Source organism: Oncorhynchus gorbuscha, linkage group LG04 (genome assembly GCF_021184085.1).
Source record: "Oncorhynchus gorbuscha isolate QuinsamMale2020 ecotype Even-year linkage group LG04, OgorEven_v1.0, whole genome shotgun sequence".
Lineage (NCBI taxonomy): Eukaryota > Metazoa > Chordata > Actinopteri > Salmoniformes > Salmonidae > Oncorhynchus > Oncorhynchus gorbuscha.
In genome coordinates this window covers 29,062,415-29,134,503 of record NC_060176.1, presented here as the reverse complement: position 1 = coordinate 29,134,503, position 72,089 = coordinate 29,062,415, and positions in this window count along the sequence as shown.

Below are 72,089 nucleotides of genomic sequence, written 5' to 3'. Positions count from 1 at the left end.
CTCGGTTTCGGGCTAAGAAGGAGAACTCCACCGCAAATGGTCACCACCTTCCGGAGACACCTGAAACCCCACCTCTTTAAGGAATACCTAGGATAGGATAAGTATCCCTCTCACCCCCCCTTTAAGATTTAGATGCACTATTGTAAAGTGACTGTTCCACTCGATGTCATAAGGTGAATGCACCAATTTGTAAGTCGCTCTGGATAAGAGCGTCTGCTAATGACTTAAATGTAAATGTAAATGGTTAAGTATCAGACACCTCAAGCTCCCGGGTACTATCCAATCATATCCACATTGGCATTATCCATGGTTGATCACAATTGGCTTAAAAATCCAAACGTAACACATCTGTAAATTAATTTCCAGCAATATTGCCCCTGTATGTCTGTGTGGTGTCTATAATTTACGTTGTGTAGAAAGGCTGTTTCATGTAGGCGTACACTGGCGAGACGTTTTGATAACCATGTACAGTTGAAGTCGGAAGTTTACATACACCTTAGCCAAATACATTTAAACTCCGTTTTTCACAATTCCTGACATTTAATCTTCGTAAAAATGCCCTGTCTTAGGTCAGTTAGGATCCCCACTTCATTTTAAGAATATGAAATGACAGAATAATAACAAAGGGAATGATTTATTTCAGCTTTTATTTATTTCATCACATTCCCAGCTGGTCAGAAGTTTACGTACACTCAATTCGTATTTGGTAGCATTGCCTTTAAATTGTTTAACTTCGTTCAAATGTTTCAGTTAGCCTTCCAGAAGCTTCCCAAAATATGTTGGGTGAATTTTGGCCCATTCCTCCTGACAGAGCTGGTGTAACTGAGTCAGGTTTGTAGGCCTCCTTGCTCGCACACGCTTTTTCAGTTCTGCCCAGAAATGTTCTATGGGATTGAGGACAGGGCTTTGTGATGGCCTCTCCAATACCTTGACTTTGTTGTCCTTAAGCCATTTTGACACAACTTTTGAAGTATGCTTGGGGTCATTGTCCTTTTGGAAGACCCATTTGCGACCAAGCTTTAACTTCCTGACTGATGTCTTCAGATGTTGCTTCAATATATCCACATCATTTTTAAAGTCTCAACCTTTAAGTCTTTATTGAAGACTCATGTCTTCAGTAGGACCTGTTGTTTTCAACTCTCTAGAGACAGCGGGAGTGGTAGAGATGCTCTGAATGATCGGCTATGAAAGGCCAACTGACATTTACTTCTGAGGTGCTGACTTGTTGCACCCTTGACAACCACTGTGATTATTATTATTTGACCCTGCTGGTCATCTATGAACATTTGAACATCTTCGCCATGTTCTGATATAATCTCTACCCAGCACAGCCAGAAGAGGACTGGACACTCCTCATAGCCTGGTTCCTCTCTAGGTTTCTTCCTAGGTTCTGGCCTTTCTAGGGAGTTTTTCTAGCCACCGTGCTTCTACATCTGCATTACTTGGTATTTGGGGTTTTAGGCTGGGTTTCTGTACAGCACTTTGTGACATCAGCTGATGTGAGAAGGGCTATATAAATACATGTGATTAATTAATTGATTGATTGATTGATTGATTGATTGATTGATTGATTGATCCAGAACGTCACTGGGCAGCTGGGCAGCTCGCATCTGGGTTTCTCTTTGTAGTCCGTAATAGTTTTCAAGCCCTGCCACAACCGACAAGTGTCAGAGCCGGTGTAGTAGGATTCAATCTTAATCCTGTATTGACACTTTGCTTGTTTGATGGTTCATTTGAGGGTATATTGGGATTTATTATAAGCATCCTGATTAGTGTCCCATTCCTTGAAAGCAGCAGCTCTAGCCTTTAGCTCAATGTGGATGTTGCCTGCAATCCATAGCTTCTGGTTGGGATATGTACAATCACTGTGGGGACGACGTCATCGATGCACTTATTGATGAAGCCGATGACTGAGGTGATGTATTCCTCAATGCCATTCGATGAATCCCGGAACAAATTCCAGTCTGTGCTAGCAAAACAGTTCTGTAGTGTAGCATCCGCGTCATCTGACCACTTCCGTAATGCTTTCGCCGAAAAGCATTTTAAAAATATGACTTGTTGGCTGGATTCACAACGAGTGTAGCTTTAATTAAGTACCCTGCATGTGTGTTTTAATGAACATTTGAGTTTTAACGAGTGCTATTAGCATTTAGCGTAGCGCATTTGCATTTCCAGATGTCTAGATGGGACGCATGCGTGTCGGGATCGACGTAAGGAAAACGTTTCTTCCAGTCCACGGTGAGTAATTGCTTTTCTGATGTCCAGAAGTTATTTTCGTCATAAGAGATGATAGCAGCAACATTATGTACACGGTAAGTAAAAAAATAAAAATAGCACAATTGGTTGGGAGAATGTAAAACATCAGCCACGTTATTCGGCGCTAGGTTTGGGTTAAGGTTAAAGTTAGGGTTAGCGTTTAGGGAAAATAGGATTTTGAATAGATTGTTGTTGGCCCCAAAAAAGTGTGTGTGTTTATTATTTGTTAGAAGACCCATGGGGCTGTAAATGTTTTTCAAAATCCTGCTCTCTCAAGAGATAAGAGACGTGCCATCGATAGTAAAACAAATATTCTTATAAGGCTAAAAAATAAATAAGATCAGAATATTCCTGTTTGAATGTACCCTGCTGAGCAAAATCGACTAAATATATACCACCTTTCTGAGCATACCTTTGAATATTTTTCAATGTTTGTTTTTCTCACCAACTTTCCCAAAGCTCTCATCGATACTCGCCTACGGCAAACTCAAGCCTGTCACAGTTCAGGAGCAAATGTGTGTTTAAGGGTGAGTGAACGTGTATGTGTGAGTGTGCGCACGTGTCTTTTGTGCATTCGTGCGCACGTGTCTTTTGTGTATGCGTGCGTGTGCTTGCGTCAGGGATGAGAGAAGTTTTCCATAATTCATGGTAAATTCTGCCTTTCTCTGCAGGAGCCTCTGTTACCCATTGCCACAACATCCCAACATCACAGCCACATGCCATCAAATAAACAAACAAACACGCACACACCACACACACACACACACATATACACGCACACCACACACACACACATATACACACACACAAACATAAAACATCAAACAGACTCCATCTTCCAGGACCCAACTGAGCAGGGACCATCACCATGCCAGGTTTGTGTGTGTTCCGTGTTTCAGATCACAGATCTTTGTTTAGTGGGGGAATATCTTACATATTTACAAGCCTGGTTGGCAGAAACAGGAAAAACAAAGGTTGACATAAATGGAGAGAGACTTTATCTATAGCTGTCTTCTTTAATCCTGGTCATAATTGAATTAGGTGTTTTATTACTGGGCTGGAACAAAAGCCTGCACACTATGAACACAAATCTATAGGCAGATTACTACACATCCTATCCATCAAAAAGGGTTCACCGTAGGATGCATGGACCAGAGTAGCATCCTAGAGCCATCTGATTTTCTACTTCAGTCTAACCTAAAACTTAATTAAATGATGAAACTCAATCAATTCCTTAATCGTGCTGAACCAATATTATCAGGTGGAGAACCCAAACTGAGTGTAAATTAATTTTTGATCCCAGAAAGTCATGTTCACAGTGATAAGCCTATCTCTTCTCCACTGTCCATTTCATCATCAAGCTCAGCCCATCTGTGTCAATCTGTAGTAAGTGTATTTCCACCATCGTGGGTGAAATAACAGGCATATTTACACCCAGGTTAGAGAATACTTATCGATTTCTGATAAGAGCTTGCTGCTCTCTCCAATCGTCTCTCATTCTCACTCTGTTTGCCTTGCCGACGGCGGTGGAGAGAGGGACCAAGGAAGAGAATATGAATATCTTGTGATTATATCGAGCAAGATTGAAAAGAGTGCGAGCTATGGAGGCAAGGGGAATTTGTTGCTGATGCATCGTCTCCGTGAGTGAGATTTGAGTCAATGAATTGAGTTGAGTCTTCTTCGAACTTTCATTTTTGATTAAATGTGATTACTTTCCCTGTTACTTTCTAATGGAGAATTATTTCCCTGTCGGCTGTCTATCCTGAAGTGACAGAAACTTTTCTGATATAATCTCCATGTTTTATTTGTATTTGAGGTAAAATAGATTAAAATAGAAGGAAGCAGACACGCACACAGCATAATCTACACCTACACCAAAGAAGGGGGAGAACCAAAAGAAAGGTGGAGGGAGGGAGGAGAATTTAAACAAAAATAAACTTACACTCAGTAGACAGATTATTAGGTACATCACCCCGTTCACAAAAACGGTTCGCTGCTACAGACAGTGAGTCACATGGCCGTGGCTTGCTATATAAAGCAGGAAGACAGGCATCCAGGTATTCAGTAACTGTTCGATTGAACGTTAGAATGGGAAAAATGAATGACCTAAGCGACTTGGAGTGTGCTTTGACCATCGGTGCCAGACGCGCCGGTTTCAGTATCTCAGAAATGGCTGGCCTCCTGGGTTTTCCACACACGACAGTTCCTAGGGTTTACCGAAAATGGTGCGTCAAACAAAAAAATCCAGTTAGCGGCAGACCTGTGGGCGAAAACAGCTCATTGATGAGAGATTGAAGGAGAATGGCAAGAATCGTGCAAGCTAACAGGTGAGGCACAACAGTGGTGTGGATAACTTCTAATCAGCTAAAAACAAGAAGAATCGTTCCAGTGGGCACGTGATCACCAACACTGGACAATTGAGGAGTGGAAAAACATCACCTGGTCCAACAAATCCCGGTTCCTGTTGCGTCATACTGAGATGGCAAAGTAAGGATTTAGAATCAGCGGCATGAATCCATTGCCCCATTCTGACGGGTGTCAAATATACTGTCTGGTGCAGGTGGTGTAATGGTATGTGGAATGTTTTCATGGCAAGTGTTAGGTCCCTTGATACCAATCGAGCAACGTTTCCATGCTCTGAAGAATTCAGGCTGTTCCGGTGGCAAAGTGGGGTCCGACCCAGTACTAGATGGGTGTACCTAATAAACTGGCCACTGAGTATACCAAACATTAGGAACACCTTCCTAATATTGAGTTGCAACCCCCCCCCAATTCACTGGGGTTAGTGTCGAAAGCATTGTACACTGTACAAGGTGTCGAAAGCATTCCACAGGGATCCAGGCCCAAGTCGACTCCAATAATTCCTACAGTAGTGTCAAGTTGGCTGGATGTCCTTTGGTTAGTCGACCATTCTTGAAACACACAGGAAACTGTTGAGCACACACAGTGTATATTTACAGTCACTTCCGCTGAAGGTTCGTTCTGGTTTGTAATGGCAGCTTTTTGTTTGTGAAGAGTCCAACAGTAGGCCTACTGAAAATGTAAGAGAGTACACCCCCTTCGAGCCGGATCTGACTCCTACTTCTAGCCTTACAGTACGTAGCCACTGAACACGATAGGGGGCAATGAAACTATGGAACCCATTCATTTTCAATGGAAGGAAGTGAAGTGGGTTGGAGGACCGTTGGGCGATACAAACATGGGCGAGGGAGTGTGAACAGGGCGGGACCTAAGTTGAGAAAAGCAAATGTTCAAATACTGCGCAATTGACCAATAAAAGCTCACTATAGCTTAATTCAGGATACCACGGTTTACTGCCCCTTCTGGAGGATTTGGGTACCCATATAAAACAGGATACATTTTTTTCAAAAGTTGCTAATATTTGCATATTAAAAATATTATCGAATAGAAAACACTCTAACAATTCTAAATCCATTTAAATTTTGTCTCTATGTAAAAACAGAAGTGTCAGGGCATGCATTCTCCCAAAATCTCTCTTGTAATGGAAAAAGTTCCCTCTGCTTTGACGTCATATTTAACGCACTTCCCAAAAGGCTACCGCTCTGGGAACAGTTTCTACGTGTTCAGTGTGAAGGCTGCCTTCTATGGGGCTTGTCAGTGTGTGAATCGCGCGCTCACGAGACGTTGAGCGTGCCGAAAGGTCTCGGTCACGCCAAAAAAACAGTGCCCTGAAAGCGCGCTCTGTAGATTTTCTCTCTTTCCCTCAGGATCGATTAAAAGACGTGTGTGTTTCGCTTAGTCCTCACAATTGCTGTAGACCTTTATAACATGTTAAAGCTTAATTATGAACATAGTTTGACAAGTTTACTCGACTTATTATATATACTTTCGAAGTTTTGGTGCGCAATCACTTCAATTTTGACTACATTTTTACCAAAATCAGGCTATTTTGAGAACCGAAAGACGCAGACTTGAAAACTGAACGCTAATTTGGTGAGTATAATCCCTTACAGGTCGTTTGATGGAAGAACAACAAAGGTAAGGGAATATTTAATGTATTAATTTTGGGTTCCTGTCGACTCCAAGATAGAGGAATCATTATGCTACTGTGGGAGCGCCGACTCCATATTATAGTCTAGTGAACGCAAAATGTAACGTTAAAATTAAATGTAACAATGCAATTGCATTTAGAAGAAGTGTATCTTGCTATACATATGTAAAACATGCATATTTAGTCAAAGTTTATGATGTATATTCCTTGTTAGCTGACGTTATCTGCCGGGGCTATCGTCATTTCTCAGGACATTTGGGTAGCATTTTTTGAACGATGCATCATTGTAAACAGAGATTTATGGATATATATAGCATATTATTGAAAAAAATGAATGTACTGTGTAACATGTTATATTACTGTCATCTGATGAAGATTTCAAAAGGTTAGTGAAATGATTTTTTTTTAAATTCTGCCTTTGTTGATTGCATATTTTTTCCTACTTGGCTATGCTAATGAGCTATGTCTGCGGTGGTGGTTTGGCATAAATATGTGCTATGTTTTCGCCGTAAAACATTTTAGAAATCTGACTTGCTGGCTAGATAAACAACTTGTTTATCTTTCATTTGAGCTATTTTACTTGTTAATGTGTGGAGGTCAAATATTTTTAGGAATATTTTTGCGCATTGTGCGTTATGGTAATGAGCTTGCGCTGTAGTCACGCTACCAGCAGAGGAATAAAACTCCCTAAAAGGTTAACAGCCCCTACTGGATTGGCTGTTGATACCTAGCACTACTTAGCATGCTTGCTAGCACCCACTTGAAGTAGACGTTAGCCTGGCCAGGGGCATCATGCACCTGTTATTTTAACAGAGGCACAAAGTACGTTTGGATTACAAAAATTACAGCATCATAATTAATACATAATTAAAGTCACGATATTATCATAAATTGCCAGATTACATTTAAACCAAGTATTTTTCTGCATATCTAAGCATGCCTCTTGAGCTGTCTGTATCCTCCTAAATGGCAGTTATTTTTTAAAGAAACTAAATATGCTTCTTGTCACGCCTTGGTCATTGTATCTTGTGTTTTTGTTATATGTTTGGGTAGGCCAGGGTGTGACATGGGTTTATGTTGTATTTCGTATTGGGGTTTGTATTAATTAGGAGTGTGTATTAGTAGGGGTGTGTCTAGTTAGGCTTGGCTGCCTGAGGCGATTCCTAATTGGAGTCAGCTGATTCTCGTTGTCTCGGATTGGGAACCGTATTTAGGCAGCCTGAGTGCGCGTTGTATTTCGTGGGCGATTGTACCTGTCTTAGTGTTAGTCACCAGATAGGCTGTATTAGTTTCATTCGTTTGTTGTTTTCTTCTTCGTTATTTCATGTACTGTATTAGCTTCATTAAAAGTCATGAGTACCTACACGCTGCATTTCGGTCTGACTTTCTACAAACAACAGACGAACTTCATTACACTTCTCTGCTAAAATCTGGGTAAAAGATTGAAAGGAATGTGAGTCTAAAGTCCTGCAACCTTACCAGCAGGCATGCCAGATAAAATAGTTAAACAAGCTACTCTATAACACTTTACTTGACATACAGCATCATAACACGTTATGACACGGCCATAACCATGTCATAGTATGTCATAACAACTGACATAACTTGTCATAAAACTGTCATGACACATATTTAAACATGTTGTGACACATTGCTTTAGTTTATGGCTGGTTATGACACCTACATGGGTGTCAAACTCACAAAACAAGGCAAAACATTCCAAAACAATATAGCCTACTTGTCAACCGTATGTTTATGTTAAGTAACATGTTCTGAAAATTGACCATATAAAAGTATCATTGTAATTGATCACACATTGATGTCAGACATGCACCTTCCCTAATGCTCTTTTTGACTGATGACTGACATAAGGGCATGTATGTGATAGGCCTATCTGGCTTATATGATTAACCAGAAGGGGACTAGGGTTCCAATTTTGGAACAAATGAATGAAATGTTGCCAAAAGTCAAGTGGATGCGCACCAAAACGTCGAACTTACATATTATATGTCGATTAAACTTGTCAAACTAACTTCATAATAAAGCTTTAACATGTTATAAAGGTGTACAGCAATCGTGAGGACGAACAGAAACGCATGCATTGTATAATCGATCTTGGAAAAAAGACAGGACCTGAGCAGAGCGCGCATAAAAGTGACCTGTTTTTTCGCGTGACTGAAAGGTTTCGGCCTGCCAAAACTCTCGTGAGCGCGCGATTCTCACAATGAGAAGCCCCATTGAAAGCTGAGATTGCGCTGAAGACAGAGAGACTGTTCCCAGACCTGTAACTGCTTGGGAAGGGTGGGGGCGATGACGTCAAAGTTGAGCCAACTTTTCTGATGACAAGAGAGAGTTTGGGAGAATGACTGCCCTGAGAGTTCTGCTTTACATACAGACATAATTTAAACGGTTTTAGAAGCTTTAGAGTGTTTTCTATTCAATAATATTTTTTATTTGCATATATTAGCAACTTTTGACAAAAATAATTATGTTTACTATGGGCACGCAATTACTCCAGCGGGGGCAGTAGACAGCCCTATCCCCAACAGGTTTTAAGATGGTCATAATGGTTCTTGACATTGTCATAAAGTGCATTTTATTAGGCCAAATAAAGTGACATAGGATGGTCATAATGATTTATGACAATGTCATAAAGTGTATTTTCTACTAGTTATTTCAAACATGTTGAAGAAAAAAAACATGATTCATTACGACAAAGGACTTAAGAAGCAAACTTTCAAATGAAAGTAATCTTTTTGGCAGGGAAAAAAGGTGAATAACTAAATGTAGTGACTTTACTTTCATTAATCTAATGACTGTTATTTATTTAATCCACTAATTTAGGATTTGGGGCACCACAGAAGAAGTTGTTTAGAGAGTTACCGTCTCCCGAATTTACCTCTGTAAGGTCTTTACCTATAACATCGATAAACGTTCATCTTAGTAGGCATTACCTCTTATCAAAGACTCATTCTGAATGATCATAATCTTCTTGGATCTGTTAACGCCAACCGTGTGCATTATTCAGTACTACACAAATTGGTTTAATAATGTATTTACTAGCTAACTGAATAATAACACAGAATACACACACACTTACATGAGACAAAAGTTCCAAGTGGACTGACAAGATATGGTGGCTTGTTACAACATAGATGGAGAGGGAGGGGGAAGAGAGAGAGAAAGGCACACTTATCGTCGAGACATTTCAGAATGATTCTCACAGTAACGTTAAGTATATAGTTTGCTCACGAACCACCGTTTGTTTTGAATAAGAAATCATGAATGTGTGTCGTGTCGGAACAGCCCTCCTCCAAATAGTGTTTGGCCTTTCAGCTGTATGGCTCTGATTGTCCGGAAGGGGTCTCCCCTTTCCCATCTTCTACTGTTGTTCACTCATGTTGATGGTTCCCATTGGTGATGAGCGTAGTAGGATAGTCTCACTTAGATTAGCTGTCTTAAGTCAGATATCGAAAAAAGCTAATCAGCTGTCCCAGTGATTGTCTGAGGTGAGCTTCTCGCCTCTTCCTCCTTATGTTGGTATTCAGGATTCGAACCACGATGGACATGAGCTGCAGCTCTTCGTCTCTCTGATCTAAAGGAAGGTGAGTTTAATTTCTTCACCTCATCTTGAGGTTCAGAGTTTCAACCATTTAAAACATGTAGCTCTCACCTCACATTTCCTGGTCTAATGTTAATTTCATTACCAAGGCTTTTTATACACTCATGCCAAAAGGGATGGCTCCGTTCGTCTAACATGCTCTTTTGACTTCACTTAGGGCATGCTATTTCGACCTCACTTGGGGCATGCCTACTTAATGTGCAAAGGATATGATTAGAAGATATATCTTATGACTTTTAAAATCATATTTATATCTTAGCAAAATTACTTCCATCATTTTTCATATCATATTCACAACGTATTGGATGGAAACGTTACAGATAAAGTGGGTATGCTTTCCAAGTCACAGTATTTGGTCCATCAGTTTTTAATAACATCACAAAATGAAAAACAATATGACATTAGTTTTCTACACCTCCCCACTAACCATTCCCCATATTCTTTTATGTTAGAATTATTGTTTCATTATACACTTTTTGGAAATTAGAGATTTATCGGTAACAAGTCTGTGAAGACAAAGGGACATTCCTTTAGCCAATACTGGAGGGAGAGAGAGTGAGGTCTCTCCTGCTTAATTTACGACCGAGTGGGAACGGTCGCCTCTGTGGGAGAGTGGGATATGTAAATAACGTAATATATGTCACAACAGCTGTACATATATGGGTCATGACAGGTTATGACAAGTTATTCCAGCTATTATGACATATCATGACATGGTTATGACAGTGTCATAACGTGTTATGACACTGGGTGTCAAGTAAAGTGTTACCAGCTACTCTAACCTCATTTATATCCTGAAATGGCTTGGTATCTATTATGAGGTTGGGAGATTGGGAATCCCAGCCAACTTCATGAAATGGCTAGGTGACTAGTATTACAGAAAAACAACAATACATTTTTGCATGATTTATTACATTTTTACATTACATTTAAGTCATTTAGCAGACGCTCTTATCCAGAGCGACTTACAAATTGGTGCATTCACCTTATGACATCCAGTGGAACAGCCACTTTACAATAGTGCATCTACATATTTTAAGGGGGGTGAGAAGGATTACTTTATCCTATCCTAGGTATTCCTTAAAGAGGTGGGGTTTCAGGTGTCTCCGGAAGGTGGTGATTGACTCCGCTGTCCTGGCGTCGTGAGGGAGTTTGTTCCACCATTGATTGGGGAGCCAGAGCAGCGAACAGTTTTGACTGGGCTGAGCGGGAACTGTACTTCCTCAATGGTAGGGAGGCGAGCAGGCCAGAGGTGGATGAACGCAGTGCCCTTATTTGGGTGTAGGGCCTGATCAGAGCCTGGAGGTACTGAGGTGCCGTTCCCCTCACAGCTCCGTAGGCAAGCACCATGGTCTTGTAGCGGATGCGAGCTTCAACTGGAAGCCAGTGGAGAGAGCGGAGGAGCGGGGTGACGTGAGAGAACTTGGGAAGGTTGAACACCAGACGGGCTGCGGCGTTCTGGATGAGTTGTAGGGGTTTAATGGCACTGGCAGGGAGCCCAGCCAACAGCGAGTTGCAGTAATCCAGACGGGAGATGACAAGTGCCTGGATTAGGACCTGTGCCGCTTCCTGTGTGAGGCAGGGTCGTACTCTGCGGATGTTGTAGAGCATGAACCTACAGGAACGGGCCACCGCCTTGATGTTAGTTGAGAACGACAGGGTGTTGTCCAGGATCACGCCAAGGTTCTTAGCGCTCTGGGAGGAGGACACAATGGAGTTGTCAACCGTGATGGCGAGATCATGGAATGGGCAGTCCTTCCCCGGGAGGAAGAGCAGCTCCGTCTTGCCGAAGTTCAGCTTGAGGTGGTGATCCGTCATCCACACTGATATGCCTGCCAGACATGCAGAGATGCGATTCGCCACCTGGTCATCAGAAGGGGGAAAGGAGAAGATTAATTGTGTGTCGTCTGCATAGCAATGATAGGAGAGACCATGTGAGGTTATGACAGAGCCAAGTGACTTGGTGTATAGCGAGAATAGGAGAGGGCCTAGAACAGAGCCCTGGGGGACACCAGTGGTGAGAGCGCATGGTGAGGAGACAGATTCTCGCCACGCCACCTGGTAGGAGCGACCTGTCAGGTAGGACGCAATCCAAGCGTGGGCCACGCCGGAGATGCCCAACTCGGAGAGGGTGGAGAGGAGTATCTGATGGTTCACAGTATCGAAGGCAGCCGATAGGTCTAGAAGGATGAGAGCAGAGGAGAGAGAGTTAGCTTTAGCGGTGCGGAGCGCCTCCGTGATACAGAGAAGAGCAGTCTCAGTTGAATGACTAGTCTTGAAACCTGACTGATTTGGATCAAGAAGGTCATTCTGAGAGAGATAGCGGGAGAGCTGACCAAGGACGGCACGTTCAAGAGTTTTGGAGAGAAAAGAAAGAAGGGATACTGGTCTGTAGTTGTTGACATCGGAGGGATCGAGTGTAGGTTTTTTCAGAAGGGGTGCAACTCTCGCTCTCTTGAAGACGGAAGGGACGTAGCCAGCGGTCAGGGATAAGTTGATGAGCGAGGTGAGGTAAGGGAGAAGGTCTCCGGAAATGGTCTGGAGAAGAGAGGAGGGGATAGGGTCAAGCGGGCAGGTTGTTGGGCGGCCGGCCGTCACAAGACGCGAGATTTCATCTGGAGAGAGAGGGGAGAAAGAGGTCAGAGCACAGGGTAGGGCACTGTGAGCAGAACCAGCGGTGTCGTTTGACTTAGCAAACGAGGATCGGATGTCGTCGACCTTCTTTTCAAAATGGTTGACGAAGTCATCTGCAGAGAGGGAGGAGGGGGGGGGGGAGGAGGATTCAGGAGGGAGGAGAAGGTGGCAAAGAGCTTCCTAGGGTTAGAGGCAAATGCTTGGAATTTAGAGTGGTAGAAAGTGGCTTTAGCAGCAGAGACAGAGGAGGAAAATGTAGAGAGGAGGGAGTGAAAGGATGCCAGGTCCGCAGGGAGGCGAGTTTTCCCTCATTTCCGCTCGGCTGCCCGGAGCCCTGTTCTGTGAGCTCGCAATGAGTCGTCAAGCCACGGAGCGGGAGGGGAGGACCGAGCCGGCCTGGAAGATAGGGGACATAGAGAGTCAAAGGATGCAGAAAGGGAAGAGAGGAGGGTTGAGGAGGCAGAATCAGGAGATAGGTTGGAGAAGGTTTGAGCAGAGGGAAGAGATGATAGAAAGGAAGAGGAGAGAGTAGCGGGGGAGAGAGAGCGAAGGTTGGGACGGCGCGATACCATCCGAGTAGGGGCAGTGTGGGAAGTGTTGGATGAGAGCGAGAGGGAAAAGGATACAAGGTAGTGGTCGGAGACTTGGAGGGGAGTTGCAATGAGGTTAGTGGAAAAACAGCATCTAGTAAAGATGAGGTCGAGCGTATTGCCTGCCTTGTGAGTAGGGGGGGAAGGTGAGAGGGTGAGGTCAAAAGAGGAGAGGAGTGGAAAGAAGGAGGCAGAGAGGAATGAGTCAAAGGTAGACGTGGGGAGGTTAAAGTCACCCAGAACTGTGAGAGGTGAGCCATCCTCAGGAAAGGAGCTTATCAAGGCATCAAGCTCATTGATGAACTCTCCGAGGGGACCTGGAGGGCGATAAATGATAAGGATGTTAAGCTTGAAAGGGCTGGTAACTGTGACAGCATGAAATTCAAAGGAGGCGATAGACAGATGGGTAAGGGGAGAAAGAGAGAATGACCACTTGGGAGAGATAAGGATCCCGATGCCACCACCCCGCTGACCAGAAGCTCTCGGGGTGTGCGAGAACACGTGGGCGGACGAAGAGAGAGCAGTAGGAGTAGCAGTGTTATCTGTGGTGATCCATGTTTCTGTCAGTGCCAAGAAGTCGAGGGACTGGAGGGAGGCATAGGCTGAGATGAACTCTGCCTTGTTGGCTGCAGATCGGCAGTTCCAGAGGCTACCGGAGACCTGGAACTCCACGTGGGTCGTGCGCGCTGGGATCACCAGATTAGGGTGGCAGCGGCCACGCGGTGTGGAGCGTTTGTATGGTCTGTGCATCAAGAATTTATTTATTCACTTATTTACTTATTCATCAAGAAGGAATCAATAGGCTGCATATCTTGATCAAATTCATTTACAAACATGCCTGGTGCGAGTCCTGCCTATCACGGGCATCTAAAATCAAATCAAACGCTTTGTGTCTTTGTTCCGTGGTGCGCCTTGGAAGGAACCACTAACTACGGTGAGGGAGGGGGGGGGGGTTTGAATGGCGCTTCACACAACAGCTCTTAGCTTTTATTAAGTCCATAGACAATATACAGTCACTACAGTACAATGCAGTCTGAATCTGTAGGTTTGTACACTGGCAAAGACAAATATCTCAAGCTGTTGGAACATGTGATGTTTTATCTCCTTTAATTTATTCTCTGTGTTTGCATTTACATCACTCCATTTTAGAAGTTTAGTAGTCATTCCATTTTCCTGCCTGAAGGTAAATTACATAAACTGCTCAAGCACGACCAGACCACCTGTACATTCAATATAATCTACATTCAAACATTACGCAGCATGAATACATCTGTATTTATCTAGCTTGCTGTCTCTCTTTCTCTTCCTCCCATCCTCTCTTTGTCTTTTTCTCTCCTACTCTCTCCGTTCTAGTCTCTCCCTTCTTCTCACTCCCACACTAGTTCTCTAGTCTACAAGAGAGTTTTGTTTCATGAATATCATTGTTTACACATATACACTTGAATACAATAACTCAAGTGTGAAATACTGTTGATGAATCATGCAGCAGTGAACCAGAGAAATGTCCGAGGTGTATGTACGTATCTCAGCCCTCAGTGTGGATCTCTGAGTCTGTGAACTCAGGATTATCTCCAAGGGGTCAAATTCAGCCATTATCATACTAACCCTATGTGTGATGGCCAATCTATGGGGGAATGCTGAGTTAAAGCTGCAATGGGTCACTTTTTGGGGTAACTGACCATGGACATGTTAGTTATAGATCTGTCATTCTCATTAAAAGCAACTCTGGGGCCTCCTGGGTGGCGCAGTGGTCTACGGCACTGCATCGCAGTGCTAGCTGTGCCACCAGAGACCCTGAGTTCGCGTCCAGGCTCTGTCGCAGCTGGCCGTGACCGGGAGGTTCAGGGGGCAACACACAATTGGCCTAGCATCGTCCGGGTTATGGAGGGTTTGGCCGGTAGGGATATCCTTGTCTCATCGCACACCAGAGACTCCTGTGGCGCGCCGGGCGCAGTGCGCGCCTAGCTAGGTGCACGGTGTTTCCTCCTACACATTGGCGCTTCTGGGTTGGAGGCGTGCCTGCTTCGATGGGTTGTGTTTCAGAGGACGCATGACCTTTGTCTCTCCCGAGCCCGTACGGGAGTTGTAGCGATGAGACAAGATAGTAATTACTAACAGCAATTGGATACCATGAAATTGGGGAGAAAAAGGGGGTAAAATGTTTTAAATAAAATAAAAACAAGTCTAAGAAGCAATAGATATGTTCTAAGTGCACTATTTCTATGTTTCCCATTCTTACGTTTCGTTTTTGCATCTTTTACTATGAGTTTTATACACCAGTTTCAAACAGCTGAAAATACAATAGTTTTGCTTATGGCAAATACATTTCACAGTGGTTTAGATGGTACATTCTCTACACTATACAGTACGTGCTTGTTCTGTCACAAAAACTTCAAATCAAATGTATTTTATAGCCCTTCTTACATCAGCTGATATATCAAAGTGCTGTACAGAAACCCAGCCTAAAACCCCGAACAGCAAGCAATGCAAGTGTAGAAGCACCTATTAGAATTTTATCAACCAGGAAATGGCGGAGAGATTTCTGCTTTAAGTAAATCTCAGAGTAAATCATGCATTGATGTCAGTGGGCGATTTTGCTCATTCTCTGTGGAATAGCCTATGAGTTTTGGCACGTACATCTCAAGTTTATCCCTATGGGAGAAAGAGAAGGAGTGTTGGACTATAGTGCTGTGACAACTTACTACTGATAAAATTCAGGGAAAGTGAAAGATCCATTCTCTTTTTCTCCCTGTATATCACTGACTCTCTTTTGCTCATTCTTTCTTGGCAATGCCCTCTGTATGTCCTTTCTCTCTTCCCCTTCCTATATCTCTATTGCATCTCTCCCTGCTTCCCATCTTCTCTATCCTTTGTTCCTCCATTTTAGTCTACCCCTCTCTCCTTCTTTCTCCATCTCCTTCTCCCTCTCCCATCTTCTCTATCATTTGCTCTTCTCATTTACTCTACCCCTCTCTCTCCTCCTGTCTTCCCTCTCCCTCTCTGCAACTCTCTCTGTGAGCTGTGCAGTGAGGCTTGTAAAGCAGATAGGCTGGAGCTCATCCTCAGTACATGTTTCCCTTGCGCCTTTCAGGGGAGATGATTTGAATATTTATCACACACACACCACATTCCTCTCCCCTCATCCCAGGTATATGAAGATGGAGAGCCAGGTTTAGAAGTCTTTAGTGCTTCATAAAACAAGATGAGAAATTAAGATTCTATTTACGCAGGCTTTTACTGAAGCCTTTCAAACCCCCGCATAAGAATGTCTGGCAGACAAAAGAACGGTGAAACTCTTCTCAGTCTCAAGGACATGACAGAATGACCTAAGGTTGCAAGGAAATAGGTTATTGTAGTGTCCTTATATACTGTATGACCCTATGCCAAGAGGTCTGGACCTGTATGGCACAGGACATTGTATGTTAAATTCATTACAGTTATGACTAGTGACTAATTTTAGAACTCTGACTTTGTGCTGGATACTCAATGAAAAAACATTTACATTACATTTACATTTACATTTAAGTCATTTAGCAGACGCTCTTATCCAGAGCGACTTACAAATTGGTGCATTCACCTTATGACATCCAGTGGAACAACCACTTTACAATAGTGCATCTAAATATTTTAAGGGGGGGAGGGGGGGTGAGAAGGCCAGAGGTGGATGAACGCAGTGCCCTTATTTGGGTGTAGGGCCTGATCAGAGCCTGGAGGTACTGAGGTGCCGTTCCCCTCACAGCTCCGTAGGCAAGCACCATGGTCTTGTAGCGGATGCGAGCTTCAACTGGAAGCCAGTGGAGAGAGCGGAGGAGCGGGGTGACGTGAGAGAACTTGGGAAGGTTGAACACTAGACGGGCTGCGGCGTTCTAAAAACGTACAGGTACTTCAGGATATTGATGATAATGACATAAATATCCAGGGTAACTATTGTACTGTGTTTCTTCAAGGACAATGCAATATCCATTTAGCATGTAGAAGTGTGTACACAGTACATGCTTAGAGGGATTTGAGTGACAGTTACCCTATACTCCTCCTCACTTTGTACGCGACCTCCGGAGACTGACAGGCTTAAGAAGTGTGTGTTGAAGGTACAGTTCGGGTACAGTCTGATTGATGGTTCTGCTGACGGAGAAGCGGAAGGGAACCGCTGCCTTCGCTGTTCTGAATAACAAACGTCCCATGACCTCCTAACTTCTCCAAACCTCTCATAAGTTAATAAAACTCAAATGGAAGATGTATGTTGTGACGTGACTTTCATTAATCTGATGACTGTCATTTATCAAATCAACTAACTATGTTTAATTGTTACCCAAATAAATTAATCATGTAACAATTAATTCATTAGGAATTTATCGTTTATCAATGTTGGCTGGTTACTGTTTGTAATAATTTGTCAACTAGTCTATGTTCTCAAATAATCGTAAGGTATGCTTTCCCCGTAAAAGCATTTTAAAAATCTGACACTGTGGTTGGATTCACAAGAAGTTCATCTTTAAAACTATGTAAAATATGTCTTGTTTTCTGAATTTTTATAAATGAGTATTTCTGTATTTGAATTTGGCGCTCTGCAATCTCACTGGATGTTGGCCAGATGGGAAGCTAGTGTCCCACATACCCTAGAGAGGTTAATGCAACCGCTGTGTCAGATTTAAAAAATGCTTTATGGCGAAAGCACACTTTTGCGATTATGTTCGGTCAGCACCTAGCCACAGAAACCCATACAGACATTTTTCAGCCAAGGAGAGGGCTCACAAAAGTCAGAAATAGCATTAAAAATAATCACTTACCTTTGATGATCTTCATCTGGTGGCACTCCTGGGTCTCCATGTTAGACAATAAATGTTTGTTTTGTTTGATAATGTCCCTCTTTAGGACCAAAAACCTCCTTTTTGTTTGGGCACGCTTTTCATCCAAAATTCAGAATTCTGCCCCCTATGCTAGTGAAGTTAAGCAGAGCACCTGTCGGGCGTTTTTAGCTCAGTGTGCCCAATTTTCGAGCTTCAGCCCTCCTCCTTCCCCTCGGATCACTCTAAAATAGCCTACCTCATCATGCTGATGTCTCTAAGGGCTTTGACCTGGGCTACTGCCATATGTGCAAGCCAGGAGGCTTTGTGGGAGAGGTGAGGAAGGTCTTTGATGCTCTGTTCTCCGGGAGAGAAGCTGCCCGTACGTTGGCAGTTGAGAGTGCGTAGAACCTGGAAGCACAGCTCGACATCTCGAATGAGGTTAAGGATGAGCTTGCGGCTCAGGAGTTAACCACAGATTTTGACTCCCTCATTGCTTTGACCATCCTCATCAATGGGTGACTACGGGAACGAAGGAAGGAGAGGAGATTCGATTCCACTTGCCCGGCCAAGGATTCTACCTCACCTCCGAGCTATCCCAGAAGTTCAGAGAGAACCCGGGTCTACCAGGTAGGCTAGTTGAGAACAAGTTCTCATTTACAACTGCGACCTGGCCAAGATAGAGCATAGCAATGTGAACAGACAGCAACACAGAGTTGCACATGGAGTAAACAATAAACAAGTCAATAACACAGTAGAAAAAGAGTCTATATACATTGCAAAAGGCATGAGGAGGTAGGCGAATAATTACAATTTAGCAGATTAACACTGGAGTGATAAATTATCAGATGGACATGTGCAGGTAGAGATACTGGTGTGCAAAAGAGCAGAAAAGTAAATAAATAAAAACAGTATGGGGATGAGGTAGGTAAATTGGGTGGGCTATTTACCGATGGACTATGTACAGCTGCAGCGATCGGTTAGCTTCTCAGCAGATGTTTAACCTCATAGAGATAGGGGGCAGCATTTCCACTTTTTGATAAATAGCATGCACAATTTCAACTTCCTGCTACTCATGCCAGGAATATATTATATGCATAGGATTAGTAGGTGTGGATAGAAAACCCTCTGAAGTTTCTAAAACTGATTAAATCATGTCTGTGACTATAACAGAGCTTATGTAGCAGGCAAAACCCCAAGAAAAAACTGTTCAGAATATTATTTTATTCCTCTGACAGTTCCCTCAGTTATCTTTGCCAAAGGAAATTAGATAGCGCCCATTGGTGAAACGAAGAAGAGGCACATCCTGGAACAACGTTACACTGTTAAGAGTTACGCAAGAGGGAAAAAGGGGCATTTACTTTCTCTATCGAATATAGTTTGCCCTGTCTACAATTTGATCGATTATTAACGTTAAAAAATACCTAAAGTTGTATAACAAAAGTAGTTTGAAATATTTTGGCAAAGTTTATAGGCAACTTTTGAAATGTTTTGTAGTGTCGTTGTGTTTTGGAAAGCTGTTTTTTTCCGGATCAAACCTGCTTTATAAATGGACATTTTGGGTATACATGGATGGAATTAATCGGGAAAAAAAGGACCAATTGTGATGTTTATGGGACATATTGGAGTGCCAACAAAGAAGCTCGTCAAAGGTAATGCATGTTTTATATTTTATTTCAGCGTTTTGTGTAGCGCCGGCAACGCTAATTCTTTTGTTTACAACTTGTTCAGGTGGTTCAGGGGGGGTGCATGCTATCAGATAATGTGATGGCTGGATTCACAACGAGTGTAGCTTTAATGTGATGGCTGGATTCACAACGAGTGTAGCTTTAATTGAGTCATGATGGCAACACCCACCCGTAGTACGCACTCCAGCAGGTGTATCTCACTGATCATCCCTAAAGCCAACACCTCATTCGGCCGCCTTTCCTTCCAGTTCTCTGCTGCCTGTGACTGGAACAAATTGCAAACATTGTCGAAGTTGGAGACTTTTATATCCCTCATCAACTTTAAGAGCAGTTGGATGCCACGGAAGGAGTGTTGTATTGCATTGAAGCTCGTTTGGAAGTTAGATAGCACAGTGTCCAAGGAAGGGCCAGAAGTATACAGAATGGTGTCTGTGTAGAGGTGGATCAGGGAATCGCCCGCAGCAAGAGCAACATCATTGATATATAAAGAGAAAAGAGTCGGCCCGAGAATTAAACCCTGTGGCTCCCCCATAGAGACTGCCAGATGACCGGACAACATGCCCTCCAATTTGACACACTGAACTCTGTCTGCAAAGTAGTTGGAGAACCAGGCAAGGCAGTGATTAGAAAATCGAGGCTACTGAGTCTGCCACTAAGAATATGTTGATTGACAGAATCTAAATCTGTTTGTTGACTTTGCTTTCGAAGACCTTAGATAGGCAGGGCAGGATGGATATAGGTCTGTAACAGTTTGGGTCCAGGGTGTCTCCCCCCTTTGAAGAGGGGGATGACCGCGGCAGCTTTTCAGTCCTTGGGGATCTCAGACGATATGAAAGAGAGGTTGAACAGGCTGGTAATAGGGGTGGCGGCGGATAGTTTCAGACTAGAGGGTCCAGATTGTGAAGCCCAGCTGATTTGTACGGGTCCAGGTTTTGCAGCTCTTTCAGAACATCTGCTATCTGGATTTGGGTAAAGGAGAAGCTGGGGAGGCTTGGGTGAGTAGCTGCGGGGGGGGGGGGGTGGAGCTGTTGGCCAAGGTTGGAGTAGCCAGGAGGAAGGCATGGCCAGCCGTTGAGAAATGCTTCTTGAAGTTTTCGATTATCATGGATTTATCGGTGGTGACCGTGTTACCTGCTCTTGTTCTCCATGGACTTTACAGTGTCCCAGAACTTTTTGGAGTTAGAGCTATAATGCAAATTTCAGCTTGAAAAAGCTGGCCTTTGCTTTCCTGACTGACTGCGTGTATTGGTTCCCGACTTCCCTGAACAGTTGCATATCGCGGGGACTATTCGATGCTATTGCAGTCCGCCACAGAATGTTTTTGTGCTGGTCGAGGGCAGTTAGGTCTGGCGTGAACCAGGGGCTATATCTGTTCTTAGTTCTGCATTTTTTGAATGGAGCATGCTTATTTAAGATGGTGAGGAAGTTACTTTTAAAGAATGACCAGGCTTCCTCAACTGACGGGATGAGGTCAATATCCTTCCAGGATACCCGGGCCAGGTCGATTAGAAAGCCCTGCTGGCAGAAGTGTTTTAGGGAGCGTTTGACAGTGATTAGGGGTGGTCGTTTGACTGCGGACCCGTAGCGGATACAGGCATTGAGGCAGTGATCGCTGAGATCCTGATTGAAAACAGCGGAGGTGTATTTGGAGGGCCAGTTGGTCAGGATAATGTCTATGAGGGTGCCCTTGCTTACAGATTTAGGGTTGTACCTGGTGGGTTCCTTGATGATTTGTGTGAGATTGAGGGCATCTATCTTAGATTGTAGGACTGCCGGGGTGTTAAGCATATCCCAGTTTAGGTCACCTAACAGAACAAATTCTGAAGCTAGATGGGGGGCGATCAATTCACAAATGGTGTCCGGGACACAGCTGGGAGCCGAGGGTGGGCGGTAGCAGGCGGCAACAGTGAGAGACTTATTTCTGGAGAGATTAATTTTTTTAATTAGAAGTTCGAACTGTTTGGGTATGGACCTGGAAAGTATGACATTACTTTGCAGGCTCTCTGCAGTAGACTGCAACTCCTCCCCCTTTGGCAGTTCTATCTTGATGGAAAATGTTATAGTTGGGTATGGAAATCTCAGAATGTTTGGTGGCCTTCCTAAGCCAGGATTCAAACACAGCAAGGACATCAGGGTTGGCAGAGTCTGCTAAAGCAGTGAGTAAAACAAACTTGGCAAGGAGGCTTCTGATGTTGACATGCATGAAACCAAGGCTTTTTTGATCACAGAAGTCAACAAATGAGGGTGCCTGGGGACATTCAGGGCCTGGGTTTACCCCCACATCACCAGCGGAACAGAGGAGTAGAATGAGGGTGCGGCTAAAGGCTATCAAAACTGGTCGCCTGGAGTGTTGGGGACAAAGAATAAAAGGAGCAGATTTCTGGGCGTGAATATATTCAGGGCATAATACGCAGACAGGGGTATGGTGGGGTGCAGGTACAGCGGAGGTAAGCGCAGGCACTGGGTGATGATAAGAGAGGTTGTATCTCTGGACATGCTGGTTGTAATGGGTGAGGTCACCGCATGCATGGGAGGTAGGACAAAGGAGGTATCAGAGGTATGAAGAGTGGAACTAGGGGGTCCATTGTAAACTAAAACAATGATAACTAACCTGAACAACAGTATACAAGGCATATTGACATTTGAGAGAAACATACAGCGAAGCATAAAGTAATGACAGGTGTTGAGAGCTAGCTAAAACAACAGGTGAGACAACAACAGCTAATCAGCTAGCACAACAACAGCAGGTAAAATGGCGATGACTAGGCAGAGAGGGTCGGATTAACTACACACAGAGCCTGAGTTCGCGGCTGGGGCCGACAGATAAAAAATACATAAACAGAATGGACTACCGTGATTAATGAACAGTCCAGTAGGCATCAGCTATGTAGCCAAGTTATCATAGTGTCCAGGGGGCAGCAGTAGATGGAACAGGGGAGCCCCACTATGCTAGCGACATGGCGGTAAAGTTAGTAGCGTCTGCTCCAACGGAGGCCGGATGAAGGCACAGCGGATGGAGTATTCATCGGCAGACCAGTCGTGGTGGTGTGGCGGGGCCCCGTGTCGACAGAGAATCAAAGCCAGATGGCGAAAGAGGTATTGTTGAATTTAGTTTGCTAGCCGGGAGATGTGTCTGGCTCACAGCTAAATGGTGCTAGCTTCGTGGCAGTGGCGTTAGCCACTATATCCAATCGGTAGCAGCGGTGAACCGGTGCCAAGGTCCAGAGTTTACAGCAAGGATCCTGTGGAGTTTTGGGCTCTAGCCGTGTATGAGTGGGGTTCGGGGGAACAGCTGAGTAGGCCGGGAGGTGGGCCTCAGGAAATAGCTTCGGTACTAGGTGCCACGGTGAGTGAAAGCTAGCTGTGAGCTAGCTAGCTAGCTGCGAGCGAGCTGTGACTGCTAGCGAGCTGTGAAAACCAGAAGTAGTGATCCAGGGATTACGGCAGGAATCCGGCGTTGTTGTGGAGAGACGGTCAGATATTGGTAGTGTGGTAGAAAATGGGTTCAAATATGACACAATCAAGAACTTTGAATTCAATTATAGACTTTTAATACAAGAGTATAGCAAGCCGGAGTGCTCTGCGGAACACACACCTTTTCCAGAGCCTTGGCTCCAGTATTTATCCACATATTGCATATGAGCCCATCCCACATCTAAATTAAGTTACATTCCAATCCGTGCATCCTGCTTGTTCAGCTCAATAACGCCCATACCTGCATACTGTCAGATTATAATGATGACAAGACCCTTGCTGTTCCTGCACTTAGCTAAATGCATTCTTTTGTTTGTGTATTATCTAGGATCAGCAGACTGTGTCTCCTCAGTTTCTAGCGTATCCAGCTATACTAAAAATACTATACATTCCTCTATTTTACAGCCCTACGCTTTGGCTCTGCACTTAGCTCAATATGTTCCTTTGTGTGTCTTTATCTCAGAGCAACAAACTATGTGTCTTCTCTGTCATTCCTTCTGCATCTCTACGTCCTAGAAATATGCAAACTATGTCTAGTGGTCATCAGTTAGTCATTTGACTGACCCCCTCCTTTGTATATCCCTCTGGCCTTGGTATGTTCAGCTATCCTGGCAGCTATGTGTCACCTTCCCTTCATGTAGTCTGTTTTTAGTGTTCAGCTATTCTATACATCTTATGCATTTGTCTATGTGTTATATTTGCTCCCACAGTAGACAAGCGATATTGGTAGACAGGCGAGTATTATCCAGGCTAAAAACGGGGCTGGTATCTGTGCAGAAGGTAAAAGCCGCTAGCAGTGGCTAACAATGACTAAATAGCTAATTAGCTGGTTAGCTTCTGGAGATTCTTGAATTTGTTCTAAAATTGAAAATAATAGCGATTCCGTATCACATTGGGTGAGGCAGGATACAGGAAGGTATAATCAAATAAAAAATAGAGAAGAGATTAAAAATAAATTGAAATATATATACAAAAAATACAAAAGTACACGAGAGGACAAAACAAACATGTCTACACTGCTACGCCATCTTGGATAATTTTCTGTAAAGACTTTTGCGACATCTTCCCCTTTAGCAGTACCATGCATGGGTTTTAGACAAAGCAGTTCCTCACGTAACAGTCACGGTATCTTGCAACTGCCAGACGTGGAATGTCATTCACATCCACACTCTCATCAAGAGCCACACTAAACACAAGTGCATCTTTTAACACTACAGTTAGCTGCTCCTTTACATTTTCAACCTTCAACCATCTCGTTAAGGTGCCTTTCAACAGTTCTGGCAGACACAGGCATATATTTTATCTTTGAGATGATTGTGTCTTTGTTAGGCAATCCATCAAATAAAGCCTGCGAACAACTGAAGAAAGCCTCCTTGATATATTCCCCATTACTACATAATTTTTCATGTTTAGCGATGCGCTGCGCAACTTTGCATCTCCCTCCTGTAGCTTGATTTTGACTGCATGTAGATTTGTAAACACACTGCTTTGCCTTTCATACTTGGACATGGTCCTCTTGATTTCTTCAGCCTTGTCCGCCTCATCCTTGAAGCTTTTCTCATGTTTCGTTTGAAAATGACGCTGTACATTTAATGTCCGACAATCAACAGTTATACAACTGAGAACACAAACAGAACAGTCCTTCAATAAAACAAATCCATATTCCTTTGTCCAAGAGGCATTAAATGAGTGGATATCTGCCTTATTTTTCTTTGCTGATGACATTTTGCAATGAAAGTCAAGCCAAGGCTTAGCATTCCAAGCCATGTCAAGCATTCATCTTCACCAAATCCTTTAACTCCACTTTTAGTTAGACTTTTTTTACTTTGTTAACCTTGCAAATTTCAATAGATTCAATATCAATAAACATATCAGTAAAATTCAGTCTCAATAACTATAAAGCTCAGTTCCCTAGGATCTCTTTACAGGAACCGGAAGTGTTGGAGAATTGTCACTGGTTGGCAGGGAAACCCTTAAACGCTGTATAACGCTGGTATGATGTTGATATTGTAAATGGTACATGATATTGTTTTTCTTTTCTAATGTATTTATTTACTATCTCCCAAATGGCATTGTTGTTTAGACAAAAAAAAGTATATTATTAGCATTGCAAAGCCTTTGTATGTATCTGTGTGAACTTGTGTGTAGATTTGACAAGTTTGAGTCACCCTCTGTAGAGCATTCATGGTTACTGCCAGGGGCTTCATCCTGACAGTGAGTAGTAGGAGAATGTCTGGTTGAACACACACACACACGTCTCTGTGGCCCTATGTTTACGGGTGTGTTAATGGCATGCAGCACACTGTCGTTGTTGCTGTCTCATCGATGACAGGTGCTTTGGCTGCAGGCGTTTGAATCACTGTTTTGCTTGACAGAGTTGTCGAGGTACTCACTACTCTGACATTTCCTCCCTCTTTCTCTCTATCCTTAATGAGCCTTGGGTAACAACTCTCCACCTCTAAAAGTTTCTGTCTCTCTCATTCTATTTCTTTCTCTTTCTCTCTTTTCTGGGGGGCGGGGGCTGGTCCAACTCGAGGTGTCATAGAAGTAAAATGCACCCCCCTCCCAAACTTAAAAAATATTTTTACATGACTCTCCCCTTCTACTGTAAAAGCAACTGAACACCCTCCCCCCTCATAGAAATAACTCAAAATGATGTCGAAGACCACAAATAACAACTGTAGCGACCCTTTGTTTATAAACATGGGATATCAACTTTGTCACTTGCATTTTACCAGCAGAAAGAAAGAAAGAAAGAAAGAAAGAAAGAAAGAAAGAAAGAAAGAAAGAAAGAAAGAAAGAAAGAAAGAAAGAAAGAAAGAAAGAAAGAAAGAAAGAAAGAAAGAAAGAAAGAAAGAAAGAAAGAAAGAAAGAAAGAAAAGAGGGGGAGCTAGATTTTAGACATGATAGCGAAACCTTCAATGTAAGCAGATTTCTTCCTATAAAGTTCTCCTCACAGATCCTCCAAATGCCAGAGAATGCCAACAGCAGCGCTTAAAATGGCTTATCACTTTTTTGTTTATGTGTGGTTTGAGTAGATAATACCCTTTTGGTAGGAATCTATGACAATTGTCTTATTTGATCGTCTACAAAATATGAAGGGTTTGTGACATTGTCATGAATGTGGCATAACATAATTAAATATGGGTTTCAAACGTGTTAATCCTGGATATTTGCTGACTGTTAATGACCGACATGTAGTAAGTATCATTGCCAAGCCACAGAAAGTAATGACTGGTTGCTTTATGACAGCCTTGTCGACTTTCAGACATGTCCCATAAAAAATAACAATCACACATGACGTGCCAAACTGCCTGTTGAAGGTCAATATAAACCATGACATTGTCAAAACTGCCAAAACTTTCCGCTTTTCACTCATTGGAGTTAGATTTTTTTAAATTAGTTTAGGTCGTGTTCTGGTGGTTTTAAATGAAGAAATCAGACAGGAGTGTCTTATCTGTTCATTGACCGTGGGACTAAAGCAAATACAGACTAGAGTCAAAGCTATCAGCAGGTCACACACACACAGACCTCATTATTTTAGTCTGACTTATCTGCGCCACACTCATAGACAAAGCCCTAGACAGACGGGGTCCTAATCTGATGGATCTACTGCGGTTTTTAATGATGTCAGTTAAATTAGTTGTGCCTGGGACATCAAAGCTGCTATTGTAATTATCAAATCAGACAGAACCAATTTACTGATGTCAGAGAGAGAGGCAGAGAGATATAGAGAAAACACTGTCCTTATCTCTCTCTCACACCTTAGTGTGCTCTACTGTATTGACAGAATTTTAAAGCAGCTAAGCATTCATAACCCCTTTATAATCTGTTCATAACCCTTCATAACATGATCCTAATGCATCATTGGGATCAGTCTAGACCCCTTTACATTGCATTATCGTAGGGTGTGTCCAAATTCACATCAAGGAATTTCTTTTTTTGTCTCCGTTCCTTGAAGCCCACTGGTCTGCCTAAGGCTTGCACAGCATTCCATCATGTTGCCTTCACCTATATCAAAACCATAGGAATCATTTGTCAAGGAAAATGGAGAGGAAAGGTATTCAGCGTAGACCCTTGGGACAAAGCCTTAGACTGAAGAGCAGTCATGTTTGGTTTGTGTCTGTCTTTGTTCTTTTAGCCCCTGAAAGGCGCACACACACACACACACACACACACACACACACACACACACACACACACACACACACACACACACACACACACACACACACACACACACACACACACACACACACACACACACACACACACACACACACGGATACCATTCCATTAACTAACCGTGAGCATTTCAGCACCATGGACAGCACTTAGTTTTTCTCTCTTTCAGCCTCTTGTCCATTTTCATCTTTCATTCTGCAACAACAACACAGCATATGCACCAACACGGTTGACTGTGCTAAGTAATGTAACCTAGCTTCAGCTCATCTATCTTCCCACTCTGCATGTTATTCATGTACAATAGCATGTGTTTTGGTACGAGTGTATGATCCACGCATTGTCAGGGGCATCAGATAGGTCTGGTCTTTGCTGTGTGTTTTTATCCTGCTTTCAGTCTGGTAGCAAGGCTGCAATAATAGAGCTGTCACTCCTTGATCTATTTCGCCTGTCCTTGTGATTGACTCCACCCCCTCCAGGTGTCGCTGATTTTCCCCAGTGTATTTATCCCTGTGTTTCCTGTCTCTCTGTGCCAGTTCGTCTTGTATATTTCCAAATCAACCAGCGTATTTTCCCATTCTCCTGCTTTTTGCATTTCTCCTTTTTTCGTCCTCCCGGTTTTGATCCTTGCCTGTTTCTGGACTTTTTACCCGTCTGCCTGACCATTTCTGTCTGCCTTGACCCCGAGCCTGTCTGCCACTCTGCACCTCCTGGAGTCTGATCTGGTTTTGACCTTTTGCCTGTCCACCACCATACTCATTTTGGATTAGTAAACATTGTAAGACTCCAACCACCTGCCTCCTGTGTCTGCATCTGGGTCTCACCTTGTGTCATGATAAGAGCACGGTTGGTGTGTGTATGTCTGTGTGTGTGTTTGTGTGTGTGTGCCTGCGTTTGTGCTTTGCGCGCATATGTGTTTATCCTGTCCTCCATCTGATAATAAGACTGCAATAACAGGTTGTAATATTCTCTATTAAGAGATAACAGGGCATAGAGTATGACAGGACAGACACAGCCAAATGCCACCCTGACAGACCACGGATAAGTCACTGGGGTTAGAAGCAGAGACATTTGACTAGGAGGGGTGTTGAGTGGGGTGTGTGTGGGTGTGTGTGTGTGTGCGTGCTCCTGACTGCACTTCATACAAACCTATACAAATTAACACAAACAGTACCAGTCAAAAGTATGGACACACCTACTCATTCAAGGGTTTTTCTTTATTTGTACTATTTTCTACATTGTAGAATAATAGCGAAGACATCAAAATTATGGAATCATGTAGTTCCCCAAAAAGTGTTAAACATATCAAAATATATTTCATATTTGACAAGCCACAATTTTCCTTGACAGCTTAGGACTCTTGGCATTCTCTCAACCAGCTTCTTGAGGTAGTCACCTGGAAAGCATTTCAATTTACAGGTGTGCCTTGTAGAATAGTTCATTTGTGGAATATCTTTCCTTCTTAATGCGTTTGAGACAATCAGTTGTGTTGTGACAAGATAGCGGTGGAATACAGAAGATAGCCCTATTTGGTAAAATACCAAGTTGATAGTATGGCATGAACAGCTCAAATAAGCAAAGAGAAGTGACAGTCTATCATTACTTTAAGAAATAGTACCCGCAAAACACCAGTCTCAACATCAACAGTGAAGAGCCGATTACGGGATGCTGGCCTTTTGCCCATCTTAAATCTTTTCTTTTTATTGGCCAGACTGAGATATGGCTTTTTCTATGCCTAGAAGGCTAATAATTATATATTCCAATCTCTGACATTGTTTATTTTGGTGTTTCTTAATATCTTAATTTACATTTTTAGGATTTGTGTGTATTGTTTTGTATAGGTATTAGTGCACCATTGGAACAAGAAACACAAGCATTTCACTGCACCTGCGATAACATCTGCAAATATATGTAAGTGACCAATAAAATCTTATTTGATTTTATTTGAAATCAGCTGAAGGCAAGACAGGTTGATGTGCTCAGAGTGAGGATTTATTTACAGGTCTTGGTGATCCAATGTTAAAAGTGCCATATCATACAAAATATACAAGTACATTTACCAAGTATACACTGCCCAAAAGAAAAAGCTTCTGTATTAGGCATGATATGTCCTATCTTAACTGGCACAGGTAGAGGGCAAGAATGCAAAGCCTCCCCTTGAGAAACCAAATCGAATCTGTCTAACAAGACGGGTACATACAGTATAAGCATTTATCCCCTCCCAGGACCACACAATTACCCAATTGGCCATTACAACTGTACCAATAAACTGGTTCTACAATGTAAAAGGCCATTTCCACATCCATTGTTACATTGGTACATTCGTCTTAATCAGACTTAATGATTATTAATGATATTTCATAACCATTTATATATGGAACAATAATTTGCTATAATTCAATGTACTGACTCCAAAGTGTGGCGTGAAGGCCATGTAGCCTATTTATATATATATATAATAGAGCTCCACAGTGGAGGTTTCATAATACCTATAAAACCTAGCGTTCAAACGGTAAAATGGTTCCAATCCTTTTTCCACCTCAAATTTTGTCTCGCCTGCTCCTGCTCCCCCTCCCTGGCCTCGAAGGCGCCAGGCTCCCCAGCATTACACACTCCTGCCACCATCATTACGCACACCTGCCTCCCCCTGTCACGCGCACCAGCAATTACTGGACTCACCTGGACTCAATCACCTGTGTCATTACCTCCCCTATATCTGTCTGTTCCCAAACTCTGTTCCCTGCTTCAGGATTAATGTTAATTTGTCATTGTATACCCGGTTCTGATGCTGTCCCTGTCCTGTTCAATGTCTGTTCCACATTAAATGTTCAATTCCCCGTACCTTCTCTTCTCCAGCATCGGTCCTTACAGAATCCTGAAGCCATCAAACAAAGCATCGGGGAGTGCTGGCTTTCCGGTTGGTGGCGACGTTGGGTCCGGGGACCGCCGCCGACGGAACTGGGGGTGCCTTAGCCAGCTCATCGGGCTACCACGCGCTAGCTGGCTCGAGAGGTTTTCTTGTCCCGGTTGGCTCGGCAGGCGCTCATCCCACGTCAGGCCCAGTCGGATCGCCTGGCATCTACGCTTCAGCCGGCTCAGCAGGCTTTTACGCCCCAACCGGCTGGTCCAGCGCCCAGGCCTCGGCTGGCCTGTCAGGCTCGCCCAGGTGGGATGCCGGGTGGCGCCCCTAGAGGGGGGGGTACTGTCACGCCTGCTCCCGCTTCCCCTCCCTGGAGCTCGAAGGCGCCAAGCTCCCCATCATTACACACTCCTGCCACCATCATGGGCAGGTAAGCTAGTGGTTAGAGTGTTAGACTAGTAACCGAAAGGTTGCAAGATCAAATCCCCGAGCTGACAAGGTAAAAATCTGTTGTTATGCCCCTGAACAAGGCAGTTAACCCACTGTTCCTAGGCCATCATTAACAATAAGAACTTGTTCTTAACTGACTTGCCTAGTTAAATAAAGGTAAAAAATAAAACAAAAATCATTACGCACATCTGCCTTCTCCTGTCACGAGCATCAGCAATTATTGGACTCAATCACCTGTGTCATTACCTCCCCTATATCTGTCTGTTCCCTGCTTCAGGATTAATGTCAGTTTGTATTTGTATACCCGGTTCTGACGCTGTCTCTGTTCTGTTCAATGTCTGTTCCACATTAAGTGGAGTTCAACTCCCTGTACCTGCTTCTCTTCTCCGGCATTGGTCCTTACACATTTCTCCTATAGGGAATTTTAGAAACACTTAAAATAAGGGCTATGTTTCGTGTTCCCTTATCCTGGCGTGACATTTTGATAACCATGTAAATCTCTCTCGGACAAGTGGACTTTTATCAGTATATTTGGCTCTATTTACTCTCAGATTCAAAAATGCTAATCAGCATCAAAGTAGACATCATGCAAGACTACAAATCCCTGCAAGCTCCTGCACGTCATCTTTAGCTGGTATCCTTGCTAACAGGTATTGTGTAATTACATTTTTTGCACAAGACAGTTCAGACTAACAATAGATTGTTAATCCAGAGATTCTTACCTTTGCCTCGATTCGGCAGTCCCGTCCAGATCATCATGGCATTTTTAGTTCTTTATGATACAGATTAGGATCTGTGTGTGTTCTCAACTTTGTCAGACAGACAAATTTGCTGTCGTTCAGTCAGAATGTGCATCAGCGATTCATTTTTTTCTCCCTAACGTTGCCTCGCTTTTTAGATATTATGCACATTGTCAGCTCGATAGCAAACGTCCTCGCCGTGTGATTTATCATAGTAGCAGGCAGCAGCACGCTAAATGATCAAACCGAAAACATGGAGGAAAAGTGATCAGATTAAATTACAAAGCAAGTTGGACGAAGAAACGGGTCTTCAATAAACTAGGGTACCCGTGAGGATTTCCTACACTGGACAACTTGTTACACCTGTTGACAAGTCATTGATAATAATCAGCATTTTTTATTTCGTCATTACATTAACATTACATCACATCATGTCATTAACGTGGTTCTTAAATAGTTGTTGGATACCATTTGGCATCCAGCTGAAGAGTTACTCTGTGATATTTTCACACATCATCTGACCCAGAAAGGAACTTTCCAAATGACAGTCGAATAACGAATAACTGTTTTGTGATAGCTCATGCAATGCCAAAAAAAAGCTGTTTGCAAGGAATGTCCAGAATATTTTGGTGTCTCATTCGTTACACTGTTGAAGACAGTTGTTCCTCGATCCACTTTGGGATCTAATTCCCCTAGCGAATTGAGGTTGATCATCTGTTGATGTCTGCTTGATTTACAGCGAAAGCATGAAGGTAATGTGTTCATATGTTTTTGTGCCTTGGATTGGACACCGAGCCTACTGTGCGCAATTGTGTAGGATAGACTAGTGTGAAACACCCAGCGCTATACTTATTAATTATTCTGGATATATTGATGATAAATTATATAGCCTAGTGGGCTTATTCACTTAAAGTGGTATTGGACACCTTGTTTGACACTTTTTGCATGCTTTTTGGGGGGAGTGGGGGTTCTTTATTAGGCCACCATATATGAACAATTACATAAATTATACAAATGTATAGCACTGAGGTCCCGGAAAATTACAATTAAGAGCTTGAATTTGACTTGCCAATGTCTGTATGAACCCTGCTTAAAGGATGTATAGTTCTACAGTAGGCCCATGTTGTTGTATAGTTGGAGTTATGGTCAATTTGCACCAACGTTTTTATTCCTCCAAGTACACATGTAGATCTGCATGAAAATCCTTTTTATTATTGTATCAAACCATTTTGAAAGTTGTATCCCCAAAATCACACATTGGCCAAATGATTTATAGAAAGACCCACCTACAGCTTCACTCTATCGAATCAGAGTAGCAGAATCAACGCCCTTCTCTTTACAGGCAAGCATGCTAGCCAGTTGAGTTATTTAGACCAACGTAGAACCTTTCACGTGGCTGACTGACATTAGAAAGATGCGTGCTGGCACCCGAAAATGTCATTTTTTCAGATCATGAATAATCACAGAAAATACTTGGATCATTGATACTAATTTTGTCTGACTACCTGGCACACTCCTAGTTTCACTAGCCAATCTGTTGCTATTGCAAGGGCGACGTTGCAGCTGCTGGCTCTGGTGGCGTGGAGAATAAACCATGGAGACTCAAAATAAGCGAAATAATGTACTAAACCTGGACAGATCATTTAAAGTCATCAGTCTCAAGTCAAAGTCGAGTCCCATGTCTTGAGGTTCCAAGTCTAAATCAAGTCTCAAGTTATTTTCAAGTCGAGTCGCAAGTTATTCAATTGGGATTGGGACGCAAACTTGTCACGGTAGTCAGTTGTGTGTATATAGCGGGGATGAAAATAATGTAATTTTGTCTGTCATGATCTCCAAAATTCGATGCATTAGGTCATCACACCATTAATATAGCAGTGGACGCTATAGCTTATCGAATCCATTGTGACACAGTGGGGGACGCATTTTGGCATGACAGGCCGAGCAGTAGAAACTCATCAACATTACATCTTCATAGCAGGTGTTTTTGGACACTAGTGTGCTCTGGGAGCTGCAGAGCAAACAGTATCTGGCCCTGTTACGGATATCACTCTCTCCACTTCCAAACACACACACAGACGTGCGCGCACACACACGCACACACACACGCACACACATACAGTGCTTTCAGAAAGTATTCAGACCCCTTGACATTTTCAGCAGGAGAAAGAATGTCCGTAGGGGGAGTAAGCAAAAAAAGTATAAACCTGCAATGTTTTATCAGAGCTTGAGGTGAGGCGCCCTCTGTCGGAGCCATTGATTAAGTCATGTCAACGCCCCACCATCTGTTACCATGGTAATTGAAGCCCCTAGAAACTGAGAAAAATCACACTGCAGTCTAAAAATTAGGTGAGCTGGACTGGGCAGCCAAGTTTGGTTTGCTATAACGTAAGGGCTGGGGAGATAAGGGCTGGGACAAACAGAGCCAAAGAGTTGTGTGCTTCTGTTTACGGTGTGTCTGTTCCTTTCACACAACTCACAGAGGTTGGGGCCAGAGTAAGACTAAGAGAAAGGAGAGAAACACCATTTGGTCAGTGCCTAGCTGTCACTATCCTATGCTGGCACTGATCTAGAGTCAGCTGAATCATGTGAAGTCACTGTGGACAGTCTTCTCACTGATTTACAGTCAGTGGAGGCATTAGAACCGTTGGGATGACCTGTATAGGTGAGGTATTCATACACACAAGCTGTGCAGACAGCACATCGTTGTGGACAGAAGAGCAGTGTGTGTATGTTTGTGTGTGTGGACCAGAAGTCCCCACAAGAATAGTAAACAAACAAACATTTGACCAACTGGGGATGTTTTGTTGGTCCCCTATTTCTAGGGGGTTTAGGGTTAAGGTTTGAATTAGTGTTAGGGTTAGGTTCAGGGTGAGGAGCTATTTATGGCAAGGCGATCCCCGAGGGGAACTCCACCCCCCCATTCAGCTGAAAAGGCGGCACAGGGAATTCAAAAATATTCTTTAGAAATATTTAACTTTCACACATTAACAAGTCCAATACCTCAAATGAAAGATAAACATCTTGTTCATCTACCCATCATGTCCGATTTTTAAAATGTTTTACAGCGAAAACACAACATATATTTATGTTAGACGACCACCAAATCAAAGGAAAAACGCAGCCATCTTTTCCAGCCAAAGATAGTCACAAAAGCGGGATTAGAGATAAAATGAATCACTAACCTTTTGAAAATCTTCATCAGATGACACTCATATGACATGTTACACAATACATTTGTTTTGTTTGATAATATGCATATTTATATCCACAAATCTCGGTTTACATTAACGCCATGTTCAGAAATGCCTCCAAAATATCCGGAAGAATTATAGAAAGCTACGCCAGATAACAGAAATACTGATTATAAACTTTGACTAAAGATACATGTTCTACATATAATTAAAGATACACTGGTTCTTAATGCAACCGCTGTGTCAGATTTTTAAACGTTACGGAAAAAGCCTACCATGCAATAATCTGAGACAGCGCTCAGACGTAAAAGTATTTCTCCGCCATGTTGGAGTCAACAGAAATACGAAATTACATCATAAATATTCCCTTACCTTTGATGATCTTTCATCAGAATGCAGTGCAAGGAGTCCTAGTTCCACAATAAATTGTTGTTTTGTTCCATAATGTCCAATGCTGGTGTCCAATTAGCTGCATTTGCTACCACTTTCAGCTCACGTGCCCAAAAACTGACGCTGGTCCAGGACAACTCGCACGAAAACTCCAAAAATATATATTTCAGGTCGAATAAACTGGTCAAACTAAGTAGAGAATCGATCTTCAGGATGTTATTTTCATATATATCCAATAACGTTCCAACCGGATCATACGTTTTCAGCTGCAGCCAAATGGAAAGATGGTGGCATCCGCAGAGAAATGTGCCACAGGAAAATGGCATTCTGTCGGGACAGTGACTATTTCCCCTCCCATTCGGTCAAAGTTCACACCAAAAGCTCAATTCCACTTTCTACTGAATGAGGACATCTAGTGGAAGGCGTAGGAAGTGCTTACCAATCCATATCTTGTTGGGAAAGGAGGGGCAATGACGTCAAAGTTGACCCACATTCAGAATTTCACTTCTTGTTTGGAAGATTGCCTGCCCTGAGTTCTGTTATACTCACAGACATAATTCAAACTGTTTTAGAAACTTCAGTGTTTTCTATCCAATAGTAATAATAATGTGCATATATTAGCAATCTAGGGCAGAGTAGGATGCAGTTCACTATGGGCACGCAATACTGTGGGCACAAATACTGCCTCCTATCCTCAACAAGTTATTAAGGGTTTGGGTTAGGAGCTAATGTTAGGTTTAGTGTTAGGGTTAAGGTTAGGGTAAGAGTACAGGATAGGGTTAGAGGTTAGGGAAAATACAATTTTGAATGGGACCGAATTGTGTCAGTTGTAAAAGACTGTGTGTGTGTGTGCGCGTGCGTGTGCATGTGTTCAGGTGAGCAGATGGCAGGACAGGCTTGCTGTTTAGCATATTTGTAGTCTTTGAAATGTGTCCCTCTCCATGCCGAGAGAGAGAGAGAAATGTGTGTGTGCGGGGCCCTGTGTGAGTACCCCTGTCTCAATAGGCAATCTGTGATCCCTGTTATCTCAGCTTGCCCCCCTCCCCTTCTCTAAGTCATTGGCTGTTTGAGGGGTATGGATATCACTGTTGCCCGCGCGATTCCTACGTTGTATCTCATTAGATTAGTGATGATGCATATGAGAGCCCTATGGGCATTTCCATGTAAAAAAGCTCCATGAGCACTAACATGTGAAGTCCTAGGATCCCATCAAATTAGCTGTGAAATGAATGAGTCTATACTATATTAAGGCATATATACATTTTTCAACCATTTTCCATCAAGAAAATTAAGAATAAGGAAAGGCTTTAATTTCTGGTCCAACACATAGATATAATTAAATACATCAAAACATAATTTTGAAGACCCCCGCCAACTAGTATCAACTTTGATATTTAGTTTTGCAGAAATTATTTGCCTTTTGTAAATTTAAAGAGAAATGTCTTGTCACTCTTACCAAAATAACAAATACCTTTAAGATATCTAAAAGAAATGTCTCCCCCATCAGGAGGGAGGGTAATGAAAGTTCACAACAAGTAAAAGTAGACCTACCAATTAGTTATAGTGTTTTTACTTAGATAAATGTTGTTTATGAATTATTAAGTAATTAAAACTGGTCAATCTGTTACAAAAACTATGTAACAATGATTGCATTGGCAACAATCTGTAACATGAGTGAATTTGCTACAATGGAAATTCATAGTTGTCACAAACCACCATTGGTTCCTCTGCTAGTGTCCGCCTTTACACTGGCATACTGTTATGTTCAGCTAATAACAGTTTTATTTCTCTTTCTGTCATATGGTGGTTAAAGCAAAGGTGTGAAAACAGTCTCTCTCTCTCTACTCTACTGAACTATACTGTACTGTACTGACCTCTACTATACTGTTCTTTGTTGTAGTGTACTGTACTCTACTGTGATGTCCAAACTTGTGCAACATAGATGTCTACTATTGGTACATAATTTGTCTGGTCCAAACCAACCAAATTTGGTCTTGTTTGGGGGCAGATATCATTAGCTAGCTAATAGCTAGTGTGTAGGATAATACCCAAACATGCAAAGGAGGATATTACATTTTTCTATATCTGTGTACCTATTCAGGATACATCACCATGAAAAGAATGGCATTCATTATTAATCATTTCTGTATAGTATAGATCAGGGACCCATGACGTCATTCTGTTACCAGGGGTTAAGCCACTTCAAAAACCAAAAGGGATTTTTTTTTTTAACTCAAGCTGTCATATCATAGCTGACACCCCATTCTTACTGTAGACATCTATGAATCTTAATTTGGAGTAGATATTAAACATATTGTTCCCCTCCTTGTTTTGGGCGACGTTCGGCGGTCGACCCCACCGGCTTTCTAGCCATCGCCGCTCCATTTTTCATGTATCCATTTGTTTTGTCTTGTTCCCTGCACACCTGGTTTTCATTCCCCAATCAATCTACATGTATTTATTCCTCTGTTCCCCATGTTTTTGTGTAAGATTGCTTGTGTTAAGTGTACTTTGTCTATTTGGTGTTTTGTTTACACGCCAGACTTTTGTAATTTGTTCCGTGTTTGGGCACGTTGGTTGTGCTTCTGTTATTTTTACTGGAATAAAGTGTGCGTCCGTTCGCTTCACTCTGCTCTCCTGCACCTGACTTTGCCTCCAATACATCCTTATGACACATATTTTGGGGGAATACATGGTCACAAAAAATGGAGGGAGATTTTACCGTCATTCGCTCACCAAACATCTGCACTGTTCTTTGAGTAAATGTTTTATTGACATTCTTTTAAATATGAAAAATTTGAGTCTCAGCATAATTAAGTTACCATGAAATTGCCCCTACCGGCTAGATCTTTACCATTGGACACATAGCCTACAGGTCCCTGATGAGACTCTGTGGTGTTTGACATCATGGTTAAGACATTCTGATGAGCAATGACATCACAATGACATAACAGAAGTACAATGATTCCATTTTTTATGACAGTACCATGGTTTCAGTAGCATGGAGAGGGGGTAAGCACGTTAGTTTACACTGCTCAAATAAGATGGTAACAACCAGAGAAGAACCAATTGATAGTATATTTGTCGCTGCTTAGTATTCATGTAAATAATTGTTAATTATCTTGGTTGTTATGTAGGAACAACTATTAGTTACTGAAGATCTATCAATAGAGGCTATACTTATTAACTTCTTTGGGATCGGTGTTCTGTCCACAGGACGGTTGAGCTAACATAGGCTAATGCGATTAGCATGAGGTGTAAGAAACAAGAACATTTCCAGGACATAGACATATCTCATATTGGCAGAGTTAAATTGTCTAACTGCACTGTCCAGTTTACATTAGCTATTACAGTGAAAGAATACGATGCTATTGTTTGAGGACAGTGCACAGTTTTGAACATGAAAAGTTATTATTGAACAAATTAGGCACATTTGGGCAGTTTTGATGCTAAATTTTGAACAGAAATGCAATTGGATCAATCTAAATATTTGCACATACACTGCTGCCATCTAGTGGCCAAAATCTAAATTGAACCTGGGCTGGAATAATACATTATGGCCTTTCTCTTGCATTTCGAAGATGATGGTACAAAAAAATACAAAATAACAGTTGGATTTTTCTTTGTATTATCTTTCACCAGATCTATTGTGTTATATTCTCCTACATTCCTTTAAAATGTTCAACTTCAAAGTGTTTCCTTTCAAATGGTACCAATAATATGCATATCCTTGCTTCAGGGCCTGAGTTACAGGCAGTTAGATTTGGGTATGTAATTTTAGGCTAAAACATCTAAAAAAAGGGGTGTATCCTTAATGAACTTGGAACTTTCACTTATGCTGTGCATGGGCCATCTATCACGTTTCAGGTAAGACACAGATGCAGACAGTGTCGAAGTAACAAACATTTATTACTAGTACAGGGGCAGGCAAAATGACAAGTCAGGGGCAGGCAGAGGTCAGTAATCCAGAGGGTGCAAAGGGTCCAGAACGGCAGGCAGTCTCAGGGTCAGAGCAGGCAAGGGTCAATAATCCAGTGTTGTGTGGCAAGGTACAGATCGGCAGGCAGGCAGGTTCAGGGCAGGCAGAATGGTCAAAACCCCGGAAAAACTAGAAAACAGGAACTAGAACAGACAGGTGGGAAAACGCTGGTAGGTTCCCACCTGTCTGTTCTAGTTCCTGTTTTCTAAAAATGAACACTCAACAGACAAACAAAGAACACAGGTATAAATACACTGGGGATAATGGTAAAGATTGGCGACACCTGGAGGGGAGTGCAGACGAGCACAAATAGGTAAAACAGGGTGTGACATCATCCTTACCTTTTCGATCTTTGCTTGTAGCTGGGTAGTTACTTCTTGTTTTCGTCTTGTTTCCGATTACTGTCCTGTCGTTACCCACTTATTTTAGCATTGTACTTAAGCAAATATTATGTAGTACCTTACCTGTTACTTCAAGTGCAGTATCACTATGTTTTCATTCTAACTATGGGGCCTAGGCACGGTATTCTAAAGTAATGCTCTGTTCCCCTGTTACCATGTTAATTAGTATTCGTGTCCTTACTACTTTCACCATAGTTTGTGTACTTTACTACACTATATATACAGAAGTATGTGGACACCTCTTCTAAATCAGTGGATTCGGCTATTTCAGCCACACCCAATTCTGATAGGTGTATAAAATCGAGCACACAACCATGCAATCTCCATAGACTCGCGCGCTTCATTCAATAATCCATGGTTCCCTCCTTCAAAATGCACACAAAATGAATCCCAAACGTTACCAATACACTTCTCCAAAGAAGTCAAACAATGTTTATAATCAAACCTCAGGTACCCTAATACATAAATAAATGATAAAATTTAAGACAGAGATTTAAGTTTGTCACCAGCTAAAGAAGGACTTTATCGAACAAAAGGACCATTTGTGATGTATCTTGGACTTTCTGGAGTGCCAACAGAAGAAGATCTTCAAAGGCATTTATTTTGTCACTATTTCTGACTTTCATGGCACACCAGCCTGGTTGGAAAATGTTTTTAATGCTTCTGTGTGCGGGGTGCTATCCTCAGATAATCGCATGGTGTGCTTTCACCGTAAAGCCTTTTTGAAATCTGACACAAGAGGCTGGGTTAACAAGAAGTAAAGATGTTTTCAAATGTACGACACTTGTTTTATCATGAATGTTAAATATTACTATTTCTAATTTGAATATTGCGCTCTGCAATTTCACCGGATGTTGTCGAGGTGGGTCGTTAGCGCCACATCAAGCCCAAAGAGGTTTTAAAGTCACTTAAGATAAAAAATGTTTCCTTTGGCTAAATATTCTCAGACTTTCATAAAACAGCCTCACAAGTGATCTCTCGTTTCTGTATAAATTGATAGTAAGTGCTGCTGCAGCGCACTGAAGCATTGCTCTGCCTCTTCTCACAATGATTAATCTGGCCCTGGGTATACCGGACTATGGCCCATCACATCATTGGGCAAAAGCCGTGCTTGATAGAAATAGGGGCTGGTATTCATGCTACGTACTGATACGTTTACATTTAGGTGCAGGAGCTCCACAATTCTTTTTAGCTAATATTCTATGTAGATGAGCTGAGCCTCGTTAGTGCTAGAGCTGTGTATGTGGATGTCAGTGATCAGGTAGAGGGAGTAGGAAGATAATCAACATTTGAGACGTAGAAGCAGTTGGGTGGATATTTATTGAGGGTCAAAGGGGCTCCCTACATCTCCACAACATGAGGAAAATGGTGTGGTACTTTTGTATCTAATTACTAAACGTGAAGATTCTCTCTCTTCAGACTAGCACCGCATGGTCGTCTTATCATCCCCAGCCTAAGCTTTCTTTTCTCTTCTCGAATGCAATTATTCCCCAGGTCACTGTTATAAATGAGAATTTCTTACCTGGATATGATAGGGAAACATGTAAATCCTCTCATCTTATCTCTCTCTCCATCACTTTGGCACACACACACACACACACACACACACACACACACACACACACACACACACACACACACACACACACACACACACACACACACACACACACACACACACACACACACACACACACACACACACACACACACACACACCATTGAAATCCAATTAGGGGTTTCCCAGCACTGATCCCAGCCTTGCCATCAGCGTTCCCAATAGTGCAGTGTGCCAGGAAATTATCTGCGTAAACGTACCAAAAACCCAAATTGAAGAATTGGCTGGTGTTAAGCCTATGTTGTTGCTGCACATTAAAGGGACCACCATCTCTAATTCAATTAAACCAACAGAATCTCTGAGGTGGGGCTTGATATACAAAGGAAGCAGAAGTGGTAAGCGGTGAGTGGGGGGTTGGGAGGTGGGAGGAGGAGGAAGGAGCAATTGTTTTATGTAGCATTTCGCTACACCCCTAATAGCATCTGCTAAATATGTGTATGTGACCAATAAATTGGACTTGAAAAGGAAAGCGGACATTTGGTGTGTTTTTGTCTTTGTACTCAGGAGCGGCTCCAACACTCAACGCATTGTAGTGTTTTAGGAGTCAATCAAAGTTGCTCTCTCCCTTTTTCCCACCCAGTCTTTCTCCCTTTCTTGTGGAAAATACATAAGATGTTATTTAGGAAAGTCACACGTTTCTGGAATGAAAGTGTGTTGATCTATGTGTCAAATGTTATTTTATTTAACCAGAGTCTGCAATATCTCCAGCTGTTCAATGATCGATAATGTGATTTGTGTTTTTGTATCATTTGATGTTGTCAATGGAGGGGAGGGCTGGGCAGGTAAGGTGAGAGACTGAGAGGGTGGAAAGGTGGAGGGGAGGAGAGGAGCATCTGTGAGGTAAGTCGGGTGAGAGTTAGACAGGGTAGTGGGTCATTAGCCAGGGTAGTGGGTCATTAGCCCTCTTTCAGTGAATCACACCATGCCTTCAACTGCACATCAACAGCCCCACTACAAGTCAATGGTGGGGGAAAATGAAATCTACAGTTGATAGGGAAGGAACTCTGCAGTTGGTAGAGAAGGATACATACAAACAAAGGTTAAAAAACTTAAGTGGAGAAAAATGTTGCTAAGTATTCAGTCACATCTGGAGTAAAACTGGCACTATCCCTACGGTGAAGCATGGTGGAGGTACCATGCTGTGCTGATGTTTTTCAGCAGCAGGGACTGGGAAACCAGTCAGGATCAAGGCAAAGATGAACGGAGTAAAGTACAGACATCCTTGATGAAAACCTGCTCTAGAGCGCTTAGGACCTCAGACTGGGGCGAAGGTTCGCCTTCCAACAGAACAACGACCCTAAGCACACAACTAAGAGTGGCATGAGTGGCTTCGGGACAACTCTCTGAATGTCCGTGACTGGCCAAGCCAGAGCCCGGAGTTTAAACCAATTGAACATCTTTGGAGAGACCTGAAAATAGCTGTGCAGCAACACTCCCCATCCAACCTGACAGAGCTTGAGGGGATCTGCAGAGAAGAATGGGAGAAACTCCCCAAATACAGTTGTGCCAAGCTTGTAGCGTCATAATACTTGATGCTATAATCGCTGCCAAAGGTGCTTCAACAAAGTACTGAGTAAAGGTTCTGAATACTTACGCAAATGTGATATTTCCGGGTTTAAAAAATAAATACATTTGCAAACATTTCTAAAAAAAACTATTGTGCGTAGATTGATGAAGGGGGGGAAACAATGTAATCCATTTTAGAATAAGGCTGTAACGTAAGAAAATGTTGAAAAAGTCAAGGAGTCTGAATACTTTCTGAAGGCACTGTATAATAGTACTGTGGACTGGATATCATCTTTATCTGATCCATGATAACAGCATTCTGTCAGTGTCACACTCAGAGCAACTATTGATGACTTGTGACATGCCCACTGTAAAAGTGTTAATAACTTTTGTTCACCATTGTAACTGAATGAAACTCCTCTTTGCCAGAGGCTCACACAGTCATTTTTTACAACTGTAAGTGATGGGTCAATTTGGCAGTTATGGCCCCATGCTGAGACTGTGGCATGCGCCCTTTTAGTGCATGTTTGATTGCACGCTAATGATTTTACCACCCCCTCTCTCAACAACCCTCGTAGCAGCATTCAGCCCTGGGAGTGACTTCAGAAAGACAAAAGGTTTGTCTGGTGTCTAATGTCACTGTAAAAATACCTGATTTGAAAAAGGCTACATGTTAATGTATGATAATATAGGACAATACTGTTTGACATGACTAATGTAATGCTAATTTAACATAATGTATGGTCTTTTATATGTACTGTATATGTTAATCTATTGTAATATATGGTAATTTCACACTTCAGCTGCACCAGGTAATTTAATTGTTAAGATGGTGTCACGCGATGATATGGTGTGTGTTTTTTCCACTACGACTCGGGAAATTATGCCGTTTATTCGGCTATAGATTGTCACGTTCTGACCTTTATTTCCTTTGTTTTGTCATTATTTAGTATGGTCAGGGCGTGAGTTAGTTGTCTCTGAGAATCATACTTAGGTAGCCTGGGTTTCACTGTGTGTTTGTGGGTGTTTGTTTCCGTGTCTGTGTTTTTCACCACACGGTACTGTTTTGGGTTTCGTTCATTCCACGTTTATTGTTTTTTGTATTCAGTTGTTCATGTGTACTGTTTCTTATTAAAAGAACCATGGATACTTACCTCGCCGCATATTGGTCCTCCGATCCTTCTCGCCTCTCCTCTTCGGAAGAAGAGGAGGAAATCCCTTACACAGATGGAATAAGTTACGGGTGATAAGGGTGGTGAAAGTGCAGGGTATCAGAAGGGTGATAAGCTTGATGCTCCTTTCCAATGAATATCGAGAGTCTTATTCTGGTGACATGATGATTGATGCGTGGCTGCCATTTGACAAATAAAAATTCTCGCCTCTTTTGTCCATAATCATCTCATCATGGAGGTAGCTGTCATGACTCCCCTGTGAGGATCAAAAGGATTGAGTTACAGTGTATCAGCGCTACAGAACTCTTTCCCACAGAAGGGGGGAGTGGGATTGAGATGCGGGTTTTATGACACTTCACGGCCATCGTAAATTGTAAGGCAGCAGACGATTCCTTTCTGCTCTAGTATGGGGATTGGAATGTCTTTGTGTGCCTTATGAAAGTCTACCTCAAAACTAAAACTTCAAATACAGTGGGGCAAAAAATAATTTAGTCAGCCACCAATAGTGCAGGTTCTCCCACTTAAAAAGATTAGAGAGGCCTGTAATTTTCATAATAGGTACACTTCAACTATGACAGACAAAATGAGAAAAATAAATCCAGAAAATCACATTGTAGGATTTTTAATGAATTTATTTGCAAATTATCAAACTTTTTTAACAAATCAAAAACTGAAAAATTGGGCGTGCAAAATTATTCAGCCCCTTTACTTTCAGTGCAGCAAACTCTCTCCAGAAGTTCAGTGAGGATCTCTGAATGATCCAATGTTGACCTAAATGACTAATGATGATAAATACAATCCACCTGTGTGTAATCAAGTCTCCGTATGAATGCACCTGCATTGTGATAGTCTCAGATGTCCGTTAAAAGCGCAGAGAGCATCATGAAGAACAAGGAACACACCAGGCAGGTCCCAGATACTGTTGTGAAGAAGTTTAAAGCCGGATCTGCATACAAAAAGATTTCCCAAGCTTTAAACATCCCAAGGAGCACTGTGCAAGCGATAATATTGAAATGGAAGGAGTATCAGACCACTGCAAATCTACCAAGACCTGGCCGTCCCTCTAAACCTTCAGCTCATACAAGGAGAAGACTGATCAGAGATGCAGCCAAGAGGCCCATGATCACTCTGGATGAACTGCAGAGATCTACAGCTGAGGTGGGAGACTCTGGCCATAGGACTTACAATCAGTCGTATATTGCACAAATCTGGCCTTTATGGAAGAGTGGCAAGAAGAAAGCCATTTCTTAAGGATATCCATAAAAAGTGTCATTTAAAGTTTGCCACAAGCCACCTGGGAGACACACCAAACATGTGGAAGAAGGTGCTCTTGTCAGATGAAACCAAAATTGAACTTTTTGGCAACAATGCAAAACGTTATGTTTGGCGTAAAAGCAACACAGCTCATCACCCTGAATACACCATCCCCACTGTCAAACATGGTGGTGGCAGCATGATGATTTGGGCCTGCTTTTCTTCAGCAGGGACAGGGAAGATGGTTAAAATTGATGGGAAGATGGATGGAGCCAAATACAGGACCATTCTGGAAGAAAACCTGATGGAGTCTGCAAAAGACCTGAGACTGGGACGGAGATTTGTCTTCCAACAAGACAATGATCCAAAACATAAAGCAAAATCTACAATGGAATGGTTCAAAAATAAACATATCCAGGTGTTAGAATGGCCAAGTCAAAGTCCAGACCTGAATCCAATCAAGAATCTGTGGAAAGAACTGAAAACTGCTGTTCACAAATGCTCTCCATCCAACCTCACTGAGCTCGAGCTGTTTTGCAAGGAGGAATGGAAAAAATGTCAGTCTCTCGATGTGCAAAACTGATAGAGACATACCCCAAGCGACTTACACCTGTAATCGCAGCAAAAGGTGGAGCTAAAGTATTAACTTAAGGGGGCTGAATAATTTTGCACGCCCAATTTTTCCGTTTTTGATTTGTTAAAAAAGTTTGAAATATCCAATAAATGTCGTTCCACTTCATGATTGTGTCCCACTTGTTGTTGATTCTTCACAAAAAAATACAGTTTTATATCTTTATGTTTGAAGCCTGAAATGTGGCAAAAGGTCGCAAAGTTGATTAGCCAACCTCAGAAGACCACTCTTCCAGAACGAGTACCAGGAAACGGACAACTATGAGAAATGACATTTTGACATCTTGTGGACAATCAGAGACCGAAGGAGATGGCTATCCAAAGAACAAGCATCGGTCGAACCCCAGCCACTAAGAGGAACTCAGAGGTTAACCTCTCTAGGGTATGTGGTCCCACCTGGCCAACATCCAGTGAGATTGCAGAGCGCCAAATTTAAATACAGAAATACTCATTATAAAAATTCAGAAAAGATACAACTAATTTACATAGTTTTAAAGATTAACTTCTTGTGAGTCCAACCATGGTGTCCGATTTCAAAAATGCTTTTTTGCGAAAGCATACCTTACAATTATTTGAGAACATAGCCCAGCAGACAAATCATTAAACAGTAACCAGCCAAGTAGGAGTCAGAAATAGAGAAATAGAAATAGAGATAAAATTAATCACTTAACTTACGATGATCTTCAGATGTTTGCACTCAGAAGACATTCATTTATTCAATAAATGTTCCTTTTGTTTGATAAAGTCTCTCTTTATATCTGAAAACCTCCATTTTGTTTGCACATTTTCTTCAGTAATCCACAGGCTCAAACGCAATCACAACAGGCAGACAAAAAAATCAAAATTGTATCTGTAAAGTTCATAGAAACATGTCAAACGATGTTTATATTCAATCATCATGTTGTTTTAGCCTTTTTTAAATTATCGATAATATTTCAACCGGACAATAACGTTGTCAATATAAAAGGTAAACAAGAAAGGCACTCTTGGTAGCGCCCATGAAAAAGCTCTGTGACACGGCAGGGTCCACTCATTCAGACTGCTCTTACTCCCTCATTTTTCAGAATACAAGCCTGAAACCATTTCTAAAGACTTGACATCTAGTGGAAGGCATAGGAACTGCAATTTGAGTCATAAGTAAATGGATACTGTAATGGCATTGAATAGAAAACTACAAACAAAAAAAATCCTACTTCCTGAATGGATTTTTCTCAGGTTTTCACTGACCAAATCAGTTCTGTTATTCTCAGAGACATTATTTTAACCGTTTTGGAAACTTTAGAGTTTTCTATCCAAATCTACTAATTATATGCATATCCTATCTTCTGGGCCTGAGTAGAAGGCAGTTTAATTTGGGCATGCTTTTCATCCAAACTTCCAAATGCTGCCCCCTACCCTAGAGAAGTTAAACTAGTGTTTTTTGATTCAGTATCTGGGAATTTAAAGCCAAGCCAGGTGGCAGGGTAGCCTAGTGGTTAGAGTGTTGGACTAGTAACCAGAAGGTTGCAAGTTCAAACCCCTGAGCTCACAAGGTACAAATATGTTGTTCTGCTCCAGAACAAGCAGTTAACCCACTGTTCCTAGGCTGTCATTGAAAATAAGAATTTGTTCTTAACTGACTTGCCTGGTAAAATACAAAACAAATGTCATCATGGACAGCCTTTTAATCACAAGAAGTACATTTGATGGAAACACATCTCTGGTCGGAAAATGCTTTTAGAATATTTGCATGAACATTTTTCGCCAATTGGATGGAAACCTAGCTATACAGCTATTTATCTTCTTCTTGCTTTGCGTCTCTCCCCCACTCTGTCTGTCTGTCTCTTATTGTTTTTGTTATATCTCTCCCTCACTACTTCCCTCTAATATTTTTGTTCATGTGTCTCTCACCTTCTATTCGCTTGTGTCAACCCACATGCCAGCCTTCCTCCCGTACTCTGTCTGCGAGTCTGTCTGTGCACTTTTGAAAAGTCATAGATAACTTGTAGTTTCACTTAACATTTCTTTATAATCTTTATATCTTCTTCTACCACACATATGACTTTATTAAGTCTATCATGTCCATGAAGGGAGAGTTCTTCCTTCTTTATTTCTGATTGCTGTATAGCACTGTATTCGTCAATTGAAGCCATTTTCAGAATAGATCAAAATCAGTAGAAAATGTAATACCTTGACTAAGGAAGAAATTGTATTTCTCCAATCTCTCATTTCCTTTCTGACCATCATTTCAGCACAGAGAGGAGAGAGAAAGGATAGCGAGAGCGAGGGTAAGCAGAGATTGGTCGGAGTTTCAAATTCCTCTCATTCACAATGGTGGTGTTTTTAAGGAAGGGATAGAAAAGGTGAAAACAAGTCAGTTGCACAACTGAATGCATTCAACCAAAATGTGTCTTCCACATTTAACACAACCCTTCTGAATCGGAGAGGTGCAGTGGGTTGCCTTAATTCACGTCATCAGCACCCAGGAAGCAGTTGTTGGGGGTTAACTGCCTTGCTCAAGGGCAGAACAGCAAATGTTTCCATGCTGCCAGCTCTGGGATTCAAACCAAAGGCTTTTTGGTTACTGGCTCAACACTCTTAACCAGTAGGCTACCTGGGACAGATTGGGATTCTGGCAATTCCGGCAAATACCAGATGGGCTGGACCATTGTTTTGTTGTGTGGGCTGGTCACAATTGACACACACAAATATATTTTTAGATTTTTAAAAAAAATGGCTGGCATCCCATTTTTTTGCACAATTTCTCTGTTATACTAATCTATAATGAGACTTTGGCTAATCAGCGTGCAATGGCCAGCACCCTTACCAATATTAAATTGGCTATTAGCAGTGGGTATTAAATTAGACTTAGCGATCTAGTTCATGTGCTTTGAGTTTCCACTTCCTCAGGTGTTGAACTCAAAATGATTGATATTACACGGGACACAAATATAATGTAAATTCTTGGTCCCATGTTTCATGAGCTGAAATAAAAGATCCCAGACATTTTTTATGTGCACAAAAAGCGTATTTATCTAAAATGCTGTGCTCAAATTTGTTTACATTCCTGTTAGTGAGCATTTCTCCTTTGCCAGTATAATCCATGCACCTGTCACACAACACAATGCCACAGATGTCTCACATTTTGAGGGAGTGTGAAATTGGCATGCTGACTGTAGGAATGACCACCAGTGCTCTTGCCAGATAATTTAATGTTAATTTCTGAACCATTTTGTTTTAGAGAATTTGGCATTACGTCCAACAGGCCTCACAACTGCCTACTACGTGTAACCACACCAGCCCAGTACCACATCAGGCTTTTTCTCCTGCGGGATCATCTGAGACCAGTCACCTGAAAAGCTGATGAAACTGTGGGTTTGCACAACCAAATAATTTTTTGCACAAACTGTCAGAAACCATCTCAGGGAAGTTCATCTGTCGAGTATAACAGGTGTAGAATTTACAGTGAAACGCTTACATACAAGCCCTTAATAACCAACAATGCAGTTTTCAGAAAAAAACAAGTGTTAAGTAAAAAAATAGATAAGTAAAAAAAAAAAATTATAAGTAGCAAATAATTCAAGAGCAGCAGTAAAATGACAATAGCAAGTCTATATACAGGGGGTACAGGTACAGAGACAATGTGCAGGGGCACCGGTTAGTCAAGGTAATATGTACATGAACTCTAGGTAGAGTTAAAGTGGCTATGCATAGATCATTTTTATTTAACTTTTATTTAACTAGGCAAGTCAGTTCAGAACAAATTCTTATTTACAATGACAGCCTACGAACAGTGGGTTGACTAACTTGTTCAGGGACAATAAATAAATAAATGCTCTAACCACAAGGCTACCTGCCACCCCATAATGAACATAGAGTAGCATCAGTGTAAAAGGGGGGGGGGGGGCAATGCAAATAGTCTGGGTAGCCATTTCATTATCTGTTCAAGAGTGTTATGGCTTGGGGGTAGAAGCTGTTAAGTATTTTGGACCTAGACTTGGCGCTCCGGTACCGCTTGCCTTGCGGTAGCGGGACCACCCATACGTAGAATGTATGCACACATGACTGTAAGTCGCTTTGGATAAAAGCGTCTGCTAAATGGCATATATTATTATTATTATTATTATTAGAACAGTCTATGACTAGGGTGGCTGGAGTCTTTGCCAATTTTTTGGGCCTTCCTCTGACAACGCCTGGTATAGAGGTCCTGGATGGCAGGAAGCTTGGCCCCAGTGATGTACTGGGCCGTACGCACTACCCTCTGTAGTGCCTTGCGGTCGGAGGCCGAGCAGTTGCCATACCAGGCAGAGATGCAACCGGTCAGGATGCTCTCGATGGTGTAGCTGTAGAACCTTTTGAGGATCTGAGGACCCATGCCAAAACTTTTCAGTCTTCTGGGGAATAGGCTTTGTCGTTCCCTCTTCACGACTGTCTTGGTGTGTTTGGACCATGATAGTTTGTTGTGTATGTGGACACCAAGGAACTTGAAGCTCTCAACCTGCTCCACTACAGCCCCATCGAATGGGGGCGTGCTCAGGCCTCCTTTTCCTGTAGTCCACAATCATCTCCTTTGTCTTGATTACACTGAATGAGAGGTTGTTGTCCTGGCACCACATGGCCAGGTCTCTGACCTCCTCCCTATAGGCTGTCTCGTTGTTGTCGATGATCAGTTGTGTCATCGGCAAACTTAATGATGGTGTTGGAGTCGTAACTGACCATGCAGTCATGAGTAAACAGGGAGTACAGGAGGGGACTGAGCATGCACCCTGAGGGCCCCCGTGTTGAGGATCAGCGTGGCGGATGTGTTGTTACCTACCCTCACCACCTGGGGGCGGCCGTCGGGAAGTCCAGGATCCAGTTGCAGAGGGAGTGGTTTAGTCCCAGGGTCCTTAGCTTAGTGATGACCTTTAACCTGTTATGGCTGCAATCCTGATACCGGGATCAATATGACAACTACCAGTGAAAAGAGAGGGTGCCACAATTCAAACCACAGAAATCTCATAATCACAATTCCTAAAACAAACATGTTTCTTATATCATTTTAAATCTATTTTAGTTGTTAATCCCACCAAAGTGTCCGATTTCAAATAGGCTTTTCAGCGAAAGCACAACAAACGATTGTTAGGTCTCCACTAAAACACAATAAGCACAGCAATTTTCCTGCAAAATATAGCCTTCACAAAAACCAGAAATAAAGATAAAATTAATCACTAACCTTGAAGTATCTTCATCAGATGACACTCATAGGACTTCATGTTACACAATACATGCATGTTTTGTTTGATAAAGTTCCTATTTATATTTAAAAAATCTGAGTTTACATTGGCGCGTTAGATTCACTAGTTCCAAAAACATCAACATCCCTCACGACGCCAGGACAGCGGAGTCAATCACCACCTTCCGGAGACACCTGAACCCCACCTCTTTAAGGAATACCTAGGATAGGATAAGTAATCATTCTCACCCCCCCCCCCTTTAAGATTTAGATGCACTATTGTAAAGTGACTGTTCCACTGGATGTCATAAGGTGAATGCACCAATTTGTAAGTCGCTCTGGATAAGAGCGTCTGCAAAATGACTTAAATGTAATGTAAATGTAAATGTAAATGTGATTTTGCATAGCCACATCATTCAACAGAAATTCTCATCATAAATGTAGATGATAATATAGTTAAACACATGGAATTATAGATATACCTCTCCTTAATGCAACCACTGTGTCAGATTTTTTAAAAACTTTACGGAAAAAGAAATGCATGCAATAATCTGAGAAAAAAAACACCACAGCCGCACAGATGGCGTCAACATAAACAAGAAATTACATGATAAATATTGAAAGCACGCCAGGAATCCCAGGTCCACAATAAATGTTTGTTTGGTTCGAAAATGTCCGTTTTTATGTCCAAATACCTTCGTTTGTTAGAGCGTTTGGTATACATATCCAAACGCTAATTCTGGTCAGCGTTACATCGGACAAAAACTTCAAAAAGTGATATTATCGGTCGAAGAAACATTTCAAACTAAGTACAGAATCAATCTTTAGGGTGTTTTTAACAAATAGCTTCAATAAAGTTCCAACCGGAGTATTCTTTCTTGTCTTCATGAGCAATGGAACGCAAGTGACTACCATGAGGAAAAAGTGGGATCACAAAATGGCTGCTTAATGGAAAGCTGATATATTCTGCTCTCATTCACTCCCACAACAACATAGAAGCCTCATTATCATTTCTATTGATGGTTGACATCTAGTGGAACCCCTAGGCAGTGCAACATCATTCATATCTCAAGGGGATTTCATTGGGGACTCTGGTGAATACATACAAGCTCAGATTTCTGATTTCAACTCAGGATTTTACCTGCCAATACTCACAGACATCATTCAAACAGTTTTAGAAACTTCAGAGTGTTTTCTATCCAATACTAATAATAAAATGCAAATATTAGCAACTATGACTGAGGAGCTGGCCGTTTGATATGGGCACCTTTTCATCCAAGCTACTTAATACTGCCCCTGCAGCCATAAAAAGTTAAGGGCATTGGTGTTGAATGCTGAGCTGTAGTCAATGAATAGCATTCTCACATAAGTGTTCCTTTTGTCCAGGTGGCTACAGATGTGAGTGCCATGGGGTCGGTAGTCATTTAGGCATTTTACCTTAGTGTTCTTGGACACAGGGACTATGGTGGTCTGCTTGAAACATGTTGGTATTATAGACTCAGTCAGGGACAGGTTGAAAATGTCGAAGCGAGCATAGAAGTAATTTAGCTCATCTGGTAGGCTTGTGTCACTGGGTAGCTCGCGGCTGTGCTTCCCGTTGTAGTCTGTAATAGTTTGCAAGCCTTGCCACATCCAACGTGCATCAGAACCAGTGTAGTACGAGTCAATCTTAGTCATGTATTGACCCTTTGCCTGTTTGATGGTTTGTCAGAGGGCATAGCTGGATTTCTTATAAGCTTTACATTCTCGCTCCTTGAAAGCAGCAGTTCTACCCTTTAGATCAGTGCGGATGTTGCCTGTAATCCATGCCAGTAATCCATCTGTTTGGGTTATGTACGTACAGTCACTGTGGGGGCGACGTTATCAATGCAGCTCATTGAGTGAGATCTCAGTGCCAGCATCTGTTTGTGGTGGTAAATAGACAGCTACGAAGGATATAGATGAAAACTCTCTTGGTAAATAGTGTGGTCTACAGCTTATCATGAGATACTCTAACTCAGGTGAGCAAAACCTTGAGACTTCCTTAGATTTCGTGCACCAGCTGTTGTTTGCAAATATACATACACCGTCACCCTTTGTCCTACCAGAGGCTGCTGCTCTATCCTGCCGAAAAATCGCAAAACCCGCCAGCTGTGTGTTAATCAAGTCATCGTTCAGCCACGACTCGTTAAACATAAGATATGACAGTTTTGGTCCCATTGGTAGGATGTACATGCTCGTAGTTCTTCTATTTTATTATCCAATGATTGTACGTTGGCTAATAGGACCGATGGTAAAGGCAGATTACCTACTCGCCGTCGGATCCTTAAAAGTCACCCAGAACTACATCCCCGATATTTCCTTCTCTTTCTCCTGCAAATGACAAGGATGATTTAAAATTAAGTTATAAATAATGCAACAAAAAAAACTGTACCTCCCCAAAAAAACATATTCCTGTGGTGTAAGTAATTACTCTCTATTGAACAAGTCTAATAGTCTAATTGTCAACCCAACATTCATGACAATCACTGGATTAGGTTGTTGACTGCATATCAAAATATCTTTACTCATGCATTCCTGCTTGGATGTGTTAGACCAAAAACTTTTTTTTAAATACCTCAGTTTTTTTAAATTATACTTCTTATTAAAGCACTATGAATTACTTTATAGAAAGATATGGGTTCAACCACATCATGGGCGTGTCACCAACTGTAAAAGTTAGTGACACCAATGACACCAGTGTAAAATGTTAGTCTGGAGCTCTGTAGAAGTAATTAACACTTAGGGTAGGTGTTTATTCAGGGGAACACATTTGACAGGCACTAATTTGCCATGTAGCCTCAGTCATTAGCTTGGCTTTTATAACGTATAAGGCTTAAGCAGACAGGCATGCAGACCGACAGAAAACAAGAAGAAGCACAGAGTGACTTCAGAGAAGATGCTGAGAAAGACAGACAGCACATTGGGGAAGGCAAACAAAATGGCTAGGGCAAAGTGGCAAGTTGTATCTCCAGTGGTGTTTTTACGTAAATTACTGTTTTATACATGAGATGGTTATTAAAAAAAAGAGGAGGAGGAGGATCATGTTGTCAACACTACTGCTTCTGTAGGGTGTGTAGGATCAGGGTGTATGTTTGTAGATGGTGTGTGTGTGTGTATGGCTGGTGAAGTGGGGGGGGTTAGTTGGCAGTGTGCACATTGACGTGGGCCGGTGTGGATAAAATGCCAGGGGTTCATAAATCCTTCTCTCCAGGTTGGTTGATGCAATACGTCAGCTACGAGGAGTGGAGAGAGGAGAGCGGAGGGAAGGAGAGGACACATCAAAGATGTGGTTATAATGACCGCTAGCAGCCCTACTATAGGTAACTGCCACATTTTTTTAATTAAATATTAACATAAAGTGTCTGAATAAGGTGTTTGGCCACCACAAACCAGAACAGCTTCAATGCACCTTGGCATAGATTCTACAAGTGTCTGGAACACTATTGGAAGGAAGCGACACCACTCTTCCATGAAAGATTTCACAATTGAGTGTTTTGTTGATGAAAGCGCTGTTTCAGGCGCCCACAGGTGTTCAATTGGGTTGAGATCTGGTGACCGAGACGGCCATGGCATATGATTGAAATAGTTTTCAAGCTCATCAAACCATTCAGAAACCACTCTTTCCCTGTGGATGGGGGTATTGCCATCCTATCAGGGCATAGCCATGGTAACCAAAATAACAGCCAAAATAATGGCCTGCCCAGCATTTTTATACAGGACCCTAAGCATGATTACCATGTACTGTATGTTGTCTCTCATCGTCATACTCCAATAGTAATACACTTTATACAGTAGTTTAGGTCTGACTCATCTTGCCCACTATCTCTCTGTCGTGCCCATTTGGGTGCTGCATGGCAGCAATTTTGTGCTGAAATCACTTCCAGTTGCATCTATCACCAATGAGCAAACTCGGAATGAGTCACACCACCTCTGCATTTTGTGGGCCTGTGCACAGAGAGGTGTTCAAATAAGCCCGCTTTGATTATCCGCTCGTCCTTCTGTCTCCAAACAGTCACATCTCAAGACTTAATTAGTGAGAGAATTAAGCTTCAAATGAGCAACAACAAGTAGGCAAATTAAATATTGACATGAATTAAAACCCATAAATTAATGTCTGCCTAATGCACGCTGAGTCGGCTGTGCGACACTTGTTGAGTGCAGTTGGGGGAAAAAAACTCTGAACACAGACAGTGGCTGTGAGTGTTTGTGTACTTAAAGAAGGCACGTACTAACTAGTATTTGCACAGCGCAACATTTCCAGAGAGAATAAATAAGTAGGGTGAACAAAAAGGAGAGAGGATGTGTGTGTGTGTGTTCAACAGGCTATGTCTCCCACAGAAATTACCTACCTCTTAGATACAGGTAGTCTCTATACAGAAAACTGCTCTGTAATTGGATCAAATGTCAAAATTGTCCAATGTTGTTTATTGTTTGTTCTTGACAGAACAGATGCAGTCTGATAGAACAATTCCCATGTCCCAGTCCAAGGAAATTACTGTACAAGATTCCCCAATAGGGTTTTTTTCTCATATGGTAGACTATTGGATACATGTTTCAACAATTCTGAAAAACTGTGATGATGGTTGTCGCCTGTTGCCAGCAGTGGCCTGTGCTCTAATGTGTAGTGAAAGGGTTGTGTCGTGTTGTAAGTCGCTCTGGATAAGAGCGTCTGCTAAATGACTTAAATGTAAATGTAAATGTAGTGTAGAGGTTAGGGACTAGGGTCTATGGCCTTCAAATTCTAATCTGGACCTCGAAGACAGTTGCACTGCTTTTTTTCATTCTTCCCCTCTAATTATGGACTGATTTAGACCTGGGACATCAGGTGGGTGCAATTATCAGGTAGACTCCAACAACATCACCAAGTTTGCTGATGACACATTGGTGGTACTATAGACCTGATCACAGACGATGAGACTGCCTATAGAGGTGAGTGACCTGGCAGTGTGGTGCCAGGACAACAACCTCTCCTTCAATGTCAGCAAGACAAAGGAGCTGATCGTGGACTACAGGAAATGGAGGGCCAAACACGCCCCAGTCCACATTGACACGGTGGTAGTGGGGCTGGTTGAGAGCTTCAAGATCCTTGGTGTCCACATCACTAAGGAATTAACATGGTCCACAAACACCAACACAGTTGTGAAGAAGGCACAACAACTCCTCTTCCCCCTCAGGAGGCTGAAAATCTTTTGCATGGGTCTTCAGAACCTCTAAAAGTACTACAGCTGCACCATCGACAGAATCTTAACTGATTGCATCACTTGGTATGGCAACTGCTTGGTATCCGACCGCAAGGCGCCACAGTTTGTGGTGTGTACGGCCCAGCACATCACTGCGGCCGAGCTCCATACCATACTGGACCTCTATACCAGGCGGTGTCAGAGAAAGGCCCCGTTTTCAGTTCTCTGCTAGCGCACGGCAAGCAGTACAGGACCGTGAACAACTTCTAAACCCAAGCCATAAGATCACTAAATAGTTAACCAAATAGCTATTCGTAGTATCTTCATTGGCACTTTTGCACTAACTCTTTTGACTCTTCACATATGCTGCTGCCACGGTTTATTATCCATCCTGTTAACCTTACCTATATGTAAACTCAGCAAAAAAAGAAATAACTTTTTTAGGACACTGTCTTTCAAAGATAATTTGTAAAAATACAAATAACTTCACAAATATTCATTGTAAAGGGTTTAAACACTGTTTCCCATGCTTGTTCATGCACCTGTGGAACGGTAATTAAGGCACTAACAGCTTACAGACGGTAGGCAATTCAGGTCACAGTTATGAAAACTTAGGACACTAAAGAGGCCTCTCTACTGACTCTAAAAACACCAAAAGGTGCCCATGGTCCCTGATCATCTGTGGGAACGTGCCTTAGGCATGCTGCAAGGAGGCATGAGAACGGTAGATGTGGCCAGGGCAATACATTGCAATGTCCGTACTGTGAGAAGCCTAAGACAGCGCTACAGGGAGACAGGATGGACAGTTGATCATCCTCGCAGTGGCAGACCACGTGTAACAACACCTGCACATGATCGGTACATCCGAACAGCACACCTGCGGGACAGGTACAGGATGTCAACAACAACTGCCCGGGTTACACCAAAAACACAATCCCAACGTCAGTGCTCAGACTATCCGCAATAGGCCGAGAGAGGCTGGACTGAGGGCTTGTAGGCCTGTTGTAAGGCAGGTCATCACCAGACATCACCGGCAACAACGTCGCCTATGGACACAAACCCACCGTCGCTGGACCAGACAGGACTGGCAAAAAGTGCTCTTCACTGACGTGTCGCGGTTTTGTCTCACCAGGTGTGATGGCCGGATTTGCGTTTATCGTTGATGGAATGAGCGTTACACCGAGGCCTGTACTCTGGAGTGGGATCGATTTGAAGGTGGAGTGTCCGTCGCGGTCTGGGGCGGTGTGTCACAGCATCCTCAGACTAAGCTTGTTGATTGCAGGCAATCTCAGGTGGTGTCAGAGGAAAGTTTTCTATGTGATGGCCACTCCAATACCTTGACTTTGTTGTCCTTAAGCCATTTTGCCACAACTTTGGAAGTATGCTTGGGGTCATTGTTCATTTGGAAGACCCATTTGCAACAAGCAAATACCTCCACAAATCTGGTTCATCCTTGGGAGTAATTTCCAAATGCCTGAAGGTTGCAACTGCACATGGGGACAAAGATCATACTATTGAAGCAACATCTCAAGACATCAGTCATAATGACATAATTTTCTGGAATTTTCCAAGCTGTGTAAAGGCACAGTCAACTTAGTGTATGTAAACTTCTGACCCACTGGAATTGTATTACAGTGAATTGTGTGAGATTATCTGTCTGTAAACAATTGTTTGAAAATAAGATGTCCTAACCAACTTGCCAAAACTATAGTTTGTTATCAAGAAATTTGTGGAGTGGTTGAAAAATGAGTTTTAATGACTCCAACCTAAGTGTATGTAAAGTTCCGACTTCAACTGTGCGTGCGGTCACTGTGGGGACGATGTCATCGATGTGCTTATTGATGAAGACAATGACTGATGTGGTGTACTCCTCAATGCCATTGGAGTACATTACATTTACATTTAAGTCATTTAGCAGACGCTCTTATCCAGAGCGACTTACAAATTGGTGCATTCACCTTATGACATCCAGTGGAACAGTCACTTTACAATAGTGCATCTAAATCTTAAAGGGGGGGGGGTGAGAGGGAATACTTATCCTATCCTAGGTATTCCTTAAAGAGGTGGGGTGTCAGGTGTCTCCGGAAGGTGGTGATTGACTCCGCTGTCCTGGCGTCGTGAGGGAGTTTGTTCCACCATTGGGGGGCCAGAGCAGCGAACATAATCCCGGAACATATTTCAGTCTGCTAGCAAAACAGTCCTGAAGCTTAGCATCTGCTTCATCTGACCACTTTTTTTATTGATCTTGTCACTGGTGCTTCCTGCTTTAATTTTAGCTTGTAAGTAGGAATCAGGGGGATAGAATTAAGGTCAGATTTGCCAAATGGAGGGTGAGGGACAGCTTTGTATGCATCTCTGTGTGTGGATTAAAGGTATTCCAGAGTTTTCTACTCACTGGTTGCACATTTACCATGCTGATAGAAATTTGTTAAGACAGATTTAAGTTTCCCTGCGTTAAAGTCCCTGGCTACTAGGAGCGTCGCCTCTGGATGAGCTTTTTTCTGTTTGCTTATGGCGGAATACAGCTCATTCAGTGCGGTCTTAGAGCCAGCATCTGTCTGTGGTGGTATGTAAACAGCTATGAAAAATACAGATGAAAACTCTCTAGGTAGATAGTGTGGTCTACAGCTTACCATGAGATACTCTACCTCAAGCGAGCAAAACCTTGAGACATCCTTAGATATCGTGCACCAGCTGTTATTTACAAAAATACATAGTCCGCCGCCCCTTGTCTTACCAGACGCCGCTGTTCTATCCTGCCGATACAGCGTATAACAAGCCAGCTGTATGTTAATAATGTCGTCGTTCAGCCACGACTCCGTGAAGCATAAGATATTACAGTTTTCAATGTCCCGTTGGTTGTTTAATCTTCCGCTTACGTCATCAATTTTATTTTCGTAAGATTGCACGTTTGCTAGTAGAATGGAAGAAACTGTTGGTTTATTCCATCGCCTACATATTCTCAGAAGGCAGCCTGCCCTCTGGACCCTTTTTTCGCCTTCTCTTCACTCAAATTATGGGGATCTGAGCCTGTTCCCAGGAAAGCTGTATATCATTCACGTCGGGCTCGTCGGACTCGCTAATGTAAAAAAAGGATTCTGACAGTCCGTGGTGACTAATCATGTCCAGAAGTTATTTTTGGTTATTAGAGACGGTAGGAGCAACATGATGTGCAAAATAAGTTAAACAATGCAAATAATCAAACAAAAAAACACAATCGGTTGGGAAATGTAAAACGTCAGCCTTCTTCTCCGGCGCCATTGTTACACCATTGTTACAATACATAAATGCTTCAGCTGATGAAGTAGATCTCATTAACATTGGCCTTGTTCTCTGGCGCCATCTTGTTCTGATCACGTTGCAACCAAAAACGTGTTAGACAAATCAAAATATATTTGCATTTAGGACAGCTTTGCACACTCTTGGGATTATCTCAACCAGCTTCATGAAGTAATCACCTAGAATGCATTTCAATTAACAGGTGTGCCATCTTAAAAGTTCATTTGTGGAATTTCTTTCCTTCTTAATATGTTTGAGTCAATCAGTTGTGTTGTGTCAAGATAAGGGGGTATACAGAAGACAGACCTATTTGGTAAAAGACCAAATCCATACTATGGCAAGAACAGCCCAAATAAGCAAAGAGAAATTACAGTCCATCATTACTTTAAGATATGAAGGTCAGTCAATACGGAACATTTCAAAAACTTTGAACGTTTCTTCAAGTGCAGTTGCAAAAACCATCAAGCACTACGATGAAACTGGCTCTCATGAGGACCGCTACAGGAATGGAAGACCAAATAAATGCTTCACAGAGTTCAAGTAACAGACACATGTCAACATCAACTGTTCAGAGGAGACTGCTCGGTACACACATACTCAGGCTGACTGGCTCTCCTTCAGGCAAATGAGAAATAAGTGCACTCAGGCTATCTGGAAGGCCAAAGTTTGTTACTTTAAGGAGCAGTTCTCTCTCTCTGGGTCTAATCCCAAAAGGTTCTGGAAAACGGTGACAGTCCTGGAGAATAAACCCTCCTCCTCACAGCTGCCCATGTCCCTTAAAGTTGATGATGTGGTTGTTACTGAAAAGGACCACATGGCTGAGCTCTCTATTCACCACTTCATTAAAGGATTCCTATTTGACTCAGCCATGCCTCCTTGCCCATCCAACATTTCCTCATCTCCCACCCCTTCTAATGTGACCAGCCACAATGCTCCTCCTTCTTTTCCCCCTGCAAAGTTTCTCCCTGCAGGCGGTCACTGAGACCGAGTTGCTAAAGGACATCCTTAAACTTGACCCCAAAAAACATCTGGGTCAGATGGTTTAGACCCTTTCTTCTTTAAGGTCGCTGCCTCTATAAATCGCCAAGCCTGTCTCTCCACTCTGGGGAGGATCCCATTGATTGGAAGGCAGCCACGGTTCATCCTTTATTTAAAGGGGGAGTTCAAGCTGATCCTAACTGTTATAGGCCTATTTTTTATGTTGCCCTGTTTTGGAAAAACTTGTCAATAATCAATTGACTGGCTTTCTTGATGTCTGTAGTATTCTCTCTGGATGCAATCTGGTTTCTGCTCAGGTTATGGATGTGTCACTGCAAACTTAAAAGTACTAAATGAAGTCACCAATGCCCTGTGCTGCTATTTTTATTGACTTGACCAAAGCTTTTGATACGGTAAACCATTCCATTCTTGTGGGCCGGGTAAGGAGTATTGATGTCTCTGAGGGGCCTTTGGCCTGGTTTTCTAACTACCTCTCTCAAAGAGTGCAGTGCCTGCCACTGCCTGTCACCAAGGGTGTACCCCAAGGCTTAATCCTAGGCCCCACACTTGTCTACATTTTCAACATAACTCAGGCAGAAGGAAGCTCTCTCCTCCATTTATATGCATATGATCTTATGCTCAACTGGCCCCTCCCCGGTTTTGTGATAAAATCCTCTGAGGGATTAGAGCTTGAGGTAGTCACCTCAAGTACTTGGGAGTATGGCTAGACAGTACACTGTCCTTCTCTTCAGCACACATCAAAGCTGAAGGCTAAAGTCAAATCTAGACTTGGTTTCCTCTATTGTAATCGCTCCTCATTCACCCCAGCTGCCAAACTAACCCTGATTCAGATGACTATCCTACCCATGCTAGATTATGGAGACGTAATTTATAGATCGGCAGGTAAGGGTGCTATCATAAATGTCATTCTTGATAGCATATTTCATGTAGAACTTCAACCGCTATTTTAAAAACGTTTCATGTTGAATCATATATCGTTCAAAAGCTTGTTTTCCGGAGCATAGCATTAGCTAGTCCATACATGGCTATATCCTTTGTAGACATAGTGCTTCGTGCTAAAATAATTAGTCATTTCCTGACATTCGATTGGTTACTCGCATTTAAAGGCCCTTTCCGGCAACGTGATTGGTTAAAATACCTCGCATGCCGCGCAGCACTTCCTTGTTTGAAAATATCTCCTGCGAAGTATCAATGTAAAGAGAGACAACATTTTAAAATCTCGAAGAATATGCCTACAGTATATAAATAAATGAATAAAAATAGGCCATCTCAGTTAGCCAATGATAGAAAACCAGTGAATGAAAGAAAAAATGTGTCTGATCCACCGATTGAGGCAGTGGCAGTACAGGTTGAGGAGGACAAGGAGGTAGCCCACATCAGCACGTTGAGACGCAAATTAGTTGAGATGAAGATGAGAACTAGCAGCGATCCACCAGACAGCAACCAGCTAACAGTGGCTTTTATTACACATGTCTCAAACAAACTAACTTGTACATTATTTGATTTGCCATCAGTGTCTAAACACTGGACTGAAAATCTCCATAGACTTCACCAACCAGTGATTCTGTAATTCTGTCATAATAGAATGTGCAGACTGTGAAGGTGATCGTTGTCACGCCCTGACCTTAGAGCTTTTTATGTGTCTATTTTGGTTTGGTCAGGGTGTGAGTTGAGTGGGCATACTATGTTTTTGTTTTGGCCGGGTATGGTTCTCAATCAGCGTCAGGGGTTTTGTGGGTAGTTATTTTCTGTTTTGTGTTTTCTGCACCTGACAGGACTGTTTCGATTTCGTTCATTCTCTTTGTTGTTTTGTTATTTAGTGTTCAGTTTTAATAAAAAAGCATGAACACTTACCACGCTGCACTTTGGTCCAACTACTCTTCCTCATCCGACGACAAAAACCGCTACAATCATGAAGCATTTAGGAGGAGTACACTTCCTCCAGGCTGCAGGGGTGCTCCAGAGTAGATGTGGCATTTGATATAAATGTGAGGATGGTTCTTCTAGCCCACGTACTTGGACTTGGTTATGCAGCTCTAAAGAAAATAAGCAAAGTCCTAGGGATTCCTTCCATGCTTCTCAGCTCATATCAGAGACATGACAGGAGAATGACAGGTAAATAAAAAGGGAGAGTATGTAACGGTTGTCGTAGGTGGAAGAAGATGAAGAGGACCAAGGTGCAGCATTGTACGTGTTCATGGTAGATTTAATAAAGAAACTGAACACTAGAACAAAAGAACTACAAAGCGGAACAAACTAAACAGTTCTGTCTGGTGCCGACACACAAAGACAGAAAACAACTACCCACACCCATAGTGGGAAAACAGGCTGCCTAAGTATGGTTCTCAATCAGAGACAACGATTGCCAGCTGCCTCTGATTGGGAACCATACCAGACCAAACACATAGAAATACAAAACCTAGACTACAAAACATAGAATGCCCACCTCAACTCACGCCTTGACCAAACTAAAACAGAGACATAAAACAGGAACTAAGGTCAGGACGTGGCAGAGTAGCCCATTACTGTCAGGTGACTTGCTGTGTATAAATAATATGTATTTCCTTGCTCCAGCAAGTATTCAAAGTTAACAAAACTGAGTGATAGGAAAACATAACTATACAATGAGACTGCATAGGCCTCTACAGTGTCATAGGGCTGTAGCCTAATGTGATTAGTGAGAAATTAGCTTTACTTAAAGTAAATACATGCTGATATACTAATATTTACATAGGGTAACATATTGATATTTAGTCCTGCAGTTAAGTCTGTAATGTCGACAGACATAATAAGTACCCCCCACCACCACCACTTTCATTGCAGAGATTCAGAGAGGGCTACAGTCAATGAGGAGTGCTGCAAAGATAGTTAGAAGAGCATAGGCAGATATAGACCCAGACATAGTAGAGTTGCTGAAGGAGGATTAGGATGCCATCATAGACATTCATGTATCCTTCAATGGCACTTGGCACAAGAGAGGATTCGCTTCAAACTACCGGATAGGTGTGTGCATTAGCGCGTGTACCAGCGAGCCATAGAAAATGCTGAAGATCCACCCTGTCACAAAAACCTTAGAGGCCATACAGTTTTTTAATAAAGAGGTTGCACAGAAAATGGTAGCTGTATATCATAGGATGTCAAATGATAACGTCCTCAAAAGAATGGAGCACGGAGGAACCCAGAATGCAAATTAATGTCTGTAATATGATCGCGATGCCCCAAAACTGTCTTCGTGTGCAAAAGCCGCATTGACGGAGCAGCCAATATGGCAGTAGCCACGTTCAATGAGGGATCCACTGCTATAACAAATGTGATGAACAAATTGTGGCTTGACAGCACTTTGGTGACACTGGAGCAATCAGAGAGGAGTCGTGAGAGCTGATGCTGCTTCAATGGAGTGTGCCAAGCATGGGCGCAGGTCCCGTGACACAGTCAAGAAGCACAAAACCACGCACACTGACAAATGTACGTTTAGGGAGGCATAGTGGGGTGGCCATCTCAATCTGTAGGATGAGAGAAACAGAAGTGACAAACGCTTGTCTCTGTCAAAACGACCGCAAAACAACAACCGCCCTGTCACCCCCAGTAAAAGACTCTCAGTGGGGGACCTAATGGGCTGCATGTCACCACAGGGACGGTTGCTATGCGACCTGAGTTTAGGGGTGCAGGCTGAGGAAGTTTGATGTATGAGTGTAGACCCTGAGGCTGAACAGGAGAGGTAGCTAAGGCTTTAGAACAGGAGTGCATTGCTCAAGTGTTTCTGTGATTTCTACAAGGGTAACCAGATATGTGGCCTCGCTCTCCTGTCAGTAATGTACAGTAAATCAATTAAGTGCCCGGACGAAAGGAAAATGGCAGTAATAATGACTCTGGCAAGACCTGATTCGTGCACCCACTGGTGTTAACCTTACTAAACAATCTGACAGCCCACCTGGGGTTTAGAGAGGGAGCGTTTGGTCACCTGTGGTGCAGAAAGCAATGACACATAGGATATCCTGCTGTTCACTGAAGGAAGCTTTAAACACAAAGATATCTTTACACAGGATACAAGAACGTCTGTATTTTCTGGGAAATAAATGCTTCCTGGTTATTAATCCAAGACGTTGTAATGAAGGCAGAGAGCAAACAATGTGCCCTGGTCTCGAATCAAAGCAGAGAGAGACTTTTTCAAAAGAGGAAAATTATAATGATATCAATCAATCAGTCTGAAAGCCCGCCTTTGAATCCTAATCATTTCCTGCTGTTTGCATTTAATCCGCTCCGTGCTTTGAGATGTGGAGAGAAAGCATCCCTGGCAAGAGAGAGCAGGGTGTTTTAATGTGAGCCCACGAGTGGACAGAGTACCACATTTCAGGCCAAGATGTACAGGTCTGTAATTGACAGCACCCCCTTTCAACCCATCACAAGACCCAAAAGAAAATGGCTCTCCGTTACTCACTTTACACCTTTGAATGGCAGACAGAAACCAGACCCTCTGCAAGTCAACAGGAAAGGACGCCAAGAGTGAAAAAGGACGTTTAAACACGTTTTCTTATCACTGTATTAAACTGTTGAACTAATTACATGTTGATATAACCTGCATTTTGTTATCCTATGTCATAATAAAAGGTATAATGGGGATTTTTCTGGAAATTATAATGTATGGATTTTACCACGGTCATGATGGACTCTAAAGACTGTGTACTATTTTTTATTCAAAACACATTTTTTACATTCTTCTGAACACTTATGGGGAAATCTCAGGTTTCTCTCATATGAACATTAAATGTGTTTTGTTCTCTGAATCAACGGGGCGTTCCCATGTCACACTGCCCGGTCATTAGAGCCCGCCTTCTGTGAGTCTCCCTATAAATAAGAGGACTTACGATCCAGAAATCAGATCAAGTTCTGCAAGGGATTTTCCCCATCACCTTGGAAATTCAAAACACTGGTCGAGGCAGCTTGATCCAACTCAGAAGAAGCACCTGAGAGGAACTTTGCCCCGAACAACACACTCGGCTCACTCACAAAGAATTGTTGAGTTCTATCTCTTCCCAAGGGGACCCAAACGTTCCACTGCACCATAGGGCCTTTAAAAACTTTATCTCTTTGGACTAAACGGAGTTGAGAACAAAAAGCTCCCCTGCATGTGAGCTCCGGCGAGGGAAGAAACGTATTCGGCTGCAAGCTGCAAGCTCCAACGCCAGGACCACTGACCTTTTCCGTGCTTCATCTTCATCATAACGGAAATCCAACTTAACCAGGCGACGTTCAGCTAATAAACACGTAAATACATCATTGTATTTCATTTCCTTTTGGGTGAAGCTGTGACTGTGTAAAAGTGGTGTCAATAACTGATTATTGTTACTGTTATTCAACGTTACATCTATATAACCAATATTGTCCTGACACAGTCCACAGTAGGCATTAATAATAACCTGGCCCGTATACCCCTGGTTATGGAGCCTATAGTTTCACAGCTGTGTAACCTTGCTGATGAAGCCTTTACGAATGTGGCCTCTGTCAATCCTGTTTTCATGATTAAGAATGTCCACTTCTCCAATGTCCTGTTAAAGTGGTGTCATTTTGAAGCGTAGAGTTTCACACGTCAATGATTGTACTGCATTCCATTTGTATCTTGTGCATATTAAACCAACTGGACCGACCTCATTTTCAATTTTAGTCGAGTAAAAAACGTTGAAGTAACTTTGTTGTTGCGTTGAAGTCCTTAACGAGATATTGGATTCTAATAATTAAAAACCGAGAGGAGGAGTGTTCCCTTAAGTTCTATTATTACTGTCATGCTCAATCTGGAGTGTAGAGTGTATTTAGAGTGTAGAGTGTATTTAGAGTGTAGAGTGGAGGTAAGCTGGTCATAATTAGTGTAGGGTTTGCACAGTGACACCTCCAGGGCCTCTCTCTCTCTCTTTGTCTCTCCTTCTCCTTCTTACAGGTTGTTGAATGCAACTTCTCCGGGGTCTGACCTCCTCTGTGATTGGTCCATCCCCCTCCACGGGGTGGGAGCTTACTGATTACTCAGTCTATTGTGGAATCAATCCACACTAAATTATACATTTAAGGAGCGGTGAGAAACTTAGTCATCTGCATGTCTCTATCGATCCTCTCCGACATAACATTCAGGTTGTTAAGACTGCAGCTAGGGAGAGAGAGAGATAAGAGAGACAGATGTGGGGGGGCAAAATAGTGGAATTAATTGGCATCAAAATTGCCCCCTAATTGATAAATAGTTTTATTCACCTCCACCTGCTCTTTTGAAAGAGTGATTTACTGACTGTTTTTCTCTCCGTTTCTTTCACAGTGGAGGCCCTTTTGATCCCCATTGCCTACTAGTGTCAAGTAAATCTCTCCCTTCCTGTTGCTTCCCCTCTCCCCCTCTCTCTTATTTTCTTCCCCTCTCCCCCTCTCTCTTATTTTCTTCCTCTCTCCCCATCTCCCCCTTCTCTTCCTTCCATTGTATCTGTGAGAAGGAGCAGCTTCCAGGAAATCAGTCAGGTCTATTACTGTTAAGTGCTACTTTCATTGTCCTTATCATTTTAGTGAGAGAGAGAGAGTATTTGGTCAAGAATAGCTGAAGGGCTTTACATTTCTTCTTAAAAGTTCAACCCGATAATGTTTGAGCGACATCATGAAGTATTTGAATTGTGAGGTGTGTGCGTGAGTGAGTGCGTGCCCGCCTGCTGTTTGCAAGTGCATTGAAAGTATAGAGAGCGTCACATTTTTCACCGCAACCCATGATTAGAGCTTACCCACCAATTTGTTGTAGCACTACCTCACTGATTGCATTATACTGAAACATATTATTGTATTTGTTTGTGTCTATTTGAAATGAATCCTGTTTGATTAATATTATCAAGTCTGGTAATACTTTTTGCCATTATGTTGCTTATGCGGGTTGTTATTACTTTATTGTTGTAATTTACAAAACACATAGGTCAGCAATCTGCAGGGGACTCTCCAGATTTTCCAGGTTTTAATATAACTGAGATAGTTAAGTGTTTGATAGAAGGAACTAGGAAGCACCCGAATTGGGTGAAATGTGTGCTGTAATTTCAGTAAATAACTACTTTGTCCCAGAATGTTGAATAAAATCATATTGCAAAGCCATAACTGTGCTTTAACATGTTAGAGTGATGAACATTTTAAAGTACCCTACCTATTCCACATTGTTACAGTAGAAAGGGAAGAGATAAGGGGACAGGGGGTGTTTATGAGGGGCAATAAACCAGGAGAAGGAAGTGCGTGACATTAAAAAACGGCACCCACAACAACAAAAGGAATGTACAGTGATATCAGGCACGGGAACTATTCCAATTTTGTTTAGTTATGCAACATGGGATTCAACACTTGCTACCCAGTGATCACCGTGAAATACGCCACAGAACCCGGTGACATGGAAAGACTAAACGTTTCTGCACTTATCTGTGTTGCTGAGTTCTATTGCTCAAGCATTGCATACACAATACCATATTAACTTCATGAGCTAAAGCCCTGGCGTTCTTCCTACGAGCCCGTGCAAATCTTCAGGCATTAGGCAGAGGATCCCACCAAGCGCGGCATTGCTAATATTCCGAATTACCCCACTAAATCTACAACACAGTCACTCCAGCTCTAACCAACTCTATCTTTCTCTCCAATCGGTCTCATTCTCTGTAGATGACTCTGTCCATTACTCACTCACTATTAGCGTCATTATCATAATCAAGGAATAAGATCAGACAATTAGGTTGGAGGCAAATGCAGTACGCCTCCATTACCTGCCAAGACGACAGTTCTCCATGAGCATTATTGTAATGTAATGGTTGAACGAACATCCTAGCAGGAATATTACACACATGCAGAGAAAGGACAACATTGCAATATAGTCATTATGACTGATACACCGAGACCTGCAAAGGATGTTGTGTGAAGATTATGACTTCAGAGAGAAGGAAAGAGGGGGGAGAGAGAGAGAGTTGTCACGTTGGTTATACGTATGTCTGGACTAATCATGAGTGCCCTACGTGGTTGAATGGTCCTGTACTATTGTGGTAACCTAACTCTATAGGTCCACTAAATAGACTACGTCGACCTTATGTTTAATGAGGGGAAGGACCTCAACCTTAAATTTAAAAAAGCAAGATGGTACCGATAGAGATGGCAGCTTCACTTCTAGTCCTTAGGAAAGTGTGCAGTATTTTGTTCTTTCATGTATTATTTCTTACAACAGCGTCTCCCAGAAAACCTTAAGTGTTATTACATACAGAGGAGAGGGTGCCTGAGCGGTCTTCCGGCGCCGACAGAGATGGACACCTCGCTTCGCGTTCCTAGGAAACTATGCATTTTTTTTTTTTTTTTTTACGTGTTATTTCTTACATTGGTACCCCAGGTCAACTTAGGTTTCATTACATACAGTCGAGAAGAACTACTGAATATAAGAAGAGCAGCATCAACTCACCATCAGTACGACCAAGAATATTACTTTCGCGAAGCGGATCCTGTGTTCTGCCTTTCACCCAGGACAACGGAATGGATCCCAGCTGGCGACCCCAAAAAACGACTTCGTAAAAAAGGGAAACGAAGCGGTCTTCTGGTCAGACTCCGGAGACGGGCACATCGAGCACCACTCCCTAGCATACTTCTCGCCAATGTCCAGTCTCTTGACACCAGGGTTGATGAAATCAAAGCAAGGGCAGCATTCCAGAGGGACATCAGAGACTGTAACGTTCTTTGCTTCACAGAAACATGGCTCACTCGAGAGACGCTATCGGAGTCGGTGCAGCCAGCTGGTTTCTCCACGCATCGCGCCAACAGAAACAAACATCTTTCTGGTAAGAAGAGGGGCGGGGGCGTATGCTTTATGGTTAACGAGACGTGGTGTGGTCACAACAACATACAGGTACTCAAGTCCTTCTGTTCACCTGATTTAGAATTCCTCACAATCAAATGTCGACCGCATTATCTACCAAGGGAATTCTCTTCGATTATAATCACAGCCGTATATATACCCCCCGAAGCAGACACATCGATGGCTCTGAACGAACTTTATTTGACTCTTTGCAAACTGGAATCCAAATATCCTGAGGCTGCATTCATTGTAGCTGGGGATTTTAACAAGGCTAATCTGAAAACAAGACTCCCTAAATTGTATCAGCATATCGATTGCGCAACCAGGGCTGGTAAAACCTTGGATCTTTGCTATTCTAACTTCCGCGACGCATATAAGGGCCTCCCCCGCCCTCCTTTCAGAAAAGCTGACCACGACTCCATTTTGTTGCTCCCTGCCTTCAGACAGAAGCTAAAACAAGAAGCTCCCACGCTGAGGTCTGTTCAACGCTGGTCCGACCAATCTGATTCCACGCTCCAAGACTGCTTCCATTACGTGGACTGGGATATGTTACGTATTGCGTCAAACAACATTGACGAATATACGCTGATTCGGTGAGCGAGTTCATTAGAACGTGCGTTTAAGATGTAGTTCCCATAGCAACGATTAAAACATTCCCAAACCAGAAACCGTGGATTGATGGCAGCATTCGCGTGAAACTGAAAGCGCGAACCACTGCTTTTAATCAGGGCAAGGTGACCGGAAACATGACCGAATACAAACAGTGTAGCTATTCCCTCCGCAAGGCAATCAAACAAGCTAAGCGTCAGTATAAAGACAAAGTAGAATCGCAATTCAACGGCTCAGACACAAGAGGTATGTGGCAGGGTCTACAGTCAATCACGGATTACAAAAAGAAAACCAGCCCAGTCACGGACCAGGATGTCTTGCTCCCAGGCAGACTAAATAACTTTTTTGCCCGCTTTGAGGACAATACAGTGCCACTGACACGGGCCCGCAACCAAAACATGCGGACTCTCCTTCACTGCAGCCGAGGTGAGTAAAACATTTAAACGTGTTAACCCTCGCAAGGCTGCAGGCCCAGACCTCATCCCCAGTCGCGCCCTCAGAGCATGCGCAGACCAGCTGGCTGGTGTGTTTACGGGCATATTCAATCAATCCCTATCCCAGTCTGCTGTTCACACATGCTTCAAGAGGGCCACCATTGTTCCTGTTCCCAAGAAAGCTAAGGTAACTGAGCTACGACTACCGCCCCATAGCACTCACTTCCGTCATCATGAAGTGCTTTGAGAGACTAGTCAAGGACCATAACACCTCCACCCTACCTGACACCCTAGACCCACTCCAATTTGCTTACCGCCCAAATAGGTCCACAGACGATGCAATCTCAACCACACTGCACACTGCCCTAACCCATCTGGACAAGAGGAATACCTATTTGATAATGCTGTTCATCGACTACAGCTTATCATTTAACACCATAGTACCCTCCAAACTTGTCATCAAGCTCGAGACCCTGGGTCTCGACCCCGCCCTGTGCAACTGGGTACTGGACTTCCTGACAGGCCACCCCCAGGTGGTGAGGGTAGGTAAACAACATCTCCACCCCACTGATCCTCAACACTGGGGCCCCACAGGGGTGCGTTCTAAGCCCTCTCCTGTACTCCCTGTCCACCCACGACTGCGTGGCCACGCACGCCTCCAACTCAATCATCAAATTTGCGGACGACACAACAGTGGTAGGCTTGATTACCAACAATGATGAGACGGCCTACAGGGAGGAGGTGAGGGCCCTCGGAGTGTGGTGTCAGGAAAATAACCTCACATTCAAACGTCAACAAAACTAAGCAGATGATTGTGGACTTCAGGAAACAGCAGAGGGAGCACCCCCTATCCACATCGAAGGGACAGTAGTGGAGAAGGTGAAAAGTTTTAAGTTCTTCAGCGTACACATCAAAGACAAACTGAAATGGTCCACCCACACGGACAGTGTGGTGAAGAAGGCGCAACAGCGCCTCCTCAACCTCAGGAGGCTGAAAAAATGTGGCTTGTCACTCAAAAACCCTCACTAACTTTTACAGGTGCACAATTGAGAGAATCCTGTCGGGCTGTATCACGGGCTGTATCACCGCCTGGTACGGCAAATGCACCGCCCACAACCGCAGGGCTCTCCAGAGGGTGGTGTGGTCTGCACAACGCATCACCGGGGGCAAACTACCTACCCTTCAGGACACCTACAACACCCAATGTCACAGGAAGGCAAAAAAGAGCATCAAGGACAATAACCACCAGAGCCACTGCCTGTTCACCCCGCTTCCATTCCAGAAGGTGAGGTCAGTACAGGTGCATCAAAGCTGTAACTGAGAGATTGAAAAACAGCTTCTATCTCAAGGCCATCAGATTTTAAACAGCCGGAATTAGCACAGAGAGCCGGCAGCCTACCTACAGACTTGATATCATTGGCCACTTTAATAAATGTAACACTAGTCACTTTAATATTGCCACTTTAAGAATGTTTACAAATCTCGCATTACTCATAACATATATACACTACCGTTCTAAAGTTTGGGGTCACTTAGAAATGTCCTTGTTTTGAAAGACAAGGACATTTTATCCATAAAAAGAACATCAAATTGATCATAAATACAGTGTAGACATTGTTAATGTTGTAAATGACTATTGTAGCTGGAAACGGCTGATTTTTTATGGAATGTCTACATAAGTGTACAGAGGCCCATTATCAGCAACCATCACTCCTGCGATACAATGGCACATTGTGTTAGCTATCCAAGTTTACAATTTTAAATGGCTTAGTGATCATTAGAAAACCCTTTTGCAATTATGTTAGCACAGCTGACATTTGTGGACTTCTGTTGAATCTGACAATTAATCTTAATGGTTGTACAGTCGTCTCAAATAAAACTGTGAAGGACCTCGGCGTTACTCTGGACCCTGATCTCTCTTTTGAAGAACATATCAAGACCATTTCAAGAACAGCTTTTTTCCATTTACGTAACATTGTAAAAATCATAAACTTTCTGTCCAAAAATGATGCAGAAAAATGTATCCATGCTTTTGTCACTTCTTGGTTAGACTACTGCAATGCTCTACTTTCCGGCTACCCGGATAAAGCACTAAATAAACTTCAGTTAGTGCTAA